Here is a 67,669-nt window from a genome sequence, read left to right as displayed (position 1 = left end):
GCGCCCTGCCCCGCTCCGGCGGCGCCCGCGCCCGCCCGGCCTCCCCCGCCGCCTCCGACCGCCCCTCGGCAGCGGCGGCAGCGGGGTGCACAGGCGCACCCTAACACACACCCTCGCACACACACACAGACACCCCCACACATACACAGACACCCTCACACAAACACCCTCCTCACACACACACAGACACCCTCACACACAGAGACACCCTCACGCAGACACCCTCCTCACACACAGACACCCTCACACACACACAGACACCCTCACACATACACRCAGACACCCTCCTCACACACACAGACATCCTCACACACACACAGACACCCTCATACATACACACAGACACCCTCCTCAGACACACACAGACACCCTCACACATACACACACTCTCCTCACACACACACGGTACCTCACACACACACAGCCACTCACATAGACACCCTCACACCCACTGCTCCTCACACAGACACCCTCATGCACACACAGCCCCTCACATGTCTCACAGACACGCACCAACACCCTGCACGCACAGTCGGCCCCTCACGAGCAGACGCGCCCCGACACTGTGGCTCACATGCAGCGCCTCACTGACACACCGACTGACATACACTGCGTGTCCTCACACGCCTCACAGGTGTGTGCACGCACACACACACTGCTCCTGACACACACAGACCGCCTTACACACACGTCACCTCACACGTCTCACAGACACGCACCAACACCCCGCACGCACAGTCGGCCCCTCACGAGCAGACATGCCCTGACACTGCCTCACATGYAGTGCCTCACTGACACACCGACTGACACACACCATGCCCTCACAGGAGTGTGCATGCACACACACGTGGTGCCTCACAGACACAGCCTCACACACACATGTCTCCTCACACGTCTCACAGACACGCACCAACACCCCGCACACACAGTAAGCGCCTCAGGGGCAGATATGCCCAGACACTGTTCCTCACATGCAGAGACGCACTGACACACCAACTGACACGCACCATGCTCTCACAGGTGTAAGCACGCACACACATGGCACCTCACAACCCCTGCAATCCCCCTCACACACACACAGCCCCTCACAACTGCTCACAGTGCACACCACTCCATACCCCCCCACACACACACTCGGTGCCTCACGTGTGCTGACACACTCCGTTCCTCACACATATTCTGTGTGCACACACACGGCCATGTACACACCGACACACACATCAGGCCACACACATCCAGTCCTGCCATGTCCCATCATGATCCACTAAGTTCCACCCCATCCTGCTGTGTCACTCCATGATCCACCATGTCCCACAGTGTCCCACCATGTCCTACCACATCTCATGGTGTCCTCCTGTGTCCTGCCATGTCTCACCATGTCCCGCCATCTCTCATGATGTCCCACCATGTCCCAGCACACCGTGCCACCCTGGGGCCTGGCTGCACCATCGCAGGGCGCCTGTCTCCTGGCACAGGGCCAGCTCATGCTGTTTTCCCCGTCCCCAGGCACTGTGGTAGCCGGTGCCCAGCGCCCGCTCGCTTTCCTTCCTAAGGGCCACAACTGCCATGTTGAGTCTGGCTCCCCTTTATGCCTGGAATCGAGACCCCATGAGTCACAGGAGCTGGGGTAGATTTTTTAGTTCCTACTTCTCTAACTGGATTTTATCCCTTCATTTCTCTAGCACAGAGTAAAGCAGGATGGTAGCTGAGCCCTAAAAACAGAGTGATTATTCTTGGCAACAAATCCTGTGGAAAATGCTTTTTATCTCATTGGAGAAAATGCATATTCTTTCATCATGCAGAAAACGAGATTTTGCATATTTTAATTAGATCAGTGGAAAGGTTGGGGAAAAGAGAACCTGCTTGGCTGCCAAGCTGCTTATTGAAGGGAAGTTTTCAAAGTTCAGAAACCTGGAGAGAGCTCTAAATGTCCAAGGCTAAAAATAATTCATCCCTTAAGAAAATGCCATGGATTTTTTTCTTTTTAAATCGCTGCTGGTCATCAGAATACGGAAATTAAACATGGGAACTGGAAATCTTGTTAACTTTCTAGACTTTGGGATCCTTTTGCTGCTAGGCGGACACGGGGTGGTCCCYGGGGCGCTCCCTTTCCCTCACCGTGGGCAGGAGCAGCACAGCTTGATGAAATACATTTTGACAAGACGTTAGGAGCAGCAGCTGGTGACACAGACCTGTGCTGGAGATTGCTGTGCCTCCTCTCCAGCAGCTAGCTTTGTTTTTCTCTTGATTGCCCTTATCGTCATTATTTGGGGGTTCATCTGTTTGCCCCACAGACAAGCAAAACCTGCTCTACTTGAGCTTTCGCTCAGCCTTGGCTCCACAAGCCATGTCCGTGAGCCAAGGCGCACGTGCACACCGTGACGCGAGCGGGCGGTACCAGTGCATGTGGCGATACCAGCGCACGCGGCGGTACCCATTATGGGAGCAGGCTGCTCCCATTAGCCGGGCGCTGCCCGCCCTCACACCAGTGCCTCCCGCACGCCGTGAGCGCAGGGTATCGTGTTTGCTTACGCGGGTCGCTCTTGCCCCACGTGTGGCCCACACGTGCACTGCTGCTGAGCACCCCACGAGCCCCACCAGCAACTCCTGCTCACCGTGCTCCACACCAACACAGCTCAGGCCTCTGCAATTGCAGCACTTGGAGCCACCAGAGTGGGCACTACTATTTGCAGGCACTTGCATGAGACTAGATTATTTTATAGCATCCCCCAAGTCGCCTCCAAAGTTAGCGTTTAGCACGAACACCTTTGTACCTTTGTACCTTTGTACCTTTGAGGTAAATGAGCAAAACAGATCTTACAAAGTCCAGCTACAAACATCAAAGCCAGCCTGTGCCACATGATCTAGGTGACCCTGTGTGTGCAGGGAGGTTGGACTAGATGATATCTATAGGTCCCTTCCAACCTTAAGGATTCTGTGATTCTGTGATTCTGTATCTTTGCTTTAAGCTCTCTTCCTACAGTCTGGATACCTGTCCTCATCTCCGGTCTTTTTTTTTTTTTTTTTTCTCAGTGTGTCTTTCTTCATTTAAAGAAGATTTAAAAAATGAATAATGACTTCTGGGCTAGTCATGGTTTACACTAGATTAAGTAGCTGCAATTATTTTACATTCTGTCACTGCCTTGCATTATTATTGTTATTAGGTTTTGCTCTTGGCTAACATCCTTCCTTCCCTGGTCACCCTGAGTGTCTCTGCATTTCAAGGAAACACGGAGTTTCTAGATAGAATTGGAAACTCAACGTCCTTCTTTTCACCCCGTGCCAGCTGGGCAAAAGCAGGTGATGTCAAATGCCTGAGCACAAGGGTTGGCCCTAACTGTTACAGCTGCAGCAGGCAGAGCATTTCCCGGGCATCAGCCCAAGCCTCAGGAGAGACCTCAACACGAGAAAGGAGCAAGAACTTGGGTCCAAACTGCTAGAGCTGCAAAGTTGGAAGGTGATCGCTTGTGTCGGCTCTGGTTTACATCCAGCGCTTTATAAATAGAGGGCCCGTTTGCAAAGTCCGCACTTGGAGCCCGTTCAGACTCTCAGATTAGCGACAGTTGCAGGGGCTCAGCCCTGGCTCGTGACTGCAGCTGAGGCAGGTTCCAGAGGCCACGCAGCAGTCCCCATCCCAGGCAGTGTCTCGCAGTGCTGTTAACCGCAGAGCTCCCTACGCTGCCTCTCCCTGTCCAAGACGGTCTCCAGGGAGCCTACGAGCAATTTGATGCAGCAACTGATGCAGCATATCTTTGTGCGTGTTTAATTAGGAACTGCATGTCGTGCCTGAGCCTAGCTATCAAACCCAGTGTCTTACCTTGCCAGGGGTCTGTTGTGGCTGAGTTACAGACAGAGCCGCACTGTGGATGTGATGGTTGGAGATGAGGCATCTTCCAGTCCTGGCTAGCAATTGGTTTCTGTGCCAAAGCTTGAGGGATTTGTATCCCTTATAAAAATATAAAGTTCCCCTATCTGATACAGTTACAAACAGTATCACCTTACAGATAAATCTCACTAGATTCTATCCTCAAAAATATCTCCCCAGTTTTTCTGTTTTATACAGGATACTGATCATCTCAGCAAAACTTACGTCTCTGTTGCATGGCAGGATGCTGCTTGGTCAGCTTCCCCCAGCTCTCCCCTATCTATTGGAGACAGGACTCTTCAGGTGGGAGAGATTTTGCTTTGCTCGCAAACCTGGCTGTACTGGGGACATTGCAAGAGGATAGTAAGTGTGCRGTAGGATTGAGCTCACCGAGTAGCAAACCCCTGATTTTGCACAGCTCACACTACAGATTATTCTTTGGGAATAGAAACTTCTCACTTTCCTATTGCAATCTCTTATGGAAAGGGCCTGTTAAGTCAACCTTCTGTACCTTAAACACAGATATTAATGAGCTTAGAGACAGAGCAACATCAAAGGTGTAATAAATTGATTATCACTTATGACAGTTTTATCACAAACCTGCCAATGTCATGAGATTTAGTATGGTATGTGAAGACAAAAGGAACTGCTTGTTTTTTCATATCAGCTTCTATCTGCAGTCTCAAGCTGTGACATCAAAATAGATTCTTTAGCAGAAGCCTTTAAAATAAATCCTGTCCTACCTTCCCCTTAATATTTCTACCCGTTCTCTTTTACTGCCTCCCTTCCTTTTTATGACCCATTTTTATTTACAGTACAGCCTTTAATTTAGTGGTGCTGACACAGTTACATTAGCAGTAATAGCTTAATTACCATATATTCAGGCATAGGGTGGTTAGGGATAGTAGCTATGAACATGACAGATTCATTTGCATTATTGTCATTAGCATGCTGCACGAGTGAGGTTTTGTTTGTGAAGCAACTGCTAAATGGGCCTATATTGCTTCCATAAGAAGCCAAGTCTGGCTAAGAGCAGCTAGGTGCCGCTAGCCRCGTACTGGCCTGAAACTTCTGCAAATTGCACCATGCTCAGGCTGACAGATGGCATGCAATGTCTTCTTCCAACTCAGTAGAAACTGGAAAAAAATATAATAAGGAGACTACAGAGATTAGAGTCTTTATCAATGGGACTTGGAATCTAGTGCGCCATATGCTTAGTATAAAAAGAAATATTCATCCGAAAAAATTAAAGCAGAGCACAGGCTGAATTTATCTGTTATTCTTTGTAGACCTGGTGGATAAATTGTAATCTGTAATTGCAGACGTAAATGGAATTGCAGTCGGTAATAAGCTGGTGCTCTGACACCTTCTTCCCTGCTCCCTAGCAGCAAGGCCTTCCCAGCTGCTCTCAGATCCAAAGCAGCTCTCGGTGAAGGTGGTTTCCTCGCAGGGAAGGGGCTGGCAGCAGCTGGAGGTCCAGCTCCTTCCCTCGGGACAGGCTGGGGGCTCAGAGCTGACCCTGTGCGGGCAGGAGCAAGGGGGTGTCAGCGAGCAGCCRCCTGACCTTGCAGGTAGAGGCAGTGTCCAAGGCGTATCTTCAAACATCCAGAATCGGCGTTGTGTCTCTGCAAAGGATCATTACAGCTGCTTTGTATTAAAGGCTCCTTTGCCGCAACAGAAAATGTGTCAGAAAGCCTCAGAGTACCTTGCTTATTTGCACACCACTTGGAATCTAGGTTTACRCATTCTGCTGCGGAATATGTTGCTTTCAGGTAGCAGGAAAAGATACTCATGCCTCCCCATAAAATAATGATAATTCATTAAATTGCACGTGGAATGCTGCATCACCRTTAACTGCACAGATTTTGTCTCTGTGCACATGCCTGTTCAGACAGAGAAACTTGCAGATCTGATTCACTGAGGCGCTTGGGTGTGCGCCTGATTCTCAGCACATAAAAGTCCCACCACAGTTATCCCACATGCTGAAAATCGGGTATTTGCCAAAGAATATTCCCGAGTCTGGCTCAAAAGCAAAGTCTGAGGTAATAGTGAAGCCAAAAAGTTGCAGTGATTACCCTTTGCAGGCATGAACTTTATTTAGCTCTGGGATAAGAACGATGACTAATGGCACAGAAAGCAATAGAGCCCAGCAGCAATTCTGCGCTCATTGAGGTAAGAGGGAGATTTGCCACTGAGTGTAATAGGGCTATCATCAGGCCCTTGTTTATGAATTTGCAATACACAAGGCTAGTAATTTGGAAACGACAGCTTGTCATCATTTTCTCCCACTTCCTCTTGCCCTACCTGTTAGCTAGTTCTCGGGGGTAGAACACTAGGCTGAACAAGAGCTCCTTGCAGCCTGAGAAAACACAGATTTGTTTTGAATAGGCAGAGAGGCCGCTCAGCTCATCAGCTGTCATTCTCTCCTGACACTTGAGAACAAGATAAGAGAAAATCAGAGATGTTTTCAACTCTCTTATTCTGCCGAAGCCTGCCGAAGCACCTAGGTCTATTAAAAACAAAAAGAATCATAGCTGCTTTAGGCTTTGGAAAGCTTCACCACAGAAAGTAAGTATAAAAACCACTTATAATACTGCTTTCCCACAGAAACGTTCTAGGGCTTGATCTTGCACTGAGAAGAACCGAACTGGAAGGCTCTGACAACATGATTCWCTTTGCTGGGCTAAATTTGCCCTCAAATCCTGAAAGTCTGGGATATCCTGACCTTTGCTTCTGCTCGCACGTCTGCAAAGTTTGGGGCCTCTTGTGCACCCACAGGCCCTGGAAGAAAGTGGCCTGAAGCCTGACACTGTCTACACYGACTTAGGACCRTCATTAGCTGCTGGCCTCCTTTGASGAACATCATTTATTAATCTGAAATGCTTGGAAAACACCCAAGGAAAAACTTGTGGTGGGGTAGCGGCTCTTACAGCAGCTTAACACAGGAGTGGGTGGTCGCTGCCCAAATCCCTCCTTTTCTCCCAGCATGTGGACAGCGTGTTCAGCTCGGCTTTGCTCACTACCAAAGTCCCTCTGTAATCTCCRTATTATGTAGATAAATGTCACTAATAAGATGGTATACACTTTACTGCCCATGTTAAACTCAGGCTTTATCTGATGATTTAATATCTGCGTGTAATTTCTTGCCATTATGTAAGGGGATATGAGAAGACCTTGCAACGCGACCGTTCTCTGTAAATGAGAGTTCTCCTGCTTTGTCATTCGCCTTCTGCCCGGCGCGGCTACGCGCGTGGCTCCCGGTGCAGAAGTGAATCATCTCCCCGCAATCCCTCGCCAAAGACTGGCTCCCTCGGCACTACGGGCGCAAACCTAGATATTGACAATAATGAGTCTTTTGTGCTTTTAATGCCAAAGAGGAGAGAAGAGGAGTTCCCTCCTGCCGTGCAACACTGTGGTTTTCCTCCTCCCTAAGCACCTTCCATAGATGCAATTTCTGACCTCTCCTTGCTACCATCAATGGTAAAAAGGCAAGGTGTGACTGGAGGGAAAAAAGATTTATGTTAAACAATAACATATTTAAAGCAAAACTGAAGGGAGCACTCCGGGAGAGTGCTATGCAAAAAGTTTAATTCTGTTTCTTGGGCTAGATCTAGTCCCTGTCCCTCTGAACTCCATGTATTTAATTTTCAAGCACATAGAAATACTTGGATTTGAGGCTCTCCATGCAAAACGTTGACAGTGAGCTGCCTGTATGTTAGCCTGGCTCCTCTAAGGTTTTCAGGTGTTAAATTATTGCTTTTACTGCTTAAGAGGGAGCACCTCCAAAACGCCAGTGCTTTAAGCACCATGTATTCTAACCTGCACACCATACAGTCTTGCAGCATCCACAGCATTCTCGGTAAGAAGATGCACATTTGATTTGCATGTTCTGTGAAGAAAATACATTTCTCTCGAATGAGTCAGTACTTGCTTTTCCAATCTTGGACTCTTGGTTGCCCCTGGATGGAAATCCCAGAGCTGCTCAGGAATTTAGGACAGTGTCTGCAGGACACACTCAGCGCTATCACAAAAGCATAGAGGCAGTTTCAGCAGGTAAGAATTGGTGGCTGTGTGCTCAAGCAGCAGAAACCTCAGAGGTGTGTTCATGCTCTAAATGTGCTTTTTTCACATTAATTCATCTTTATTTATCACAGCAGATACAAAACCCAGGGCTCAGATTCATGCAACAATAAAAAAAGGGGGGGGGGGGAATCTACCAGATTATAAAGATTTGTCATGTTGTCACTCTGTTTATTTTCTCCATCTATTTTCCTGCCTTCTTTCTGTGCATTTCTTTATGGTCTGCAGGGCCCTCAGGGAAGGAAAAGTGAGTGTTGTTTTGAAAAACACATTTTTTTATTATTATTAAAGGATACGAAATTAATTTGCTCCACAGCGCCCAGCAGCACATTGTGACAACTGAACTCCGTGGAGCAAAGAGAGCCCACGTGGCCAAACTAGACCCTGGTCTGTCACTCTTTAGACTGCAGAATCCCTTTTACTAATAGGGAACGTGAATCTGGAGAAACATAAGAATAAGTTTGTGGTTTTTCACTACCTCAGATGCTGTCAGAGCAAGGGTAGAAGCTGCAGAGCTGCATCACTGCGCTGGTGTCACCCACATCCAAGCGAGCAGTATTATAAGGTTACCTTGGGTACCCAGTGCCATCTGATGTTACCTTTTCTTTGGGCAGATTCTACTGCCAGGATGACAAACTGAACAGAGAGAAATCCTCCCTGGGGCTTTGCACCCCAGGGAATGGAGGGCAGGAAGCCCCGCGGGTGCCTGGCCGTGGGAGGCGCATCCGTCCGTCCCACGGGGCGTCCCGCTGCACCTCACGGCTCCTTTGTGCTCTGTGGTTTTGAGTGTGACAAGAGCGAGCCTGCAATTATTCATATAGGCAGAAATGTCACTATGGAAACAAGAGACCATTTAGTATCGTTTGGCCAGTATTGACACAGCCACTCTAAAAGCCCGGGAGGAAGCGAGACCCTGCGTGTCTCCAGGAGACCTCCCTGAGGAGCAACCCATGCTGGGCGGCTGCAGGGCAACCAGGCTAGGGAGAAGAACAGGATGAAAACACTTGGCTCTCAGCAGCCTCCATGCCAGAAAAAACAAAGCCCAAGAGCCTCTAAAACACACATTGGGATGAACAGGCACCACCAGCTCTTGCTGATTCTCACAGGGCCTTCATGTATCTAAAGCACCTGAGGATGCCGGAGCCTGGAGAGCGCTGGTGACCTTGGCAGAGGGAAGTCACGCTAGCAGGTCCTAGCAGAGCAAAGGCTCAGGCTGCTCTCTGCTGCAAAGGAGACAGCAAGCAGCCAGCGGGGGTGAAAGCACAGGGCTCACAGCAGATACCTTGAGTTAGGTCACATCRTTAGGGCTGCTTTGTCCTCTAATCCGAGCTCCTTCATCTAATCTCTAGCTACTTCATTCATCCTGCCTAAATCTTGTTTGATGCTCTGCAGAGCAAATATGTTRTTATTTACTCACTGAAAATGGCTGCTTTGTATTATCAGGTGCTTTGAAATGAAGAGTGGAATTTTGCACGGCCACCTGGAACACGCGCCAGGCTCTTCTGCCTGGACCTGCCGGCCACTCCAGCAGCTGCAAGGAGTGAGGCAGACGTGCTAGGACGTGAAGTAGCTGTTTTCCATCTTCATTTTCTGAGGCAATTAGGGTATGTGTGTTGTGCATGTATATACKCTTGTCTGTAGTTGTGCACAAGGAACAGCACGAGGCAAAATCAGCGCTTTCTTCCCACTAAGGAAGGTTGGCCTTGTGACTTTGGTTTAGATTCCAGCACTTCTCACTCCTCTCAGCGCTCTGCCGTCACTCTRCTGCTATTAGAACAGGCAGCATCGCGTGAAGGCGAGCAGGGACAACACGGAGCTGTGAACACCACGAGGGGATCTGCCAGGCTCCTCCATGTTAGGAAACGCCAGTGTTTTGTTTCAGGCTGCTTGAGTAAATAGAATTTATAATATGTTCCCCTAGAGCCAAGGATGAAATACGCTCCCGTATATAATATAATTTCTGTGGGAGGCAGTTGCCTGCATCGTTAGTTATGTGGAATATGGTTTTGTGTCCTTGTGTTGCACTCGGCTTTCAAGCCTTAAGTGTCAGAGCGGTTCCCCTTGGAGAACATGGAAATTAAACAGTGAATCAAGAATGAATTAATTCGACTCACTAATTTCAATGCTCATGTTACCTGCTCTTGGGTAACGATGTAAAACGCAGCTTGTTGTTCTGCCCTGGCAGCAGCTCTGCCCCTTTGTAACCAGGACGGATGTGAGCCCTTCGTTTTCATGATCCCTTCCCTTGCTGGCAGCTGGATGCGCCCACGACGCATCTGCTGGAGCTGGAGGATGTTTGCCACCTACCTGGGGGAAATACACAGGTAATGAACGGATGCTTGGCCACCTACTCGCCACAACTCACCACTCTCATTAGAAGTCCTTGCTGAAATTTGTGAAGCCTCAAGCACTGGACAAAGCTGGCAGACATCTGCTCCATTTCTCCTCTTGAGGAATCTCTTAGTATCCTGTCTGCACTGTTCCCATGGCCAAGGAGCCAGCAGGAAAGTGTCCTGTAGCCTGGACGACCTCCTGTTATCGCATTTGCTGGGAAGCGCTTTGTAAAATGGAAGAGGAAGGTAAGAGCAGCCCCAGAGTGTGCCTATCAGTCCTATTTGCCATTAAGCCTGGGTAGGTTTCATTTCATATCCAAAGCCCGGGAGGAATTTATGCTGTGCATGTGCTCAGCTTCTCAACTCATTAGTTCCTAATAGGCTCTCACCGATCAGTCAAAAGGTGTCGGTGAAATGCTGAAGCTTGAGAAAAAGCCGTAACTCGAACGCTCCCAGCAGGAGAATGGGGGCTGTTACCCACACACATTTCCGTGTGTTCTCACATTTTCCAATTTCCTCTTCTTTCAGAGCGGCCCACAGAAATCCCCAAACTAGCACAAGAACATTACGCACGTTGACCTTAAAGCACATTGGAAACTAATCCATAATGGGCAACATTATTAAAAAATCTCCAAGATCAGGCTGAGCAGGCATCTCAGCTCCGGATGCACCAGGATCAAATCACAGAAAATTAGCAAACACAGAAAGCCCAATTCTTTAGTAAGAGCACACTTAAGATTAATGACAGCTATATGTCTTGAAATTAACTTCTCTTTTGACATATGACTGTTCATCACATTGCTGATACTTCGCTGGCTTTTAGAATTCAAGTCATACCCTCGGCTTCTCTATTCCACGTGCCTCTTAATAGCAAAGTTCAGTTAAAAAAAAGTTCATCTTCTTTCCTATGCGTTTCCCACATGTGAAATCCCCAGGGAGCTTCCGAGCTGCCATGTGCTGTGAAAGCACTCCATGCTTTGATGTAAACTCCACGAAATATTGCTGTCATCACATATTTAATATCAGGTGCTATTAAAGGACATATACTTTTGGTGCTTTCTCATGAGGAGAAAGGCCGGGCGCTCCTGCTTGGTTAGCAAACACTGCTGCTCATGCTGGGCATAGGGAGGGGGAAGGAGGACAGGGAAAACCCTAGCAAAAACCAAAGTGCTGCTGGACAGAAAGGAATTGGTCCCACGTTAGGGCAGATCACRGGCTCCTGGAATAAGGTGGGGAAAAAGAAGACATTTTGGCAAAGTCCAACCAGTGTTTTTCCTGCGATCTGGACAAGTACTTCCCAGGCAGGGGAATGCAGCAGAGAGCATCACTGAAAGTGCCACAGTCAGGTCCCGTCTCCTACGCGCCGCGGCTCCCCAAATGTCACCAGCTCTACGATATTTTCAAGCCACTGAGCTTGTCACTACAGAGGGTGCTGGTATAGTAATATACATCGCTGAAGTGTGGGAGCTTTTATCAGCAACTGCATGTCAGACACACTGTATGATAAAAAAAATTCTCAGTAGTTATATATATTTATACACACACACACACATATATATATATCCATTCATTCTGTAGTTGTTGATCATCCTTACTATGAGAGTAGAACAAAATGTGTCTCTAGCCCAGATTCAGATGGAGAGCAAAACACATTGACAGGTTTTGTCACCCCCGGCCTCTCCACGGCAGCAGAGTTGGTGCCTCTGCAGGAATCTGCACAGCTCTCTCTTATGACACACATTTAAGCTGCAAGCTACAGCTGAGAACACATTGCCTCATTAAAAGCATCAAGGCAGTGGGCTATGGGCTTGTAAAGCAAAGGAAAAGTTGTTTCATTGGTGTAAAGCAAGGAGGATCTGCTCCTGATTCCATTCACATTCAATTGCGGATAGTGTCATTGAAGGCAAGGTGGAAATGACCAAGGCCAGAATCTCCCCCTAACTCAGAGCTCCTCACCTATTCAGGGGGACAACTCTCTCACTGCAGCCAGAGAGCATCATAGTTTTGTCACCAGAAGCACAGAAGCCCAAGCAATAGATGGGGACGCTAGYGGGAGCAGGACAGGGACATGCCTTGTTTGGAGAGAACCACAAGGACGTGTCCTTCTGAGGCAGAAGGCTGTCAGAAGTAGCAAAATGGGGCATTTTTYGCTGCCAATTTCAGTGCAAGATTCAATAGCTCATGAGTTATGACACACCTGCTAGAAAACGCTGCCTGCATGTACCATAATGAAATCATGTCCAGGCTGGAAAGAGGCAGAGCAGGCAAAGAAAACAAGTCCTCAAAGGCAAATAAATAAATACCCAGATCTGGGTTCCTTTCGCCTCACCTGCTTCTGCTTGCATGGTAGGAGGAAAATGATGGTTCTGGATGAGGAGCAACTCGGCCACGGCAGCAGACGCAGCGGAGGCAGCGCGGGCAGCTCCTCCTGAGCACAGGACACGGAGCTGCCCCGTTACCTCCCCAGCATGAGTCCTCTCCCAGGCGCTGCTTGCAGGAGAAAAAGGCGGCTCTGGAGGAGATAAATGACATTATTAGTGGCCTCTTACCTACCACTGCCCAGAGAGGAGCAAATTCTGTGGTTGGGAATTGGGAAGTCTCCTTCTAAGGAGCTCAGGACCCTCTGGAGGTCTCTGAGATGTCTATGGTGGAAACCACCTGAATCCAACATCACAGCTATCAGTGTCTCTCTCTCTATGTATATATATATGTGTTTGCATATATGTGTGTAAATGCTCTTAGCAGGTGGAGAGGAAGTGCCCTTGCGGAGCTGAGCCTCTGTGGAGCTCTGCTGTCCTCAGCACTGTGCAGAGCCAGAACATAAACGGGGAAGGTAGCAGCTTTATTGCTCCAAGCAAGGAGCTCTTGCTATATATTTAACTGGCAAAAGGCAGAATGATATTGAAGGAATAACACAGAAAAGTAACAGTCCATTTTTCAAATTAATTAAACATATAATGGCCCAGCTTCTTGATAGACGGCCTTTGAAGTGCGCAGTGCTATTGCCCTCGCTTAAAAGCTGACTATAAAACTCACTTTTTTCCTTATTCTCCTAGGCCACCTGCTCCGTGTCCAGCTGYGGGCGTGAGGCTCTGGCTCAGCACACACATATCACCATGAAATACCAATTCCTGGGCTCGATGACGAACAGGGGCTTGAGAGAGCTTCCTATGCATTCTGGCAATGGATATTTTTAACGGGAGCACTAACCTGAGAAGCCTGTACTAATACACCATAGATGCTCAATATCCCATTTATTGGAATCATCTCACTTATGGGAATATCAATAGTGTTTTGAAACACTTTTAATGGCTTTTTCCCCTATGTGCAGCTGAGGGAAAGCAATGGCTATCCTCATTTTGATCACATGCTTTTACTGAAAACATTTCGTTAAAAGGTGAATTTTTGGATCAAATTTGAAACTAGGTTTGATGACTATCCTCATTCCTGTGCTTGTAAAGTCAGGGTTATAAAAGATAGAAAATGAAAACTTTCTTTAACATGGATTTGCAAATCTGCCTTCAAAAAACAAGCTTTCCATACCCAAAACTTTAACTGACTTGCAGCCAATTATCCTATTAAAAGGTCTTGGGCAGAAACGCTCGGCTGGATTGCAGGTTGTTCCTCCTCCCCTGTTTCCCACAGAGAGCGAAGTGTCACAGCCAGCCGATAAAGCACTGGCAGGAGGAAAGAGCAGCATCAAAAGTCAGACGGCTTCTCGAGCAGCGGTGGGGAAACACCGCAGTTACCAAGTGCCAYCTGGCATTTCCATGCCAGGCTCTCCGCGATGGCGCTGGCCCTTGGTCTCCGAGCGGAGGAAGGTCCCTGTTCCCAGGCGCGAGGAGCAAAGTGTGAATCCTGCCAGCGGCTCCGGTTGCCTGGTGGTGCTGCCGGCGTGGGACACTGTGGCGTGCGGAGACGGCAGGAAGGCTTTGCTCGTGCAAGGAGCTTCCCGAGGAGGAAGCAGCTCCCATCTGCGCGCAGCCGAGCAGCAGTCGGGTGCCCAAGGCTGCTCCGCGAGTCCTTGGCAGGGCTGGCTCCACAGGATGGGCTCGGGCTGCCAGGGCTGCAGTCTGACTGGGGTCATCTCAGCCAAAGTACTGGGAATTTAGTAAGTTTATCAGTTCTCTGAATCTTCAGAGATTGCGAACGGACACCAGGGTGGTTTGACTCTCCAGGCAGCAGGCACCAGGCGGTTTGACTCTCCATGACCAGGCATTCCCGCTCCGAAATCCTCGGCTAGATCACAAAGTCATTTTCGTTGTCGTATTTAGATTCATTAGTAGCCTGTCAAATAAATTACCTCTGATCTCGCTGATGCCACTTGGGGGGGAGCCAGCCCAAAGACACCAGGCAGSCGCTCACAGCCGCCTCTCTCCTTCCCCGCCACTTGTCAGCTGGAGAAAAAAAATCCATTACAAATTTTGTCACTGTCATTTGGGCCAGATTGGACAAATCAMGATAGAAACTTTAATGTTTCATGAACACAGAACCCTTGACTCCAAGCAGCATTTGCTGGCACCAGCTCCCTGTGCGTATTTAAACCCTTCCCAATGGTTCCCAATGGGCAAGAAGGGCTTCCAAAGGGTTGTCCGATGCCAAGGAATCCCTGGAGTTTCTCCTTCGTGTTGAAGCTGTCCGTGTGTGGCCATTCTCCGCAGACCCAGCTGCAGCCACGGGGCACTAAATGCTCGTGCAAAGTGATGAGCGTGGAGCTCTCCCAGCTTTCAAGCTGTCTGCAGCCAGTGACGGACTCGTTGTCATGACCGGCCCACATTTTAAATAGCTTTTTGGCATTCTTCCACCACCTAATGCGATACAGATAATTCTCGCACAATGTACCAAAGTTAATACAATTATTATGGCGTTTCCATAGCCATGTTTTATATTATCTACTTAAAATAATCCTATTTCCTTGCCATAATCTAATCTGGCTGTGACTTGGTTTGCCCTGAATGAGATATATGGTACAAGACAACGCAGAAACAACAAGTGAGGAGAGGATAAATGCGGCCCCCTCGTGCTGCGCTGTGGGCACTGAGGGTTCGGGAGGAGGTTCAGTGCCGTGGTAAAAGGTGTCACTGATCTCCAAGTGCCACCATCGCCCCTGGTTTCCTCCCGCACCCATCAGGCCCCGTGGGATGCAACCTGGCTCTCCCTTGCAGCCACTAATGCACTTTCCTTGTCACCATGTATTTTTAATGGGTGAATAATGCCCCACCAGTTAGTGTTGAACAGCGTATGGGAGCTTACATGGAGAAAYAAAGTGAAGCAGCACTAAAAAAATCCAATACCCTGAATCAAATCTATAGTTTCCCTGACTTTATCCTCAAAACACAAGTTCTTGCTTCACCCATTAATTACAGTGACAGGTACATGGGACTTTGGGAATTCCATTTCATTTTTTTACAGAGTACGGATCATAAGCACGGGCTGCCCAGGAATACTGCACCTTGCTGGGAAAAGGCAGGYAGAGCAGGCAGCAGGACGGTGGGGAGAGCCCTYGGGGCTTCCCCAGGCTCCTGGTCCRGGTCTTCACCATCATCTCCTGCTTTTTCTTCTCYGTCTAATTCTAGGCYGTGTTTTCTTCCAGCTCTGATCATTGGTCCTGGAGGRGCGTTGGACATCRYAGCATCCAGCTGCGAGAGCGAGGGAACGCACTGCTTGGCTCTGGCCCGGGCTGGTAGAAGTGGAAAGTCCTCCCAACCTGCTCTGTTTTAGGGCCTCTGGACAAGCCATTTCCACTAAAATCACCAAACTGGCCACCAGTTCATGGAGTTTCCATTCCAGTTTCGTCCTGCTAATGATATCTCCAAATATTTATGACTCCTGTCAATCACTGCCAACCCTCTTGTTCCCCTTCCCACTCTGGGTGCTGGTGGTGTCAAGTTGAGCAGTGGGAAGAGCCGGCGAGGCCTCAATCCCTGGCAAATCCAGAGGCTTCGCGAGGAGCCGGGTCGCACAGGAGGAGCGGAGCCGAGGGGCAATGCCGGGCAGCTCCCGGCCCGGGCGCTCCACACTGGAAGCCGCTGCAGATGCTCGGAGCACGCGGAGCGCGAAGCAAGGAGCCCCTGAATTATTCAAGCTACATCTCCTAATGGCATCGGGCAGGCTGAGCGCTGCCGCGGCCTCGCTGCTTTGCATTATGCATGTAAGGGACTTGAAATTACAACCATTCATACCCTAATTTCCTTAAAAATAACTATCTAGGGGGCAAAGGGGGAATTTAATTCCTCTTCAAAGAAAAATATTCTCTGTTGGCACCAATCTCCTGCGGAGCAGCTGACACTGCTGAACCAAGATGTGCTTCTTGCCCGTCTGTGAGTCCCACTCGCAGGTATTGACTGCCCGGGTGATTTCTGACCTGCAAACAAGGAGCTGGAGAGAGGCAGCGCGTACAGTGACAGATGTCCTGGGCTTCAATATTAATGGCATTCCCAAGGCTGCTCCCGGGGGCGGCACTAGCAGTTGTTGAGTTCATAATTTTTTTATGGAGGGTAAGTCATGAACTGTGATGTGGTTTTTTTGGAGGGATCATATATTCTGGGTCACAACATAAAGATGACACTATTTTAGTCATTGTTTTCCTTTTACTTTAAGGCATCAGGCTTCCAGTGAACCTGAATATGCCGGGCTGATGACTTAGTGTCCTCTTAACATCCTAGGAAGTTTTTATTAGATACCTGCTTATCTGCCTCCTTATCTATCGCTTGCACACACCTGTCTGCATCCTTGCCTCCTGTTCCTGCCCTCACAGTGGAGCTGGGACCTCTCCGTGTCTCCTTCCCTTGACGTCAGCCCCAGCTGGGCAGACCCCTCCAAGCCTTGGTGGCCTCACTTGCCGCTTCAGCAGCCGTTAGCACCAAACACACATATATAAAAATGACAAATGCTGTTTAATTACCACTTTCCCCATAAACTCGCAGCCGTGCTATTCCGGGAGCGTTTTTATGGTGGCATTTAGAAGCAAATTAGGCCTGTCAGTAGCTGCGGAGTGGCAGCGCTGCCCGCGGTGCCTCCCCGCGTGCCCAGCCGGTGACACGGCCGGGGGAGMCGGGCCGGACCCGCGGGGCTGTCCCCACGGGCCGGGACTGCGCCAAGGGGCGGCCGGAGGTGGCAGCAGCTTCCCRGGGTGGAGGGGACTTCACCCACAACCAAAACTCTAAGGCTCTTCCCAGCCTTACTTGTGGAGGTAGCATCTGCTTTCCTCCTCCTCCTTAGTCCTTTTGTTGGTTTTAAGCACCAGGCCAAGGATCACAACCAAAGCCAGCACCTCCTTGTGGACACTGGACACTCCATCCTGCAGCCTTGTTGTCTATCAAAACTACAATTTCTCGTTTTGCTAAACCAGTTTAATACTTTCCAGCATCCCTCTCAGCTTCTGGAGGAGRAATTCGGCCAGGAGATAGAGGCCATAGGGAAGTTTTGCCTTCCTGGGGCAATGCTGTTGCTGGTTTTGCTGCTTTTTTTTGCCAAAAGTCCATGCAGACTTTTGATCAAACCCTCCCCACATGCTGGGCTCCATCACCCAGGTGGTCAGGTGCCTCACGCCGCAATTAGGTGGTTAATTACCTTTAAATCTGGCCTCATTTCTGTTGATTAATGATAGCCAGCCTCCAAAACCATATATCGAGAAGAAAGCAATTACAGCGGCACAGCCGRCTGGAAAACACACACGCAATTACTCGTCACAGAAATCTCCATGACRAAATAGAGCAAAGAAGCCACCCAGAAATCCTCACCTGGCTGCTGCTTCCAGAACAAGCCACCAACCGCCCCTCATTAACAGTCTTGCACTAACACAGACCCTGAGCAGAGCCCCGATGCTTCCCACGGGTCTTGTCCTTGCCCATCGCTATAGTTTGCCCCTGACTTCCAAGAAGCCGTAAGCGCTTTCTGGAGGGCTGCTGGAGCCACATTTCTCTGTCATTTCCTCCAGTAACTGCCATTTATTTGGGCCTGTTCCTGGCTGGCAGGAGGGAGGGTGAGACAGCAACAGAGCAGGGTACTAATTATGCTGCTTTATAAAATCTTCATCTTATCCAAGAGCAGATATTTATTACGCCGAGACACCTGTGTGTGCAAGCGCATCGAGCTACCAGGGCTTATTAATTGCATGTAATATCACAGTTTGTAGTGATCCCACACCACTGCCATCTAGGAATGGATTCGGGAAGAGTGTTTTCAGGAGTTTGTAGGGGAAAATTAACATAAAATTATGGCAGATATTAGTTTTATACAAAAGTGCATTTTCACCGCTGGAGCCAAGGTAGCTGAAGATGCAGCACATGACTTAAATAAAAGTTATATTCCTCTAGCAAGGGGTTAAGGTCACCCCAGGGCCACATGGAAGTGACAGCCTGAACTCCAGGCCTTGGAGGACCTAGGAAGGTGACATTGAGGCTCAATGCGGGAAAATCAAAGGGAGGGCCGGGAGCTGATGCCTGCAGAACTCAAGGATGTGGTGCAGGGTGCGCTTGGCACTGGTTTTCTGGTGTCCCGGCACGGGGAGCGAGGCGACGGCAGCCCCGCTCCCGACACTCCGCACCACTTCACATCGGCCCCACTTTCCTGCTGGGGTAATGAGGACACTAACGTGCCTCATGTAAACTCARGCCCCAGCCATGAGGCTGTTTATGTTAATCACGCTGTCCTCGCTAATGCGATTATTGTTTATACGAGAGCGATAAACATGCGCTCGTATGGACGGGCCGCTGCGCTTGCTCTGCGGCACTCACGTGCCATTCAGATTTGCAGAGCACTTGCAGCACCGCACCACAGCTCCGGCACCGGGCCAGCATGCATCCCTGCAAACCATCCCTATCCACAGGTGCACAGGCATCCAAACGCACGCTTGTATGCATAGCTATATATTGCATACACACACACACAGACAGGCACGCGTGCACAGACCGCGATGGAGATCATCGTTCCTCTGTGGGGATCTCAAGATCCTCCTCATCGCTTCTACTTGCCTCTTGCTCCCTGTGGACCAGGAGCCCACGGATCCGTGCAAACCTGGAGCCATCCCCAGACCATTTCCACGGCCCCTCTAATAGAGCAGGTGATTCACGGCCTTGGAACCACCATAAATCTGGACGTGGACTCAGCCTCTTAGTTATAGACCTAACAAAGAGGGTTTGGCAGATTAGTTATAAAGCAGCCATAAAAGAGCCTGCACGTTTTAGCGCTTAATAAAGCCTATTTTATAGACATTTTTTATTAACTTAATACCTCCATCCCAGAAAGGTCTGACGGATTTCTTGCCGCTGGGGATGCTCCCGGTTCATCTTGGTGTGTTTTCGAGAAAGGCAAAGATAGCTTAAAAATAGCAATTACCAGCATCAGCAGTAAATATTTGGCAAGGAAAACATGTCCTTTCTCCTCATTTGCCTTGCCCGCGTGGCAGGGTTTTACCTTATCACATCTCCATGTGAGGAGCAACCACCATACAAGGATTTCAGCGAGCAACATTAAAACAGAAAAGCATCTTCCGTGTGGGCACGGGGCGAGGACAAGGCCCCTTGCAGGATGAGAATCAGGCATTTTGCTCCTTCTGCAATTTTCCTGCTGCTGCAGTCCGAMGATCCCAAGTGATGAAGCTGCATTTAAACCACAGGGGCGAGTTCCCCAGGACCTGAGAGCTCTGGCTCCTATAGGATTAAACAAAGGATAATGCAGGGACTGTGCTAGAAAAAGAGTTACTTAAGCCATACTTCATAAAGGCAGTTGGGAAATGGGGATAATAGTGATGGAAGTGCCCAGGAAGGCCGGCAGGGCCGACACCGCAGGGTGCAAGAGAAGCTGAGCAGTGCCGGGTGCTTGGGAGCCCACGGGCTCTTTAGCAGGAGCGAGTGGTGTGGAGGGAGAGCCAGCGCCATCCCGTTGCTCCTGGGTTAAAAAAGAGAGGAAAAGCGAGCAGCAGCAAGCGCTGAGCTCCCGCCTCGTTGCCATAGCAGCACCAGGCACATCCAGACCTGGAGCAGTTGTGAAAATTCAGCAAAGGGGAGCACTTCTCATGGAAAGCTGCTTGGAAACTACACAGCTGGGAGAGGCTGCCAGGAAGGGCACGAGGACCTGTCCTAGCAGAAAGAGTCCAGTCCTGCCCTCTCCATCCTCTCCCTTCAGATCCCCCTCAACCTCCTCCTCGTGAGGCTGCAGAGGCCCAGCTCCCTCAGCCTCTCCTCACAGGAAAGGGGCTCCCGGCCCTTCAGCATCTCAATAGCCCTTGTAGGTCGTGTGGAGGCCRGGGTTCACCAGGCCCCATGGGACTCGGTGGCCTTGGGACGGGAAGGGACCAGCGCCAGGGCCGCGATGTCACTGCTGACCATGGTGCGTGATCACAGCCAAGCGCTTCGGCACGGCGATGCACTGAGAGAAATTGTGCACCGCGCCGCCTCGCACGCCTCATTCCCGTGTGGAAACGGGAGGAATTGGCAAGGACTCTGCCCCCCTGCCCCTGTGCAACTTAAGAAAGAAAAAACAAAAAGCAGAATGGCTCTGTAATTAGAGCAAAGGAAGGCGCGCATTACAGGATAATTGCTCGCTGTCTGTCAAGGCCGCATGGGGCCGCGGCAGTTTGGATGGAGCAACCGGATCCGCGGATGGATCCGCGGCACTGCTGCCCAGCTTGGCCCTGCAGCGCGGGGAGGGGGCAGCCCGGCTGCCCTGTTTGCTTTTCCCTTGGCATGCGCAACCGCGCGTGGAAAAGCGAACAACACGTCCCATCTTGGCAAAACTCAAAACTCTAAATTGCAGGGAAAAAATTACCCAGGAAGCACAAATTCGCTCGTGCTTCTTGTAAATCCCCCCCTGTGGACGCTGTCATGGCACTCGTTCGACCAATCCTGCATTTTAGCTTGGTTTTCACCCCAGCTATGAGGCAAAGCACCGATGAAGAGGAACAGGCTCCTCCGTGTCCCCCCGCTGGGGGACAGGCAGCAGCCCTGGGGGGTTCCCAGGGCACTCGGCTCCCTGCTCTTTTCCCCCAGATCTGGGCTTTTGGCCTCTGAAGCGCCAGGAACATGCCTGGCAAGCAGCCCTGCAGAGTGGGGCTCTGCGCTCAAGCTCGCAGGAACAGGGCTGCATGGTGGCAGGAAGGCCACCCTCCTCCTCCTCCCTGCAGCAAAGCCGACGTGCTGGGCCCAAGGCAAGCCGCCAAGTGCCACATTCCCAAATCGCCCACCTGCATCCATGCAGTGCAAGAGCTCCTCCCAGCTCCTTCTTGTAGGGTCCAATGTGCAACGCTGCCGCTGCTGCTCTTCCTCCTCTTCCTCCTCCTCCTCACCACCCAGCGAGGTCTCTGAGGTGCCGGCATGTGCTCAGTAAAAGTTTTCTCTGAACTCAGAGATTAGTTTTGTTTTATATCAACAATGCTATYATGCTAAGAATATTTACTGCAAAACAAGCAAATTGGTGGGAAAAAGAAACTGAAAATAAATCCTTTCTTTAAAAGCACACCAAATATTTCTATGGCTAACTATAGACACGATGATGGACATCTACAGGATACCTTAGTGCGTGTTTGCGCTTTGTTTTCTTTTCTAGAATTAAAGCAGCTGAAATCTTCAAAGTGTTCAGGGCTGTTTCCCTAGTGGAATTATAAAACAGCTCCTTCTCAAACTACAAAATTAACTTGACAGCTTTAATAAAAAGGAAAAAATAATCTATGCARTTCCTTTCAGCCTAGATTTGTATAGAAAAGCTCTTTCTCTCGTTATGTTTTCTAAGATTGTTAAATAAATGGTRAATTTTTAATACTTGAAATCAAGCTTTGATGTTTGGGATACTGCAAATAAGCAGCTTATTGTCCCTTTTTTCCCCTTGGCTTTTGCCCTTGGAGCACAACTCCAAAAGGGGAAGGAAAAGGGCTCCCCTGGCTCCCCGTAAGTTGTGACCCTGTGAAGGGCAGAACTTGCTGGCCCGGAGCCCCCATCCACCCTCTTCCAGAGACTAATCCCGCTCCTCAAGCCAAGATCCAGCTCCCAGCAGCCTCTTCGAAGAGGCTAGAGGAGGCCGAGCTGGGATGATGAAGAGCTGGGAATGGCCCCCAGCTTTTCTTGTGCCACCTCCATGCGCCACGTGCCGTGTCCCATCCCAGCAAGCTTGCGCAGGAGYGGCTCCTCAGGCACCTCAGGACCACAGTCCTGCATCCTGCTTGAGCCACGGGGCTGTTCTCCATAGGTCTCCATGGTTTTGCACAGCCCAGCACCATGCTCAGACAGGGCAGCGCAAGCCAGACGTGGTTCTCGTGCTCCCAAAAGCCTGGGAGAGGCGACTGTCTGAACCCAGAATCTAAAACCAATTTAGAATGGCATCTTTTTGAAAAGAAATGTATTTTCTTCATAAATACAGTACAATTACATTTTACAATGTTTTTTTTTTCTTTTACTTTTCTAGACATAAAAATGCTAGCTTTTTAAAAAAAGGTTCCTATACAAATACATGAAAAGAGGATCCCCCCCGAGCCCTGGCCCCRCAGGGAGCAGCACAGTGAATCCAGGCCAACCTCCACCAGGCTCCTGTGGCCCAGGGTCTCCCCCGGGATTGCTCCACACACCGTGCCGAGTTTCTGGTGCCACCACGTCTCGACCAGGGAAACACGGGTGCCTGGTTGTGGTTGTGAGGATTCACTGCACAGATTCCCGGGATCAGCGCGGAGTCGCACGCGGGCTCCCGCGCCAGCGCTCTGGCCTCGCGCCCTGCAGGTCCCCTCGCATGGGCAGCCTCAAAGAGGATGCAAAACTTGTGCCATTTGCAGCACCTCCACATCGCTGATCTCTGCCAAGTGGCCCAGCAGGYACACGCCACGGACAACTCCCCGAAAGCATTTGCTCACCTTAGCTCCCCTGCACAGAATGACCCATGGATGCCCAYGGGTCCTCAAGCCATAGTCCAAAACTACTGCTCCGGAGCCCAAAGCAGGGGCCAGGCAGGAGCTCTTTAGCGTTGTTAATAATTTGGGAACAAAAGGCTCCAGCTCCTAGGCTGCTTCCCAAGCCTACACAGGGCCAGGAGGCCAACCAAGGGGAGGACTCACGAATTTGGCCATTCTGGAAGCAGTGAGAGAAGAAAAATAACTAAACTCCATTCTTTTTGTTTTGTTCTACCAAGAAGAATATGCGGCTTTCTTTATAAAAGCTACAATTCTGCTCCTAATACCCGAGTTTAAGAAAAACTCTTGGTCTAAAGTTTTGGTTTGCGAAGAAGGTCATTGCAATCATGTTTTGTTAAAGATTACTTTCTACTAGAAACAAGCTCTACAGAAGAAAAAGGAACTAGGTGTGCAGTTCATCTCCTTATAACAGTTTCTGCTTAAAAACGACATAAAAACCTGTACAGAAAGACCAAAGACTAYGGTACATACCTTCCTCAAAGCAAGCAGCTCTTTTACATTCACATCAGGATGGCTTTGAGGAAGATCCAAGGAATGACTACGTTTCGTGCAGGCTCCCAGTTTGTCTGCAGAGGAAGATGAGTTCAGACTTCATGGCAAGAGATCTGGGGAGGGGAACTTAACTTTGGAAGAAACCAAAACTAAAAAGTAGGACACAGAACCTGAGCAGAGCAGTGTAAAACTGATATCTCYTTTCAATTTTACTTGCACTGGTCTAGGAACTGCTAAGGTCGCTGTGTGATCCCCCACAGCTTGTACTACCAGAGACCTCCCGGCTCCCATTGCTGGAGGAGGTAATTGCTGTATTTTCTTCACAGAAAGCCATTATATACTTCTTCCTTTGTAAAAGTAGATTATGGTGGAATTCAGTTTGGGACCAATGAGCTGCAAGAAGAATAGATGCATTTTTAAGCTAGTCCAGTTGAACAGTCAATACCTGCTGCGGAAATCAGTTTTCCGAAATAGATTCTCAGTAAACAGTCCAGGTTTTTCCTACTTGTTTTAGGATTAACACGGATCAACCGAGTCGGAGCAGGTTGTCTGGAGCTCTACGGATGTAAAACTCCTTTCTTACTGCTGAAAAGCAATTGCAAAGATGGAGCAGAGCTTTTCCAGCTGTAAAAGACCAGAAAAACACTCAAACACCTTGCTCTCCATGGCAGGCAGGCACATAAACACATATATCCCACAGGCACTCAATCTCCCTTTCTATTCATCTGAAGCCCAAAGCAATAGAGAAAATGATCCTGAAATGGCAGTGGAGATGGACACAGTGACCTAATGGGAAAAGATTTTCCTGCATTTCCGACAACTGTGGAGGAGGAAAAGAAATCACTTCAAATTGTCCAGAGTGGGCATTACTACACATAATGGGACGGAATTAAGCCAACAGAAATAAACGTAAGTTGTTCTCAGGGATGAGAACAAAATGCCTGTTATCAGTTTGTCCAGAAAAGAATGAGGAACTAGTTCAGACAAATTACTAGAATATACTCAGGGAAGGTCAACCACACTGCTCAGGAAGATGGTGGCCCCTATGACAGAGACAGTCTAAGCCTTAAAGTGACGCTCTGAAGTGCCTTAGGCAGCGGTGAGGGATGGAGCTCTGCTCTGTCTGTTAGAGAGGTCCTCAGTAAAGAGGTTACTTACACATTTTGCCATCTCTGCCTCCCGTGCGTCTAGGAATATGGGCTGAAGAGCAAAAAGGCTCAAATCTGCTGGAATTGATGGGAATTGTTTGTTTTGCTTTTGAGAGGAGTTACCTCCAAAGACAAACGGACTCCAAGCCACAGCTGCTCTGTAGGGCACTGTTAAGGCACCTGAGCGGCGGACAGAAAAGGAAAAGGCACTTTTCTCCTTTCACCTCCCAACCCTTCACAGGAAGATTCCTGTTGTATCTGTTGATCTGGTAAGGCCATTTCAAATGGACACCGTGTCAATGGTGTCAACTCAGTAAGAACTGAGTACATTCAGTAGCTGTTGGATGATTAATTGCTTGTTTTCCTTATTTCTGGAACGAAATTTCTGGGTCCAAAATCTGCCTACTCTAATGATGCAAAGAAAGTTGAGACTAGCCAGGTTCCTGAGATGTGACCACTGGCCAATTAAGCATTTTAACATTCAAGTTAAAAAACAGTATTTTTTAGTAGAAATCAATTTTGGAATGTTTTAGTAATGCAAATTCACTACGAAAAAGCCCTCAAAGTTTTACTTGCATTGGTTGTAATACCTCCTTAGAACATTTGCATCCAGAGTATTGCAGCATTTGTGCTAATCCCCAAGAATCTGAAAGAGAAAGGGATCACTAAAATGTGAAAGTATCTTCTTTAATGATTCTGGTTGCTCTCTCCAGCCAGATGATGAATAATATTCTGGAAGGCCACAACTTGCCACATGAAACTTTATCCAAAGCTGCCGTTAAAAGTTCTAGCTCTGAGGGACAAGAAAACGAAAAAAAGAATCTACTATCTCCAMGAATGAGGCACATACAAGGTAGAAGGAGATTTGAAATAGAGGAAGATCTGCTAAACCACAGAGGTGGCAGAACAATTCACTAACATGAAAAGCAAGGGGGCTTGCCACTTAGACTACTGTAAATTTGGAGTGATTCCACTAAGCCAGTGGGATTACACTGGCAGAAAACTGGATCTAACAGAGATCAGGACTGAGCCTGTACACTGCTCTTTTTATGCAAGGCATGAATGAAATTTATTAACAACTCTATAAATTATTGAAAAAGTATTTGTGCATGGAAGTATGACAAATCTTCTGATGCAACTAAAAATGTCAAACACGACATCAATCACTGGAGTTGTATTTTCTGTGACGAAATATCACAATTTCTGAACTAAAAAAAAGTCAGCACTCTGAAAATAGAAGTCTTTCCAGCCTGTGAATATGAAATACCTATTTTGACTTCTCACATTGTGGGTTAAGACAAGTCCTCCTTGATGTAGCTCAGAAGGTTATAAAAGCTCCTCAGAATACCTGTACTCTGAAGCCATAAGTGATGCTCACAACCAGGGCCCACATTCAGGTCTGATCACTGTAAGGCCATTACCAGCTTCAAGCTAGACAATTAACCAGCTACTCAGAGCAGATACTTTTGCTTGTTTTTAAAAGACAAGACTTTAAAAAATACTGAAATGATATATAAAATGTAGTGCACCTAAGACCATCTTTTTTTTTTTTTTTTTTCTCCAGACATTACCAGATCCAATATTTTAAAAATAAGCAGGGAAACTTTCAAAGAACAAGTGTTAAGGGGTTTGATAATTTAGAACAAATTATAAATTAACCTGTCCATACTTTTGAGACATAATATACAAGAGCAAACAACTGAGTGTTCTTTTATTACTCACTACAAATTTTCCCAATAAAAATGTCTTTTAAAAAAAAATTCTTGCTATTGTATCCCAGCTCAGATCCCAGTTCAGCCTTTCAGATGAGGTATTCTACCATCTCTCCATCTGGGAGGTCCTGCCCCACGCTCTGAACAGGGGCTTTTCTTTCGAGAGTGCTGGAGTGGAAGAGCGGCCCATCTATGTTATGAGGAGAAACAAAAGACAGACAATTAAAGCTGTAGCTTGAACTGATAACCACCTTGAGCACAGGATTAGAAAGATGGGGTTAATGTTTTCAGARTCATCTGTCATTGGTCAAAAGACTGACTGTTTAGATTAAAAAATGCATTTCTTCATGTTTATAACCTGACAAATAGAGATACTTTCTCAAATTCCCTCCAGGTACCTCCCACTGACATACAATAGCACATAAAACTGGACCAACTACATTTAAAGCAAMGCAGTCAATGCAGACTTCAACCACAAAACCTTTTCATCTGTCGCCCTTGATACTCATTAAATAGCCCAGCACAGGCAAGATGCACAGGAGAGCAGCCAAAATTCACTCTTCCATAAAGAACAACATAATTGTAACACGTCTGTAAGTAGAAGAGGTGAGGTTGGGCAATCTGCATTGATTTGGCAAAGTCGGCTGGAAAAGGAGCCTCTCTTGCCAGCTTGGGGCTCTGTGGGGAGCAAATTGAGCTTCTGTGACAGTCACTGTCAAATGGACCTACTTAAGCTAATGCTGAGGTCAGTCCTGCAATTGGATAGTGCAGCAACTAGATAACTCTATCATGATAGCTACCCTCCCCTCTCCTTCCTCCTCATCTGAGGATACTTCTCTGAATACTCACTAAAATGGCATGGGCAGCTCAACAGCCTGCATTTACACGTTGTTTAACTGTGAATGTGCCACTCAATTTATTTCAGAGCAGATACCAACTCACAGATTACTCTGAGATTAGCCTGTACCTGCTCTGACTGCTGAGGGAATCTCAAAYGTTGCTACAGCTCTCCACCCAGCGTGTGCCCAGTGTAACTACCACTTAGGACTTCCTTCTCGCTGCGTTATTGGATACCTCTCAGAAAGACCTCAGAATGAGGTCAAACTTGTCCTTGAGAACCATATGTCCTCCCTAAAACTAAACCCTGTTTTCCAGAGCTGAAAAGAGACATGCAGGGCCAGTGCCATGGAGGAGAACCGATGGAGTGTGAGTGGCAGGGGCCCCTTTTTGTTACAGCTGAGTTTTGTTACCTGTTTTGTCTGCATTGTAGGTCAGGCTGCTCCCGGGGAGCCGTGCTGGGGTGGGAGCTGCCGCTGAAGATGTAGCTTTGCTCTGTTCACTGCCCCGGTCAGTCTGCGTGCTGCAGTCTCTGCTGCCTGTTTTCGAGTGTGCTGACAACAAGGGGGTGGAAGGAAGGACTGGCGAGGGGGTGGAGGGAATGGATTCGGAGCGATATTCTGTTCCCAGCAGAACACCTTGGCGGAAAAAGAGAAGGAAACTTCACAGCCCCAGTAAACTAAACAGCATTCATTCTGCCACTTTTCATAGTACTTGCTCTAGGATCTGGAAATCACTTTGTACTTCAGCAGACCACACTAATTTGCCTTTCTATCACACCTTTCACCACTAAAGACTGAGGTAGCTGMAGAACAGCAGTACTCTCTTGTTTCTGCAAAGATACACACGTGGGCACTAACAGGGTACTTCCCTATCTCTAAGCAGTGGCCCAGCTAYGGCAGGGTAAAGCTGCACACCCTGAAATCAGCTGCAGATTTTCACTTCATGGTCTTCTATTCTCATGGGGAAAGCTTTGGACCTAGCTCTTCTCCAGGAAAAACAAAACAAAAACCACCTAAAATTTGCTTTCCTACAAACTGCTTTCTCCAAACAAGGGTGTTGAGCCATTCCAGACAGGAGTCATATTACTGCAGGTACAGCATTATAGGTTAGCAATCCTGATTCATCTCCCTGCTGGCTACTTATTCAAGGAGATTTTACACTTTCAGACAGCTGTAACAACTGAGCTGAAAGCAAGTGCTTTGGAATTCTGAAAAACAGATCCCAAATGTCTYTCAAATCAGGTACTCAAATCAAATGGGAATTAAAGCTTAAATATTTTAGTGACAGAGCCTGGCCATCAGAAGTCACTGCTTCCCCCAAAATGATTAAAACAAGCTGTTGTTCCAAACATGTGTCATCTTGCTTGCAGTCAGCTTTACCACATGCTAGCTCTATCATTCAGTCTGTCTGTCAAATGCACCTTCTTCCTGCTGCTCCTGCTGCTGTCTCCCCTCTAAAACAGTGACTTCCATATCTGAACTGCCACTGTTGGTTAAAACTCACCAAGGCTGCCTTTCCAGCTCTTGTCCTCCCTCTTCTCCTCCAGGATGGGAGTGCTGCTCAGCGTTGATGAGTGGGACAGTAAGCCCGAGCCAGCGTTCGAGATGGACATGAGCGACTTGGCGGGTCTCATCGAGGAGAGCTGGTCTGTCTTACCCGGCTCCTTGCGGGAGCGCTGCTGCAGGACTTTGATCATGGCGTCCTTCTCGATGATCTGCGCGTGCAGAGTCTTGATCCTTTTCACAAATGACAAAGAGGAATAAGGTACCTGAGTTGGCATCTCCTTAGACTGAGGAGTCAGTGTCCCCATGCCATGGCCAGAACTCCCTTAGGCATTTGGGGAGAGGGAGAGAAGATGCCAGTGAGCTCAACACCCTAAATCCTGGCTGCTCTCTGGTCCCCATGGCAGATCACACAACACACCTTTTTTTCCGTGTGCTTGAGGGCCCTCCACTGAGCTACCCTCCCACCTTTGGCTACTGAAAGTTGGTTTGAACAACACTAGAGAAGCTTTGAGACAGCTGAGAGTTATGGCCAGGAAATGAAACCAATAGGAATAAGAGGATTAACACTTTTGGAATCTGCACTGTGCCAAACCCCAGGGAAAACAGCTGAATGGGACTTCTTAAGAGGTGGCTTGAAAATAGTGTCTGAGGAAGATGCCCTGAAGAAAGGAAGACAACAAACAAGATGCAAAATCTAAGACTTTTTAAGCATTAGCTTTCAGTATCAAGACTGGATTTGGATTGCCACGCAGCTGCTTCTTTGGTCAAATAAATGTCTGGCACCCCACAGTGTTRCTGTTGGTGAAGACACAAGAATTTCTGTTTCTGAGTCACCTAGCCCAGACAGTTCACTTAAAATCTTATCGTAAATAATCCAAATAGAAGCARGCTGAACATTACCTGCCCTCCATGTCAAGACATCTCCTGTTGGCCAGCAGGATCTCTTCCTCCTCCTTCTGAATGCGAGCTTCCAGCGAGGTGTCATAGCTAGGGTTAGGCGAGTGGTTGATCACTGTCGTGTCCCTGAGAACAAGCAGTAGAGCAGATGAAGGAACACCTAGCTTTGCTGCTTTCCTCCAGCAGCACAAAATGTGTGCTCAAAAGCAACAAGGCTTTTTTTTTTTTTTTTTTTTGAGTATAGGCTGGTTCAATGTCTTCCAAAACTCCAATTCCCAGTCCTAATGAAAGGAGGGTTACAAAAATATGCAAGTCATTAAAACAGCAATCTACTTTCTAACACCATGCCAATCTACGATCTTTCTAACTGCTTAATTGAACTACTGTAAASTGTTTGACAGGGCAAATCCAAGGACATGAGAAGGGTGGAAAATGGTATAGAATATCAGTCATTTTCTATGATTGAATCACACACAGAATCACAGAACGGTTGAGATTGGAAGGGATCTCTAGAGATCATCTAGTCTAGCCCCACTGCTCCAGCAGGGACAGCTGGAGCACGGGGCACAGGGTGGCATTCAGGCGGATTTGAAGATCTCCAGAGAAGGAGACTCCGCAACCTCCCTGGGCAGCCTCTTCCAGGACTCTGCCACCCTCACAGAAAAGTTCTTCCTCACATGCAAATGGAACTTCCTGTGTTTCCGCTTGTACCCATTACCCCTTGCTCGGTCACTGGCCACCACTGAGAAGAGTTTGGCCCCATCCTTTTTACATTCTCCCCTCAGGTATTTGTGCAAGATGCAAACCAATGGGTCTAACCTCAATATGGCATATACAGAGACACTGCAAATTTAGCTTCAGATGTAAAGTTGTCATTTCCCCATCCACCAATGTCACATGGGGGGGTTCAAGTTCTAACAGGCATCAACATTTCTTAAACAAATTTAAATAGCTCGGTCCAAATAACTTGTAGTAGGCTAAAACCAGATTTTAAAAAATGGTTTTAGATTGATGCTACACAGCACTAAATAGTTCAGTTTACTAACAAAACTATAGTGTWTCATTCATCCTACTTGCTGCTGTTCAATTGGAATAAAATGACTATGACACTCGCTTGACGCATTAGAATGGACAATTTGTTCTCTCATATCCATCAGGACTAGGAATGAGCTAGTGAATGTACCTTTAACCCTAAAACAAACAAAAACAAGCGAAAATAATAAAATAAACACCAAAAACACACACAAAAATAAAACAAAAAACCAAACAAAAGAACACCACAGAAACAAAGCAAAACAAACAAACAAAGCAGGAACAGCAAAGCACTGAGCACTACAGGGCACAAAGGAACTTAAGTGACCCAGATTCCTGCCTCTGCTCTAAAGCATCCTTCCTGCAACCTCTTTTCCACTATAAAGGCAAAGGGAAAGCAAATCTGCGCACAATGTAGAAGAGGCTGTGACTGAAATTCGTGGGATGTCTTGGAGTTTTTTGTCTGCTTGCTTGTTTGTAGGAGGGTTCCCCTATGGCCCAACTGCATGTAAACTTCCACAGGCAAACTGTGGTCCCTTCTGGGGAGAAGTCAGGAGGAAACGAAGAACTAGGTCTCACAGGTTGGCCTCTTCTTGACTGGAAAGCATTCTTGTGCATTTAACACAATGTGCACAGGCCCAACACATCCCCTCTCATTCTGTGATGAAGGATAGACCAGGCCCCTGCTTATCAGGGCATGTTGAAAATATAACATGGCCTCTGGGGMCAAGTAGTAGCAGGGCCTTTAGGAAATCTCTGGAGAAGCGGAAAACAGTGCACAAGAAGCATTAATACCCTAAAATAACAGCTTGCCTCTGGTGCAAGATAAGATAACTCTTTAAATGCTAACCTACCAGATTTGCAACTTTCCCCCTGGAATTCTAGGATGATGTTATGAGCCAGGAACCYGGCTGCGATAACCTCCCTATTTGAAGCTGGATCATGAAACAAGCTAAAATAAAAGCTGCTGCTAAGACTCAGAAACTAATGAGTAATAAAACTATTTGTAATGTTAAAGAACTGCACTTCAACAGCAGTTCTTGTTTGCTAACCAGCTGAAACACTTGGGCCTATTTGGAGTCATACTGTTTCTGGACAGCTGTGTAGGAATGTGAGCTTGTTACCAAGTTTCAGGCACCCRTCCCTTCCCGCCCCCACAAGCAAGGCCCTCCCCACAGAGCAGAGCATTTTGAGCAGAATTTCCTAGTAGAGGTCTTGGGTTAGTAACCATGTTGCAGATAATACCACCAAGTAATTTGCAAAAATATTCTGGAGAACAAGTAAGCCATTCAGGGTGAACGATGTGAATCACCAAGCTTACCCCATCTCACATGACTTCAGCGAGGACCGATTCCTGTTTAAAAACAAAACAAAACAAAAAAACCCTCCTCATACATCTATTTTGGAATCAATAGCTTCTAGGATTGGCTCAGCATAATTCTAGCCTGGCAAATGGCTCTTGCATGGCAGGGGAGGAATCTACCCCTGGAAAAAAGTTTCTAATTTTTGGCAATTACACAGCTCCCAGGAAAAGCAGCCAAGCTCCACTTACATGCAGAAGTTTTAGATGTCTTTTGGACTGCAAGGAGAGGTATCAGGGGAGGGTGATATGACAACATTCCTTGGTGGGAAATAGGACTATCAAATGGAGAAAGAAAATAAGCCTTGTGTGATGAATAGTCTTATTTACCTYTGAGCAGCCACAGTTGCAGCTGCATCCAGAGCAAACTGTCTCATCACGCTCTCCTCCAGGTACTTCTGCTCCCACTTGGTCATGTCCGCTTCCAGAGCGAGAATCCGCTCCTCCTTCTCGCGCAAGAGCTCCATGAGCGCCGTGGCGTTGTACTCCGAGACGTTGGCCGTCTGAGACGTTCCCTGGCGCTGGTTTCCAAAAAGAAAAGGAAAAGTTGTCTCAGGAGGCGCCTCTAAGACGTGAGGCTGGTTGGTTTCTTTTAGTGTGTGAGACAGCGGCTGGTGCAGAGCAGTACCTGCTTGGTGCAAGGACCCCTGAGAGAGCAATGAGCTGGTGCCACGCTGGGCACATGAGGGGATGCTCACGTATCTTTTGGAGCTTAAGCTGAAAGTTCAGCCTATCTCTGTCAAAATTTGCAAACAAGCTCATATAAGGCAAGAAGGGTACTTCTTAATTTACAAATGCCCAAGCTCAAAAGTCAAGTCCCAAACACTGCACTGCCAAGGCAGACAGCACCATCTGCAGCACCTAGGCAGGAGTGCTTCCTAGTACTTCCTCAGAGGTGGTCAACACCAACAGGCAAACATCTCCCAAGGAAAACACTCATTAAGACCCTTTCCTACATGCAAAGCCACAAGAATGTGCTGCAGAACTGCACCATGTTACTCAAGTCTAATGTCTTCAGCCCACCTGCACTGTGTAAACTAACAGACCTACTTCTAACATTGCCTCAAGCAAAAACTAAAACTAACCAGTACACTCGTTTAAAGGGACTCACCCCAGGATGTGCAAGAGCTGAACTGGGATACGGAAACATAACTCATCTTAATGTTAATTCAGGTACTCACACATGGACCAGGTGATCTAAGCAATGGGAGAAGAGCCCTACTGCAATAATCACATTAAATAAATGATTTTGTTAAAGTTTCTGCTCCAAATCTCATAGGACACAGATTTCTATTTTCTTTGTAATGAAAGATTGTTTAAATGAGAAGTGTTTTATAATACTGGCCAGGGATGAAAGCATAATAGAAACAGAAAAACTACAGATAATTTACAGGAACTATCCTACCTTCAAAAGAATATACCTAAAATATTTTTAAATGATCTGACTATTGAAATAATATGATCTGCATGTACTTATGGATTAGGAGAATGAGGATTAAAAATAATTCAGTTATAAAGCAAGGAATACAGACACTGTTCCTTCTTTCCTGAACATGAAAGAATTGAGATTTGCTGTGCTAAAACTTCAGAGGATAAAAACCACAGCTTTTATGGGAGTCTTCTCTGTAACTGGCAGGATGAGAAAGATGGACACATAAGGGCTTTTATTCCTGTTTTGGCTCAAAGTCAAAAAAGTCAGTGGGGTCTGCAGTATCTAATCTAAAGCTAACATAGAAGAAACAAGTTTATCAAAGTACATTCATTACGCACATCTGTGTCAAACAGGAAGAATTATTAAACTTTTTTTTAACAAAAAAAGGACAGTATAAAATCTTTCTCTTTTAAACACTTTCAATAAAAGTACACTAGCTTGTTTCCTCTTCATTTAAGCAAACTTACATCTATTGTGATATTAGCAAGAACATCARTTTAACAACACACCAATACAAGTGAAAACAAAGGAAATCTAAGATATAATACACTGTGTATTTATAATACCTCATTCTTTATTCATCTGGGTTTCTAAATGGAATGTGAAACAGCTCCCAAGAAAGTTATCTGTTAAATACAAGGTACAGGTATGATGTAATTAATCTTTGCACCCCTTATACTTTATGGGTACAGATGTACTGTCAAGTTTTAACTCATACTCATTTGCACACCATAACCTCTACTAATACCAATGCAAAAATGTGATTAAGATTTAAGCATCCATTCCTATGTGGATGTGGCAGTTGACAATTAAAATTCATCTGGAAGCAAATGTGATTTGGAACACAAGCCCACTTCCCATTTCCAGCCAAACTTACCAACTTGTCAGTTCACCTAATGTTTAACACGTGCTAAAATAAACCTGAAACTGCACATCGAGTTCTTAACGCTACTGCTCAGCTGACTTCCCATTCCTTCCACACAAATTACACAAGCTGCAATTGGAAACACATACTCTACGTGAAGCTTTTATCACTTTGCAAGAGCTGCATTTATGGAATTGCTTTTCAAAGGCAAAAGCTTTTAAAAGGCCCTTTCAATCCAGCTGATTGAGAATTTTATAGAAAGGCTCAAACTGCGAGTAATACTTTTAAAAATGTAAAATAATGCATAACTGGATTATTTAAAGCTAARATAGCATCCAGTTTCCCGTCGATACTTGAATCTTGCCACATTATGGATCTCCTATAGTTTATCTAAATTTTCTGGTTAAAGTGCAATATTTTAATCAACTRAGAAAAAAAGAAAAATCAAAACCAGCAAGTCCATGACAACAGCTACCAAAGTTTTTTTTTTTCTGATTTCTAAAAGATGAAAAAAATATGGCTGTTGGTTCGCATGCCTAGTGCAATGCTCAGTGCTCCAAGACCTGAGCCTGGGTACCTGCTGCATGCGCAGGGACTCCAGCTCCCTCTCCAGCCGGGTGCGCAGCCGATGCTCCAGCTGCTCCCGCTTCTCACACGCCGCCTGCAGCTGAACCAGGGCCTGTTGCATCTTCTCCACCTTCTCGACGTAGACCTGCTTCTTTTTGAGCTGAAACAAAGGGAAAAAGGTCACTTAAGTAATGAAATCAAGCGAGTTGGCAAGTTTGAAAAGCTCCAGCATGACTTCATGGAAGAAAAATGCAAGGAGGGACATGAGAGACAAAAGCARCTCCCTGCGTCCAGCTCCGGAAGTCCTTTGTGGAAGCAGGGAGAGTGTTTGGAGAAAACATGGCTAATTGTTTGTCCTATTCTTGCAGTATTCCCTAGGAATAGAGTATAAGATCCGGTGGAGACAGGATATTAGACCTGCTGCACCTTTGATCTGAATGCAATGAGCCACTCGCATCCTCCTTCCAAGAAGCTCTTACCATATTTTCCCTCAAAATTTTCATATTCCTTGAAGCAATCCTGAGACTGCAGTATGAGCTGCAGAGAAGGAATCTCCAAACTCTATCACTTCCCACGTGCGGAAGCCTTTTCTTCTCTTTTTAAAGTTAGCAGGCATCTAATCTCACAGCGTGTTGTTGCTGCCCTAGAAGATTTTCCCCAAACAAGYATTTTATTGTAAAAGTTACTGTGAGCAGCGAGTAATCCAGGCAAAGGCCTTCCAACCAGGGCACATACATTAAAAAGGTATTTTTATTCTTTGGTTCCTCAAGATTTCAAACTCATTCACATTGGGAGAGACAAGAAGACTTTAATACTTAACTGAATTGTTGCTCTGCAGAAAAATCAATAGGAATGTTTTATCAAAGAGATCCTTTTCATCTCTGATCATAGTGCTTAATAACACTGCATTGAGCTCTCTCAGGTGCCAATGAAGTATACATTAATATAACAATCTTACAGTTAGCTTAACAGTAACTGGGTTATCAGTCAAAAATGACAACCTGAGTCAGTGGCAGAATCTGCTATCCCTCGGCTTTGCACACAAGCTTCTTCTGCACGTGGGCAAGGAACAAACTGAGAAACCACCAGAGAAAWGTGCTGCACCAGCGTAGTAACACCCTAGTGAGAACCAGAGTGCTCCCATCCTTCTGCATATAAAATAAAGGAAGGGCCTACRTCTCCCAACAGCTACTACAAAGTATTAAAACAAACAAATATCCTAGCACACAGGTAAAACTCTCCTTGCAAAAGGGTGCCGATGACAACATTTTCCTAGTTTCATAATTAATAAAGCTGGGAACGTGTATGTGTGGATTAACTTTCTGGCCTACACTCAAAGAATACCAAGAGCCCAGCCAAAGGGAGAATTAGGACACAGAAATTCCAGTGAAACATTCCCTTTGAAAGCGCTCCCATGGGCCCAACCTGCAGGTGAGACCTTGCAACACGCGCTCTTGCCCAACTTACCAGCACTGCCTGCACATGTCCAGCTCATGCACTAGACCTAAAGTACATGCACGGCTTGTTCAGTGGCTTTTCAAAGGCACATTTCTTTCTCTTTTCATTTTTTCCCCTTCATAAAATGCACTTCATCTTACTGTGTCAATAAGAATTATAAAATATTAGAAAATGTGTTTTTTATGGAGTGTTTTTTTTTTTTGGGCATTTTTTTTTCAAATGGCTTAAGAAATCCTTCGAATTATTTCAGATTCTGAGGAATACAGATACTCAATCRCTTTTAACTGCATATACACCCTATAGAAAATTCAGCTTCCCTGAGATGCCTTATGTAAAGGAAAAGAGCTATGTCAAAAGAGCTTATGTCAAAAGAGCTAAGACGTCCCTGGGGCGCTGCCGTTCCTGCCCCTGCAGGGTAAGAGCGTGACCCCCAGGATGCYGTCACACCCTGCCCGAGAGCATCTCACACGAATTGGACAAGATGGTAATTTCCCTTTTGATGGTACTTAACTAAGGAGCAAGCTTATGTTCATATAACGGATTGTAACAATTTTGCCGTGAAGGGTGCTCTGATAATACAGAGCATTTATAACAACACCTTTATTATAACACCTCTTGAAGACCCTGAGATCTCCAGGAAGCTCCAGGCACGACTGGAAGCACAGCAAAGCCCTTCAGCAGGACTGAGCTCCTCCCCAGTGCTTCCTATGGTGCTTCCTAAGCCTGTCTGTCTTCATTTCTTCTCCTCCTTTCCTTGTCAAAAGTGTTTCCTGCCATGCAGCATGGGCTGGGAGGTTCCAGGGCAGGGAGAGGGATTCGGGGCCGACATTGCTCACCAGAGACCTGCTGGCCTGAAGAGCACTCCCTTTCCAGCTTAGTCAGGGATGTACTGCCTGAAAACGCCTGCGCACTGATAYTCCCCAACGGCGGGGCTTCAGGAGCTGGGAAATGAATCAGCCTCTCCGAAGGTACTGGAACAAAATCATTAAACCAATGATTTGCACGGAGAGCAGGAACTGCTCCCTCAGAAGTGCTGCAGAACAGGCCTCCTAGGACGCCGGCAGCCCGGGCAGCCGGCAACCCGCACGGCTCTGTGCTACAGGGAGCAGTCGGCAGTCCGAAAGCGACAGCTAATAGGGACCAAGGGGTGGTCTTGCAGAGGGGGTGCTCAGCAAAGCGCTTCTCTGGGGAAGACGAGGGGACTTCCCACAAAGCCAGCCGGGATTCAGACCCTCTCCCAGCGCTCTGGCGGAGGCAGCCGTCACCCTCCTCATCTCGGACAGCTCCTTTTGCAGTAGATTGGTAACACCCGCCAGCATTTGCTGTTCTYCCACCCACCATCTCTGAGGTCTTCAAAGTCGTTTAATACGTTGAGGGTGTTTTCATTATATTCTGGGTTTATCCTAGAGCTCCCTGCATTCAGATGCAGCTGAAAATGTGTTTCCCCACAGGAATTTGCTTGCTATGGCAGAAATGTAGCTTAAAAAGAGAGAGAAAAAGACAACAAGCACGTTTAAAGCACCTCTCCCTCTCGTCCTTGGAATATATTCCTCTCGGATGCCTCTGAGCCCACAGCYTGTTTGAATTTGGGCCCAATCAGGCACCACGGGCCCCGTTGAGAGCTCCCGCTGAAGCAATTTGGTAACACTATGGCCGTGCTGGGAGCCGTGCTTGCTGCACGGGAATGCCAGGATGTCGTCTCTCCATTTGCTTGCATTAAAATAAGTTACAACTCTCAAAGCCACCTCTGGAAAATTACTGACAGGCAGAATCTGAGAGGGAGAGACCTGGTAATAAAAAGCCAGTTCTGCGTCATTTCAGAGATACAGGTCATTAAACACATGCATGTTACAAGGAAGAGAGGAAATTTTCTCTCCTTTCCCCTCTACCCATCCAGGAACAGTAAAACTTCCAGAAAGCRTTCCCTTTAAAAGCAACGCTGCCCCAAAAAGTAGAGTCATATAAGCTCTGCGAGTCCCTGCACGTAGGAATATCTTTTTATAGGCCCACAGACACCATGGGAAAGGAGAACAGAGAAGCGTTCAAGCACGCAGTYTCTCTGCCGGGTCTCTTCCCCACAAGCCCAAGCTCTGTTCCGAAAGCATCTCCCATATGGAGCATGAAGCACAATAGGCACCATTTGGAAATGACTGTTTCTGCATTTCCCCCCAGACAGAGCCCCCAGTGTTAGCCAGCGTGCTAGTTCTCGCCACAAGTCGGCTGTGAAATGAGCCAAGGATCTAAGCTCTGGTATCTGCTTTATGTTGAGCTCTCAAGGCTGAAAGATCAGGCGACTGCGAAGTTTAAGTCATTTTTAGATAGGATATTTCATTCAATCTGCTTCCCTTCTCCTACCTTCCCAGTTCTCGTCCATTAGTGGGAATGTCCAGCTTTTCTTTCTACTCTTTAAGCCTCGTGCATGAGATGGCAAAGAACAGATGGATACTTCTATCTTTGTGGCAGTCACTATTTTTGAAAACTGTCTCCTTAATCCTTCAGACATTGGTTAAGTTTTGGGGTAAGGCAGTACAAGTTACACGAATATATATACATRCACACACACATACACAAGTGTAACTTCAAGCTTAAACAAATATGGTGTGTGTGTGTGCGCATATATATGTGTGTGTGTGTATATATATCAGCTGTGGTTAGGTAAAATATTTGGCATTAAACAAACTCTGTGGTACAATATTAGAGGCCTGGTATGGGCTCAGAATAAGCCAGCCTGTATCCAGAGTCTCGCACACTGGTCAGGGTGCTCCTGTCTGTAAACCCTGCAATCCTCCTTTGGCTTAGAGAAAAGGGGACTTTAACACTGTGCTCTGTTTGCTGAAGATTCTCAATCCCTTGATTTTTTAAATTGCTCCCACAGACAGGCCATCCATGACCGTCTACCGACTACATACCTACTACCCACAGCAGCCATTCAAACACAGCAAAGTTGAGACTCTTGTGGCAAAATAAGAGAATTTTTAGTTAATATTGTTAGCACTGATCAGTTCTGACTGAAATATTTATGTATATAAAAGTCAGCATGCGTTTTCAAATGTATCCYACTTATCTCAAATTTACTATGTGAAATGAAAATAAATTGAAATTTTGATTTTTAAAAAACAGACTAACTCTTCACTAGAAACAAGTTTGTCGAGCTGCTGATTTAAGTACTGCTGTGAAGCATTACTAGTAAAAGGAAGAAAGAAAATACAAAGGTGAAAATAAGGGTTAAATTACCGCATAGCTTCACGTATAGCAAAGAAGTAATAAAGTTTAACTACTATATAYACAACATGTACACACTCTGCAGGTCTGTTTGTAGACATATTTAAGTTCATTTTAAATTCCCATGACTGCTCACCCATTTTGCCACTTAGCAGAAATAAACTCCACACTACCTAATTTTAATGGCAGCTTACCTAAAACTTGAAGAGCCATTTCACCATTCCTAATAGACTGGGAAAAACACACTGAGAACATCCACTTTTGTTTTTAMTGCTTCCCACTATATTTAGATATCCTCACAAACATTCCTTTCCTCTGCAAGGAGGGTCCGTGATTCATTTTCCTTTATCTTGAGTGCAAGAAACCAACATATATAAAAATCTCACAATAGTCCACAGAAGTGGGCAAATGTGTTTTACATATGGGCATTTTTACCCAAGCTGACAATTCAGAACTTTGAAAATAATCTGGAGGTTATGATAGCACAGCAGTATCTGAACTCAACCATAGTGATAAATGACTTGCAGCACTCAAAATGGAAATATTCTTTTTACTGAAGAATCTAATGAATACAAGGCAGGATAGTTCTGCTTATAGGAAGCCAGAAAGGAAGGAGAAAAAAAAGCTGAAAACTTGCATTACAGGATGCAACAACTGAAATATGCACCCCCCACTCCCAGGCTTTGAGCCAGAGTGGCTGCCAAATCTCAGTGTAAGAAACTCCACCCTCTTCTGCAGGATGAGCTTGGAAATTCCTGACAATTCCAGGGACTAGCAACTCAAATGAAGCTGGCAGGAATAAAAGAAATAATTGACAAATTGTTCATATATCCTGGTCACTGAAYGCCATTAACTCAGGATGATATTTCAACCTCTTTTTTAAGTGGTGCTCTGAGTACTGAACAACTACGAAACAGCTCAGGCATTTCATAACTTCCCACAATTTAATGCTAATGAGTGAATGAATGCTTTATAAACCCAAGCATTTTACTAAAAAGAGATTTGGAAAACCTGGAAAAGCAACTATTCATCTYGTCTTTTTTTCCCCTCTATTCTCCCTCACCTCTAGGAAAAAGCAGTTAATTCCTGCTCCCTGAGACACTTCCATATTTATCTACAACAGGAAGGGTGGCACTTCCTGAGCACCCTGGGATTCAAGCAAAGGTTGGATGCAAATGACCACAAGCCCTCAGGCAAGCCAGGCTAGGAAGCTTCACTCAAAATCTGCCTGTTTTTAAGGTGTCATGCAACTTAGCCCAGATTTACCTATTCATCTATTTTATCTAGGTGACTGTTGTGCAGCAGCAACATGTTCTGGAATAAGTCAGTCTTTTTAAAATAAAATTTACAATTATTCCTGTCTCTGAAGCCTCCAGCTTCACGCTGTGGAAGGCAGCAAACACCAGYGCCCAGCCCAGGCGTGCGCTGGCCCTGCCTGCTCGTGGCACCTAAACCCAGACTGACTGCAAACAGGTGCCAAGCCTCATGGAGATGGGAGGATGGTCTCCAAACTTCAACTCATAGCAGATCTCTACAGTGTCTTAATGACAGCCAAAGAGTCATATGTTGCAGGCTCAAATGGGAAAACTGCTTAAGATTTAAGCAGAATCCTCTGATGTCTAAACTGTCCTCACCTAAGAGGTGCAAGGCTGCTGTGCCAGAAGTGAAATCAAAGGAACGCAGCAAACACCAGGACTGCAATGTTTAAACATTCTTCTAACTCTGCTCTTTTTGTTATTGTTTTATTATTATAATTTGCATTCACAGAGAAGTTGGTTCCCCGTGATGGGGGAGGGCYTGGCCATGCTGAGCATGGCACAGATGAAAGTGCAGGGCCCAAGCCCAGGCCCTGAGAGGCCGAGGGAGGCCTTCTGTGAAACCAGTGGTCCAGAGTACACCGCAAGAGCAAAAAGGAGGAGAAATGGCCAGGAGGATTCAGGAGAATGTTTTCTGGGGCAAATACAGAGCTTAGAAAAGACTAAAATTAAGAAATGGCACCAGGAGACAGCAGGAAGGCAGAGCAGAGAGGAGGACGCTCACTTTATCTGAGGCCCTTCMTCTGCTGGAATAGGGGAACCTGAGCGGAAAGCAGGGGAGAAGCAGCCACGGGAAGGGTTGGAGCAACATCTTGAAGACGCAGCTGGATGTCGGCACTGTGCGTGACCGAGGGAGGTGACGAGAGCCRGCAGGCGGGCGGGCGGCAGAGCCGAGGGAGGGGAGAGGAGGCCTGCAGTGGAGGGAAGTCCGCTTGGCCGTGAGATTTCCTTAGAGGCTCTCTCTAGAGGAAGAGTAGGAGTAAAGGAAGCAGAGGCCAACAGCGGGAAATGGAGCTTTGGAGAGGAAAGGAGTAGGCAGGAGGAAAGAGGACGGACATTGTGACGCAGGAGGAGGCGGGAGCCGTGTGTGAGCGGCAGGACAAGGCTGCAAAAAGCACTGCTGTGAGAGCTGCCCACCAGAGCAGCTCAAACACGTTATTCCCTCTCRAGAGGGAGGAAGGGAGGGCAGAGAAAACAACCAAGGTCATGCCCAGCTTGTAACGAAGGCAGGGCACACACCATGATCTGTACGGCTGCCCTCCACGATAACCTGCTGCGATCTGGACACCTGGCAAGGGGACAGGCCGGGCTCCTTTGCTGTTAGCTGAAAGCCCACCCAGACCCATACTGCTGCCAACTTCAGGAGGCTGCCAGGGCTGGAATTTCAGTTTCAGCCCAGTTTTATCAGCTGAAACAAAAAGAAAATGCAATGTGGCTGCTTAGACGAAAGCTCTTCCAAGGAAAGAGAGATTTGTGGCTTATCTGTGAGCAGTTCAGCGGTTTAGCTAACCAACACAAAGCTAAGCTGATATAAACAGCTTTCAGGCAGGCAGATTTCCTCCTAATTTGCACCAGACAAACTCATTCCCACAGTCACTTTTGCAGGAACGTGAGCTCCCCTAGATTTGCTCCACCGGTCTCCTTACCTCCTCCTCCAGTTTCACCACCTTGGCCTGAGCGTTGTTCAAGGCCTGGTCTCGGATCTCGATGTGTCTTCGCTGGTCCTCGTTTGTGGAGCGGGCGGCAGCCAGTTCTATTTCCAGTTTCTCCTTTTCCCGCTGTGTTTCCTTGTCTATCAAAACAGAGAGAGAACTATCACTACACAGCAATATTTCTTTCAGTGGTCCTTCACTCCACAAGTGGATAGGGCAGCTTTTCCTGGAGACTCCTTTAAAAAAGGAAAGAGAGAGAGAGAATGGAATTCTATCTGAAGGGAAAAAAATGTGCATGGCTTTCAAGGAAAAGAATTTGCAGCCCAGAAAACGAGCCATGGTACTTCAAGTGACAACGTGCTGCACAGTGCTAGCAGGGAGGGGGAGAAGCTGCCTCCCTCAGTACAGTGAAGCAATTTGCTCTGATTATACAGTGAAACTTGGCATCTCTTCACCTCTGATATTTCAGCACTGGAAACAAACTGAGTAACTTTAATATTGCAGGCTGGGAAGAGAAAATGACAGTTTGGTGTCTGAAGGACTAGTGCTCCTTTTTTCCACCCTCTCCCCGGGTGGTTGTCTTCCTTCCCAATCTTCTGCTGCTGCCCTTAGAAATGGGAGTCATTTTTAAGGCCAGAACTGAGGTACCTGTACCTGCCCTGCTMAAGGCAGAGCTGCAGGTCAGGAGAGCCTTTCACCAAGCTCTGCAAGTTCATGCCCAAAGCTCTAAAACCACTCCAGACCCAACAACTTTTCCTCTTCTGCTGCTCTCCAGAAAGAGCTGGACCTGGTGGGAGCAGTTACGCTGCTTCAGGAACAAGGTGGCTGCCTCCATTAGAAAAAACAAACTGGTCAAAGTAGCTGGGGACTGGAGAAATTATCACCCAGGCATGTAAAGCAAAGCCACAACAGAGCACCGATGTCCTCTGCGTGTGTTGCCATTCTCAGCTGGAGCCAGCCAGCTACATGATAACATTAGCACACTCGCTGGCTACATAACCACAGAATACTCCCTGCAGTGATCTACACCCAGCGCTGATGACACCAGAGAAACTGCATTCCAGAAACCAACATCCCACGACAAAGGAATGAGGACAAGGAGTGGAAGGCTTGAAAAACAGGACCTAGATCCTGGGTGTTAGGGGAGACTGCAGATGGAGTACACAGCCCCGTTTGTGCAAGCATCTGCATAACTATATTTACAGGACCACAATTATTCCCTTCCTTCTGCCAGCAGAGAGTCCAGAGCAAGAACAGGAGTAGCTGCAGATTCCCCTCTGCTAGAAAAGCTCTGCAGCCCACACAGAGGTTGCAAAAGCATGCTGTGCCCAAACAGGGTGCTCCAGGACCTGCAGAACTAACTTGCACCCCAGCTCAGAGCTGCCTAATGCCATAAGAGCACTCACAGAGAGGCAGATATTACCACCAGCCTATTCTTTTACCCATTTCCCCACTCAGGAGATGAATCGGTGACAACGCCAGCCTGCAAMAGTGAAGTTGGGCGGAGTGGGACGGGGTGGCATTAACGCCAGAAGGCATCAATCAGTGCCCGCAGTCTGCAGGCTCATCTGCAAGCGCTTGCAGCTAGGCTTCTGGAGCAGCACGGAGAGGTTTCCATGTGCAGCCAAAATGCACGGGACATGCAGATCCTCACAGCTCTGGCCTTCCTTCAGAGATACCATATGCACCAAAAACATCTTCCCACATCACTGGGCACACCTTTGAATCTCAAAGCCCACCGGCTCCRTCTAAAAGCTGGACTGAGCTGACCGACTTAGCACCACATCAGAGGGAGAGTTAATTCATACCCTGACACCCATCTGCTTGCGATGTTAAGCCACAAGGAATAGACTAAAGACAGCTCTGGGGAGCGATACCAGTGTTTGTCAGAGAAGAAGCAATGAGTGTTGCACCATGGAAAATCTTCTCTATTTTGCAATTTTATTGCACTACCTTTTATATAACAATTGGAGAAAAGTGAGCATTGTCAGAAGGGTGGAGTACACCACGGGGTGAGAGAAAAGTTGGCTCGCTACTGTCAGCCTCCAGACATTTCAGTACAAAGGAAAAGCAGCATTTCACATTTGTCATTTTGGTTTGCCTTGTGATAAATCCAATGCTGTGGGCAGAATCCATGACCCTCACCCAGCCCAGCATACTGGAAGCAGCATTAACTCTCTTTATTTTTGCTGAACTGGATATGACAGCGGCAAATTAAAGAGAAAAGAGCTGGGAGACCTTGAGGGTCCCAGGCTTACCAAGTCCCAGGACTCCCAACAGTTAAAACCCAAGATTTAAACCCAAACCTGCATAGGACAAAAAAATGCACAACTTATCCTACACATTATAGAGTAAATGCCAGTTTTGCAAGGTAGCTGCACATTATTGGCTCTGAGATCTCTACTAAATAATTGCCATCAGATGGACTTTAAACACTGTCAGAAAGGGAATGATGAATTCCTCCTTACTCCATTGCCAGTTTTGGAATGTCAATGAGTGGAAAACTGACAGATCTGAACCTACCCTTCCCAGGATGACCAGAGCATTTCTACTGACCCACAACAAATATGCAACTCACTTTGAGCAAAGAGTTGAGAGATGGTTTTCCTATTGTCTTCGGACCCCTCAAATTCCTTCTCCGCAAGCTGCTTGTTGGCTGTCTCCATACGTTCTGGAAATTTGCAACAAAAGGAACACCAAAGAATCAAAACCTTGCAAGAATGAAGTTACATCTCCTCAGGAGGGTTCTAATGCAAGCTAGAATACATCTCCCAATTCTACAGCATCAAAAGCAGAAGCACTTTTAAAATGTTTCTAATCATGTCCTTGAGTAGACTTTCACAAAGAGTCAGAAGGGATCAAGCAGAGTTCCAAAGATCTTACTTTAAACAATAATAATGCATAATAATATTTTTTTCTATCCTTACAAGTATATTAAGACACTTCATAGACTTCAATACAAGAAACAGATTCAGTTTGGTCTTTTGTATTGTATCTGTTTTATAAAGAATCATTTCAAACATCTGTAAAAAGAAACTTACTTTTTCCACCCAAATAAATCCCACCATGCAATTAAAAGATTCCCCTATAATCCTCCACTCAATCATAAGACTTAGAAGATTAAATTACTGTGGTTCAATTATCTGACTTCAGGGAAAAACAAAATCCTAAGTACAGTTTAACAGTTCTGCTTGCTGCAGGCATCAGAAGTTTAGATCAGGCCACGAGCATATAAATGAAATGTTTATGCTATGAATTTTATTACGAATAAGATTATTTAATGCAGGCCTTTGTGTACTGTCCTTCTGATAACACTGGGCACTGTATGGCCTTACTTCTTAGATGCAAAACACTTTCTGGGAACATGGTCTAGCAATCGACTAAGGACAGTGAGAGCAGATGATGTTTAGAACAGTAAAAAGGYTTTTATTAAAAAAAATCTTATATATATAAAAAAATTATATACCTCAAAATATCTAAAATCACAAGGGTGTTTTTTTTGACTTTCAGATTGTAAMTCTTAAACTTTGACCCATGTTAAGGTCAAATACCATTCAACAGCACTCTCTATTCCCAGGCACAATCCTGGCTCAGCCTCCTAGCAAGAACCAGACACTGAAAACATCTCGCCCTGGAAAAGAGAGGGGTATCCAAAAAGCCAGATGCCTGCTTTGATAAGCAACAACAAGACCTTCAGGAAGAGCAGAGAGTCTGCAGTTTGTATGTCAGTGCGAAGGGGTCACTGGACAGGAAATAAAGTGAACATGCCTGGTGTGGGATTAGGCAATCAGCAAAACGTCTTTCCATTTGTATTAACTGAACAAATTGTACAAATTGTGCCTAGGATATAAGGCAAGATAGAATTCCAGGCTTGCATCTGGTTTACGGTATTTGGCTTATCACATGTTTCTTCTCAATGAGAAACAGGCCGATAATGAGAGACTACAGCACGCTCCTAAACCTGCCTTTTCCATATTCCCAACAACTGCCTCAAATCCCATTCTGAGTATTCCCTAGTATCCTGTAATATTCCAAGTGTGCCAGAAACAACAAACAGCAAAGCATGGGCCTGTCGAGCAAGTGCAATAGTAAAATAAAATAAAAAAAAATTAAAAGGTTACTTCATTCACCTCTCAGATCCCTGTTGAAATCATGAAGCCGACGAATTTCTCCTTCCAGCTTGTTTCTCATGGCCTTTTCCAGGGCATCCCGCTTAGAGGATGATTTCTCCAAGTTTTTGTATGCCTCCGACACTTGCTGAATTTCTGTTTCCAGCTGCAGTGGAAGTGGAAACAAGCACTTAATATTTTATCACTAGCAAGAAATTCTACTTCCTTCTGACGCTCCAAAGTTTTCCTTATTGAGATAAAAATATATCTATACATCACGTAAAACTGTCGTGCCCCAGATTAGCAACAAGAGACTCTCTGTTATAAAGCCAACGTCTGAAAAAAAAAAAAAAATCTAGATTCTCCTTCTAGTCAGTAGCTGTTTGCTCTGTGTGATCAGAGCACAGATGCAGCATATCAAAACGCACAAATGTCATCTACCCCCTCCATTTATATACTTATTTTTAAGACTGAGTTTGCATGTAACAGTTTGGCACTACTGTTACTTTGTGCAAAAAAATAATTATATAAGCAGCTAACACGATACAAAGCTGAATAAATAAATTAAAACAAGAGAAGTAGACAAAACTATGCTGAAATGCTATTGCCAGATCCTGCGTTATTGATGAACACAACAGTCTCTCTGGTTTTATGGTCTAAAGTTCACAATAAAACCTTCTGATGTTCTGGGCTTATGATTCTACAGTTTCATGAGTAGCTTTTAAACATTCAATTTACTAAGTTGTTTCTAAGTGTGGGGGGGACAGCTGCAATAAAACATGTCTTCTCCTTCCTCCTAACCTTCAGTGGAAAACTTCTCAATACGCTCTTGAGCAAGTAACTGCTCCTCCAGGGCACAAGGAAGTTCACTTCTAACTTCTCATCCGGCATGGTTTTGTGCTGCTATGGAAGGGTGGGACCATGCAAGAGAAAACCCCATCAGCCTTGTCTCCAGTAAAGGCCCAGGGGAAGGAGACGAGTTCATTTTTGTCCTGCTTCATTATCAGGAAGCTGTCAAACATGTCACTAAGACACTTCCTGGCCAGGAGCCTTCCAAAAAAAATACAAAATGAACATGGCACTGTATACAGGTAACRTAGGGAATGAACCAGCATGGGAAGTCACACTGGCCAGCTGAACTCGAACAGATGTTTTATCATCAGCCACACATTTTTACGGCCCTGGAGAAGGCTTTGAGCAAAGAGCCTCATGAGGCTGCAGAGCCCTGACCTGGCACAACGATAAATCACTGCTCATCAACATGCGATTGCTGCGAGGCTGTACCCAGCGCTGTCGGTGACAGCTCCCATTGGAATTTCTTAAAACATCTCAGAGAGGCCTTGTCATCATTTAGTCCTTTCATAAAGCCAAAGGTGGCAAATAGCTTGATCCAAGCAGCGTATTTAGTTACCATGGAAGTTACATAGTATTGAGAGAGAGCTTTTAAGGTAATTTCAGTGCCAAAAATATGTATTAGTTCAGTCCAAATGTCTCTAACATGGCCACAGCAGCAGYACTCTTCTTGCATACTGTCTTGCCAATCAGTTTTACAGCAATGTYCTCAGTTCTCCCCCTGAATGACTATAGTTTGAGACCATTCTCTAAGCCCTTTTCAGACTAATGAGAAAATGAGGCCTACTGCTATCCTTGAAACAAGAACAGCAGCTTTAAGCAAGCCAGCCAAGAAGACAGTCTCTTGAGGACAGCTGATGGGGATGCTGCTAGGAGCATGGTCACCTGTTGGACAAAAACATGCTGGTATCATCTACATGATGGTATCTTCTGATAAAACTTAGTTACCACCCAAAGGGACAGGATACAGGCTGATCACTGTAGATACGAGAGGCTCTAAAGCAGCTAATCAATCCCCTAAGCCAGCAATGTAGTAAATGCAGATGAGAATTCCATTTTGGAGGGCATTATGCACAGCAGAGCATGCAATATGCCAAATCACTCACCTTCTGCAACCGAGCTACTTTCTCATAACATCCATCCAGCTCCTGTCGTAAAGACCGGTTCTCTTCTGACAGGATTTCTACCATCTGCTGAGCCCTGGAAACTATGGCAAAAGGATCTACTTGCATCTGCTGATACGGGGAAGGGATCTGCTGGGCCCTGGACATCACAGAATAGGAGTCGCCTTGCTGCTGCTGCGGGCCTAGGAAGGGCTGACATAGTCGGTACAAATCTCCCTGATGCACTTGGTTCGACAAGAAGGGCTGCTGGGTCCGTGGCAGAATGGCAGGATCCCCCTGGCTCGGAGTCAGGGGTGGCTGGTGCTGGGAAGGGGATAGCCTGGATGGTGGTGGAGACTGGAGCAAGGTCAAGGATCCCAGGGACGTTAAGGAAGAAGTTGGACTGTGGTGGTGAGGTGGTCTCTGTTGTAACTGCAGCTGCACATCTGGGTTTTGCCTAGAAAACAGGTAGCAGAAGCTCCAAAAGTCATGCAAAATACTGTGTGTGAACCAAGGGTAGCTACCAACAGGTCATCCCACACAAAAGACTTTTACACAAGTACAAAGCTTTTGTTCGGTCCTGAAATGCAAAAACCTCTCATGCAGAAAGAAGGAATGTTCTCCTGCAGCTCAGAGGCTGCACAGTTAAAGGAACTGGCCAAGCTCTCTGCTACTTTGCCTGGCACCACTGCCAGAAAATGCCAACCAAGAAGCCACAGGGTGGTAAAAGGAGAGTTAGAGGATATGAAAGTGAAAGAAGAGGCAGAAGCAGACTCTGGGTTCAGGAGCTCTCTCACACTTATGCAGTATGTGTGTTCACTGCTGCTAACAGTAACTGCTGTAGAATATCAGACAATCTGCATCACGCATAACTGTTACAGAACTAACTCAAGCTTTACCAGCTCACATTTCCCAATCCCTGGAGATCCCAGACTCAACTTCTGCTGTGTTAGCCAAGAAAGTATCCACTCTTGGAATAATGTGTGGGTTTGCTGCCCTGGATGACCTCAGGAGGCAGGCCTGGCTTCCTCCTCTGAAAACACTCAACCTTTAACTTCTTGGCATGTTCTCTGAACTAGCAGTTAAAGTCCCTCCCTTGCCAAGCCACGGCCAGTCCCTTCTTGAGCACACGCTGAGGCTGCAGCAACCCCAGCCCTGCAGTTTGGTGTGTTCTGAAACACTCCTCGGAACATCTCCAACCCCACTGACTTCAGCTCAACCCTAGAGCTGGAGCAGCACGTACTACTCCACCTGAACAGTGACTGTGTCCACCACGGCCACCCGCAAGGACTCCGTGGGCACTAGGGGTACGTGCTGCATGGGAGAGCCCCCAGCACAGCTCTCCCACCTTGCCAGGAGCGCCAGCCGCGCGGCACTGACAGCAGCGAGCACAGAGCTGAGCTCAGAGCCAAAGGGCTACCTGGCTGGCTTCTTGGTGCGAGCGCTTGGCATCATCCTGCCTGCTCCGTGTGGGACACACRTGGACAAAGAGGAAACGGCCCCATTAATCACATCTGGCTCGCAGGGCACAGAGGAGGCCACGCACATCGAGCCTGGCATAGGGTTTGCTACTCCAACACTGGGCATCTTTCTAGCCAAGGCAGCACATTTGCCAAGCATCCTTGCTAGAGACTAGGACAGAAACATCCACCTGGCAGGAAAATCAATCACATAGGGGAAAAACAAGGGGTTACTGCTCTAGATGCTGTTTATTTCCTCCTCACACTCCAGGGACTGAGCTCCCTGTCAGCAGGGCTGCTTCAAGAGCTGTTTTTCCTCAGGAAGGTCCATATGCCACATGAGGATCTCAGGGGTCATGCAGACGAGAGATGTGCAACTAATTTCCTCAGGAATGTTCACTTTAGTAGCAGCCACTCAGCTCTTCCTCTCCTGGGAGGTCAGCTCTATTTATTGTTGCATTTATTTCATTGCTTTTATTTGTTAGTTCTCATAATGAAGAATGAGGCATAAAAGCCATGTGACACGTTCAAGGTCACCTAGTTTATCACAGATGGTTTCCAGCCACCTTCTTTCCTCACCCAGGCTATTTGCTAACTTCACAGCTTCAGAAATCACCTGGCTTCTTGACCTTATTCTTTACGTAACATCATACTGCTCTGTTTCAAYGTAATAAACATTTATGGAATAACCTTGTTGTGACAATTCATCTCAGTTCGATCAAAACAGGTATTTTGCTAGGCTGCCTCCTGGCTGCACAAAAGCACCCTTCCAATTTGGAATCCACAGAACACCCTCTTTAAGTCTGGAAAGAGCCTGCAGCAATTGTGAGGAGAGGCTGATTGACTCTGCTGATCTCAGGGTGTTATTCAGATGCCAATGTTAAACAGTGGGAGCCACTTCACTAAAAGTATCCTGTTATTCAGCCATCCCAGAAGCAGCACAGGCAGCATCTTTCAATTTGCACACGGCTCAAAAAGAATGCAAGGATGGCCAAAAAAATTAAATTAAAATTTAAAATAACAGCAGCAGATAAAACAAAAAGGGACAGTCTGTACTGACATGCCTTGAAACTATTGTTGTTATTTAACCTACTGTAAAAAAGAACTCTAGGAAATGATGGCTGAGGACTTCTAAACAAGATACATTTTCTAAATTTGCACCATTTTGGCACTCGGATAYACACCCTTTTACATCTTGAAGTCATACCCACCTTGTGGGTTCAAGCCATGATGTGAGAGCTAGAAGTCAGTAGTTCTGTTGCACTGTTGCATCAGCTCTGCAACAGCCTCCAAATTGTCACAAAAGCCTCTRTATTTTCACCAACATAAGAAAATCCAATGAACATATTTTTAAAAGATAGGTTGCTTTACCTAGAAACTTCACAGTGACAACTAACAGCCTTATAAGATTGTGCAGGCAAACTTTTGCACTCACATTCAAATATATATTTTTTTATTTAGCACACCACTTTCATTTTTTTTCCGACARAACACTTAAACTCGTGTTGAAGACAAGCACACAAGAGCCTGTGCTTGCCTGAAACCCTCTGGCACGTACCAGAGAAATGCACCACGTGGCCAAGGCCACGCTTGGATTTATGGCTCTGCAACTAAGAGGGTCACAGAAGCTCTGAAGTCCCGAAGCCCAAGCTACAGGCAGCTCTGCARGCAACCTCTGCCATCAGGAGTCCCCACACCGCAAGCTTCAAGCCAAGCAGAGAATGTGCTGGGAGAGAAGGAAAGCGGGTACGGATGAAGAATAGAGAGATCAGACAAGGTCTCTGGCTCATTAAAAATGTTTCCAGCTTCCCAGTTTCCCCAGCTGCATCGTGATGGAGCAGTTACAGTTCCCCTCTCCCACACAGCCCAGGAAACATTAACTCCAGCAGGGGCAGGCTGTGCTTGATTAGACTGCCAAAACCGAAGGGCCGCATTTTTGCTCCACTTCCTCATCATACCTGATAAGCCCCCTCTTTGATGCTGCTCGGGGGAATGCGGCGCACAGAAGTGCCTTGCTAATTACGGGGCAAATTCTGCAGGCTCCTCCTTGCGAAGCTCCTGGGAAGCCAGAGGGATTAATCCTCCAGTGAGAGCTCTGCCTTTCGGGCTCTTACCGGGATATGGCGCTGGGATCGGAGAGACTGATCCAAGTGGAGCCACTGCCTAAAGTGGTTGCTTCCCTGCTGCTTGCCTGGCTGTCCTGCCGGGACAGAGACCGTGCAGGACACTGAGCCCAGGCACCTTCTCCTCCTCACCCAAACATTCAATTTCTATTACTGACATCAAAGTGAATTTGATATAGGGAGGCACTAGGATTCTGGAGCTTCCCATGCTGCCAACCCACTTCTGAGCTTCACAATTTCCAAATAGCAGCACCGATGCCTCCAGCGTGCCCGATATTTACATTACACCGACATCCTTAGGAACGCATCCGTGTTCCCAAAGCTCCGCCGCCCAGGAGCAGGTGAGGCCAACTGTTTGCAGCCTGGCGTGGGCTCCCGGCGCAGGGCGCTGCTTTCCCAGCCGCGGAGGGTGAATCACGCCGTGCACACTCYGAATTCCCCAGTGTTTATCTTGCTCAACGAGTTTGAGCTAAGCGCACTGGTAGGTCACCCTCAAATTCTCCTGAACAATGAGGGGGAAAARCCCGCAGCAAAGGGTGTGCCGTCGGCAGAAGGGAGAGAAGGGGCTCTGCTTCCTTCACATATGTCTCCAAAATGCACTCGAAACAGCCCAAATTCATCCTGATCAACACAGAAACCTAGAGCTGCTGAGAATCCTTTAGCTCTGCAGGGGCTATAGGGACACTTGTGAGCACTGCACGGCACAAGGGAAACCGGATCCCCTAAAATAAAGGAATCCCTTAAAATAGTTGTGATCCAGCTGCACCTTGAGGAACACCAAAGGTTTTTGTGGAAAGGAGCTTCTCCCAAAGCGTGTGGGAAGTGGGGTGGGGGGTGGCGCGGCCATGCAGTAATTCATGGATTGCTCGGGCATTTGTTCTCCTGCTTCAGCATTTGCTTGCAAAGGAAAAACTCTTCCCTGTGCAGCTATTTAGGTTAAAAAGTAACCTCATTAGAYTCCCAGGGCTTTGAAGACAAATTTCAGTTGCTTCCCCTTCTGGAAACCTTGCCAGCTGAACCTCTCTCCTCCTCCTCCTTCCCCCCCTTTTCTTTCTAAGCAGCCAGGATCTGTCCAATACAGACAAAAATTGCCCTGTCTAGAGGAGCTGAACTGCTGGCGTGTTTTCAAATACCTCTCCCTCGCCCAGCAGCAGGCTACAGCGCGGATACGCTATATATCCTGAGCATTTCTGATGCAGGATGGCCGTTAAGGGTTTGTTTCCCTTTCCTGTGTGCACAGAGTGCCGAGGCCTAGGAATTTTCAAAAGCATTTTCAACAAGCTTCCACAACCATTCGGCCACCCCCTGAAAGCCCTTCACTTCCCCTTTTCCTGGCCCCTTTATTATTTATTTAGCCAGATCAAAGGGCCTTTTCATCGGGTTTGTATGCTGCTGAAGTCATTTCAGATCACAAACAATGGTGGACAAACTCTGAAAATAGCTCCCCGCAGGACTGGGAAGGTCCTGAGCAGATTCAAATTCCCCAAAGCTCCAGCTCTGCTCCCGAGCAGCCTTGTTTCTCCCTTCCGCTGCCCTCCAAACCCAAYGCAAATGCGCAGAGCCCTCACACCGCTCTCGTGTTTGCGGCAACACCCTCTTATCACTGATTTGCTATCACCCCTCTAGCTTCAAAGCCAAGCCTAGAGCATCAATGCTGAAGGCCCATCTGGTCTTAGAAATAAGATGGTAAGATGCAGAGTCGTATTTTCAGCCTGAGTAAAATCTTATCTACACCCACATGTGTTCCAGTGTCAGACCTTTCCAGGAAAGTTAACAGAGAGGGTTACAGTCCTCTCAAACACAGCCCGTAGCTGAACACTGTATGTCCTCTCCCATAACGGAGATGGGAACTCTGCTGAATGGCAACCTGCTGCAGGAGCGAGGGAAGGGAYTGAATTTTGTACTTTTGCTCCTTACACAGCTAGAAGTCACAAACTGTGGGTTTCTTTGGAGTTTTTTGTTTTGGTTTGTTTTTTTTTTTTAAGAGCTTGCTTACCTGACTGACCCATACTCAGGRGGATGCTGATACCTCATCATAGGACCATCAGATCTTCCCTGCTGGCTCATGCGATGATCGCTATAGAAATGTCCTGAGTCCTGAGGTTTGCAGTTCATGGATGGGGTGGACACATTTTTGTAAGGATACTCGGGAGGAGGACCCCGCTGCTCCATCCCTTTGAGGTTGGGCTGGGAAGGGGGCTGCACCGAGTTCTTGTAGAACTCATTGGAACCAGAATTTTTGTAAGGGTCACTTGACTGCTGGGGAGAAAGCGGGGAAAGTGGGGAGAGCGGCGCGCTCGTGACAGGCGCATGGGCCTTGACACCACTGGTGGCCAAGGAGAGCTGCATCAGCCTCTCACTCAAGGAGCGGACGTGCCCTTGCTTGAGGTCCTTAAGTCCTTCATCCTGGTGGACCTTCCCTGGGCTCACACGCTGAACCGTGGGCCGCCCTTCAGTCCTCATCTTTTGGTTGGTGACCCCYGTTACATAAAATGCTGCCCCAACGCTGGCGTGCGGCTGGCCCCGGAAATACTGCGACTGTACTTTGGCTTCCTCGTAGGTCGGGAGATCTTCGCTGTTCTGGAGGCGCGGGGAGAGCTGCTTCTCCATGATGCTGTTGTCCACCTGTATCTCCTGGCCCTGGGGCTCCTGACGGGCAGCATGAGTCACTAGCTGGTGGTCCTGGGAGCTCAGCCCTTCGTTCTGAGATGCTGGACTCCCAGTGCTGTTGAAAGGGGGGGCATTTCCCGTGGCTTGTTGATGCAAAGCAAGAAGGTTGCGGTTGTCATTTGGATTTCCGTATCGGAGCTGCTCCTGCAGCAGGCGCTGTAAAACTGTCGTAGCTGCTTGCTCTTCTGAATTCCTCATCTCAACCTGCGGTGCCTTTTGGGTGGAATGTAAAAGCTGCCCTTGACCTGAGGAGAGGAGACATGGTTATTAGCGCCTGAGTGGATCAAGCAGGAGACATTTAAGAGCAATGGCTTGAAATAAGAAAAAAATGCAGGTTAGATTACCAAAGGTTCCCATAACAATAGGGGTCATTAAGGCCCTTCAACATGAGAAGGCCATGCATGCTAAGGGGGCAAAGCCTCCAAAGGTGATGAAAGGTGACTTGCAAGTTTAGAGGAATATTAATCAACTGCAAGTTGTAAGAGTAGGAGCCGAATGCATTAGGCAGCAAGGCTAYTTTCGGGCAGAAAGGAGACATATAATTCACCGGAAGACGGTAAAAATGCCTGAGCTCTATTTGCTCTGTGCTTATGGCTACCAACAATGAAATGTTTCCCATGTTTGCAGGCAGGCAAGGATAAAAGGGTGAAATTGGCAATTTGTCAGGTTTAAGGAAGAATTTAAAAAAGACAGACACCCATTAAGATAATATATGTATCACAGGAAGTAAAGGAATCTCTTAGCTTGGGTCATTTAAAGTAATGAATACCTGGTTAACCAGTAGATTTTTAAGAGTAATTAAAAACCTAGAGTCAGATCAGCACTTTGTCTCCCTGCCACAGAAAATCCCACATACCAGTGCAAGTGAGGACTTCCTGCTATACAAAGGCAACCAAATCCTCACACATCTAAATATCATCATCTGAACGCATGCAAAAGCAAGAGGAGGAAAAAAAGAATCGTCTGATCTCAGGCACAGAAAAAGACCTCAGAGTGACAGGAAAAAGCATTGTGTACTAGTGAAAGAAACGTAAAGAGCTCATGTCAAGCACATCCCAAGTAGGGGTTCAACAGCCTATGGATTCAATCCAACAGTGATTACAGCACGATCCATCTCCCAGTTGAGATAGGAATATGTCCTTACTGAAAGTTAAGCCCACTGGCCTTGCATGAGTTGAAACAGCCAGAAATTCACAAGATCTTTCAGAAACATAACTAAAGGCCCAGGCAGAACAGTCCAGAACAACATTCCAGAGTGCTCTACTTGTTGGCTGAGCTGCAGCTCTGCCTCAATAGCTAAGTACACAATGCCATTCATTTTATTCTGAGACTCTTTTTTTGTATAAAGTTGTCCTGTAGCAAAAGGTGACTTGTCCCAAATAGCTTGTTTCCTGGCAGAAGCAGGGACAGACTACAAGTCGGGAGAGTCTCATTTCTTCTGCATCTCTGTAACTGCTGGGTCTCCTCTGCAGAGACAGCCAACTGTATGGATCTATCAATATAATACAAAGTCTTAATGTGCCAAACAGACAGATTTCTTCTKTAGTTTTAGTAAAGAAAAAAATGAAAATCCTTCTCCTTCCCAGCTGCCTTACCAATCTAGAAATTCATGCCCTGATAAATGGCCTGGCATGGGATTCTCTTGAATGCTGCTTGAAGTGGCACATACCTATTTCCTTCACTTGGATGTCCTCAGGGAGAAGTAGATCTGACACATGGGAGGACACGCAGCTTCCCTCCCGCAAATCCAAGATCTCCTCTCWGAGCTGGCTTCAGGCTCCTCTTCAGTAGGCCAGACCACTCGCTCTCTTTGCCTCCGAAGCAACCCTAAGTGTTGAAAACATTTTAAGGGGCAGATGAGACACAAGGAATAAAGCACCTTGAACAATATTTCTTATTTTTCTTTTTTAGTTCCCTGTTTTCTCCCAGGGTTCAGCAACTCCGATCACTTTAGGATGAAAGGGAACCTCTGTACCTAACAATCTACTCCAGCTGCTGTTTTAATCATGACAATTTCTGTTCTGAAATTAAACATTGCCAAGTAATGCTCTGTCCCATCTGTGCCTCCAAGTGAAAYAGTGATTAAAAGCCACTAATTCTTTAACTCTATTGTTTTATTTTTTGCTAAGAAGAAAAGCTGCAGCACAGATGATGATACTTTGTGATAATGGCTTCTTTTTCAGTAGAAATCCTTTGATGAAAGGTGCTATGGCTTTACAAACATCCATGAATTATGTCACAAAAATAACTGTGAGAATATTCTGTATAAGGGTATTAACTTTATTTTACAGATTGGGAGAGTGACAGAAGTGAAGGACGTTGCCAAAATACATGCCAGAAATATACTGCAGAGCTCAGCTCTAATTCCCAAAGCATTCTTTAATTACATTATTTTTCCCTTTTAGGATGGAAAGCACTAGAAAAACTTTAACCATTGACTGAAGTATCCAGAGAGCACAGAAAAACATGCATCTAGGCATGTTAACCAAGAAGGAGTTAAATCTAGTACCAAAGGTGTCTTAAAGAGAAAGGCAGATGGCACAAAAGAAATGGAACATACTTGGGCATGCAGCACACTTGTATTTTAAGAGCAGGCAATTGCAACAAAATACAGCTAGTGAAATGAGCAGAATTCATTGAGAGGTATAATTTAACTTAATTTCCTGGAATGCTGCAAAAAAATAACACAAACAGATGCAGTGAAGGAATGCAGACGTGGATACTTCTGTCTCGGCCTTATTACGCACACATCCACACCCTACGAAAGTTATCAGAGATCTGCAAGTTAAATACTCGAGGTGTCAACAGCAATTCCAAGGCACATGAACAATATCTAGCTAGGGAACAAGGCTGTGCTGTGTGGTAGGGTACTCAAGATGGTGGTTGAAAAAAAACATCTAATGTCAAATTCTTAACTGGTGACTTAGCTCAAGAGGGATATATTGAAAACAGCTGCCAGCAAATATGCAGCAAAGAACCTTTAAACCAAGCATTAAGATAGCAGATAACTAGAGCAATTTCTAGCCTCTCTTCCCGGTGTTGCACAAGAAAAGTTAAAGTTTCCTTGTCCCTCTCATACCAGTATCATGGCTTTCTTTTTTTTTTTTTTTTTAAAGAAAAAAAATTAAAAAGTTGCCCTAAGGAACTCTTTTTATTAGAGCATAAAAAGGCTTTTATTATGCAATGTGATGCTGCTTTCCACCCAAAGATTTCTTTTGTCTCAACTGGAAAAATGTAAGAGGGGGGGCTGTGGGGAGTGTTTATTTTTTTAATGCAAAGATACAACCCAGCTTGAGATTCTGCCTCTCTGCATTACAGATTTTCTCAGCAGACACAGTCAATCTGTGCATGTTTAACTCCTTCAAATGCTCAAGGAAGTACTTGTGTGTGCAACCATTTCACACACGCGCTTCACAGCACAGCAATGCCAGCTGCTTGCACGGAGCCAGGGAAGACAGGCTACAGGTCACACCGCACGCATTTGCCATGCACTACTACTCATCTCAGTGGGGGTGCAAACCAGAAGTCAGCCTACAAATCCAGAACAAAAAGTGGACTGAGATACCTTAGGACTATATTCTGGCTAAGGAGTCAATTTTCTTTACATATCAACTATTAGCACTGAGATTTTTTTTTCCCAGTTCTATCCTACTATTTTTAATTAACAAAGAGAATCTTGTGCAACTAACTTGGGTGGCAGGATTCCTGGAAAATGCTTTCCAAGCAAGCTGGAAGCTCTATGGCAGAGGCAGTTAGCTGCACTTTTTTCTCTAATGAAATATAAAAAAGAAAAGTACAGTGGGTCCCGAAGCCCATGTGTTATTTATTTGGACACCAAATTGTATTTGCGCTAGATTCTTCCAGCAATGTCAATTTTCAGTGTGCCAAAGCTTCCTCTACTGAAATTAGTGAGGTGCACTGGAAAAGTTGTTGCCACAGAGCCAGAAGTTTTGTCAGAGGGTTCCAAACACACACGATTTGTGGCTTTCGGCACAATCATCCTAGCYGATCACTTCTGTTAAAATAGGGATAGGTTCTGTGGACACGTTAGACATCTTTGGGAGTTCAGCCTAAACTGGTCACGAAGCTTAGGATTGAACAGTCAGCTACACTCAGTTTTCTTCAGAGTTCTCAAATCTCTGCAAAACTACGTATGGCTGGGACATTGCTCCTAACTGCAGAGTCTGGAAACACCTCTTTAAGGAGAAAATTTGATTCTAGAGCATTTCTGTTTCAAGGAAACACCATGGTTAAACCTCAGGCTGAAGCAACGCTCAGAACTCTATCAGTTATGGACTTTATCTTAATTTCTGCTATAAAATTATACACAATTAGTTTATAGTTGTATGTTCTTGAGCCAAAAATCTAACTCTAGAACTGACAGTAGAACTAATGCAGAAATTGCAAATGTGTTGCATCAGGAACAGGCATAAAAGAGAATTTAGAGCTGCTGCTTAAGGAAGAAAAGGCCTGTGCTTGCAGGGCACTGTGCAGAAAACCAGTGACAGAGGCTTCTGCCTTAAACAGCACTCATTTAGACCCAGGAACCTTGCCAGTCCCCTGTGAAGAATGGAGGTTAATGAAGAATTTTAAATGATAACACTGCCACGCTGCAGGAACCAAAGCAACACATTTCTGTAGAGCATGCAAATATTTCTCAGCATTACAAAAAATAAATAAAAAAATAAGCAAGCTTAGACAAGTGAGCTACTCACCACTGTTTGATGAGCGACTATAACGCTATACTCAATTAACCTGCATGGAGCAATAACCACCTCACAAGCGAAGAGAAGCATCTTGGCCTGTGAAACTAAGAGGAATGCAAGAGTCCCTGCGTGAGCAGCCTGCACACACTTGCCCCAAACTGCTGCTGAGCCAAGAAGCTAATTAGCTTACGCATCAGGTGGGATGGGAACAGGTTCACTGCCTCCACAGGGCTGCATGACAGTTAAACACTTTTGGTTTTAATACCTCATTTTGCAGCATTCAGATACAAAATGATCCCTGACAGTGATGGGCTTCGAACTTGAGCACTTGGGAGATCTAGCTTCTTCAGGCAGCAAGTTTCCGAGTGGCCTGAAAGTTTTGCTAAGTAATTCCATGTTATTCTTAAAAGACACGCATTCACTGCTGCTTGTGCTTGTTGGCTATAGGTGACAGGATGCTCACCAGTTCAATGGAGGCCGCAGGTGGCTTTTCAGATTCAGTCACCTTCAGAAATAACTGCATACGGTACCACGGGTACGGATTACTACACAGCACAGAAAGGAAGGATATGGAGTTCACGGGCAATATCAGACTGCAGCAGCCAGAGACACTGGCACAATGGCAGTGCCCAAAACCTATCACACGAATAGCACAAGCCAGCACCAAATGCCATTAACCACGCAAATGCCATTAACCACCAGCCCCATGCAAAGGCAGCAAGGGAGAGACCCCGTGCTAGGTCAAGCTCCTGAGCACTGGCCCTGGCACCCAACACSTCAAGGCTGCATAAAGCTCCCCTGCCTCGTTGGTACCTGCTCCTCTTCCGGGCTCTGTATGGAAAGGCGGCCCGGGCCGGCGGCCGCAGCTCAGGTAGCGCGGGGTGGCACCTGCAGGTGCACGGCGCAGCGCCAACATGACTCACCACATACCGCAGCGGCACCGTCACCGAGCAAACAAGAAAAACTTCCTTCTTCCAACTAAAAACAAGAACCGCGGCACCCGGAGGTGCAAAGGCGACGCGTGCTTGCTGGATTAGCTCACTGGGCAACGAGAAGCCCCCAGGCCGCCTGCAGACCCATCACGGCTCTAGGAACTGTGGGCGCAGAATGGAGTCCAGCTTTGGCAAGACCCACACCACTGAGCAGCCCCTCAACCACCCGCCAGGCTGGCCCGGGTCAGCGYAGAGCCCCAAGTGCTGGCAGCCCCGAGCTGCTGGCTCTGGTTCAYTGCAAAGCAGCAGCTTGAGAAGAATCCCTGTGGTAACATCTCCTGGGAGGAGCTCCCAAGACCTTATGTGACCTTTAAATTACTGCTCCATCACTACCAAGTATCCATTTCTCCACAGGGAGGCACCTGTAATCTTAACATAAYTTGGGATTTACATTAAAAAGCCCAAGCAGGAAGCCACTTGCAGAACCCTGTCCGAGCAGGAATGCCCCATGGCTCTTAGCATCTTGGTAAGCGTATGGGATTTTAACCTTCTCTACAAGATTTTGCAACTGGAACTTCTCAGTATTGCTCAGAGGGGCACAGGGATTTCTTCTGGATATACTGGTCTAACAGCAAACTCTGCTGAGGAACACTCATCCAGCTGGCTCTGGTGGGAACACACAGCACAAAATTCACTCTTCTAAACTGTTAGGCAGTCCTACAAGCATGGCTGCACATCTGCACAGGCACAACCCTTTAGCAGCACGTACAGCCGTTTCTGTATCTTTACRGAAACCCTAACTGTAAGAGAAGCAGCAGGAGCCCTGCCACTAACTTTCTAAGGGCCAAAAGCTCACCTTTTAGACGCCTGCTTGATAAAACCAGACCAAGCAGAGGTCGTTTTAGGGCCCACCAGGTCTCGCTCCAGAGCCCTGGCTCCCAGCACACACCGAGCAAGATGCCTCTGCTCCGAACTCCACCGGTTTCCAGGACTTATCCTCGCTGTAAATGCAAGCTGCAGCTTTATCGCAGCACGGAGCTTTGTTTAAGAACGCTMCAGTGCTCGGGCAGCGCTATGCCTCTGTCGTCAGCAGCCCCTGTCCCACAACTATCCCAAGTATGCCCCGGCACGGCTCGCGCTGCGCCGCGCGGTTTCGCCATTCCTCACTGATTTAGTCCAGGCCTCTCCTCGGGGCGCTCCAGTAATGAGAACCATGTGAGGCTAAAATGTAATCTTTAGACATGCAAACTGGTTTCGTGCGCATTATCAGCAGCGAGCAAAACGTTGACAGTGCATCATTTGTCCCTGCTGATAGGATCAGGCTGTTTTAATTGCTGGYGAGATAAAAGGAAGATTAGAATCAGCATCTGCATTAAAAATAAAGGCAGAATTTGAAGTTAAATGTTTAAATCCCCAAAACAACAGAAATACACTCTCTAAGCAAAACGTTCACTGTTATGTTACCTTAATATAATTTTTCCTTCTACTCCAGTTGTGACATCCTGAAAGTGTGTATCCTACTTATATACAAATAAAAACTGCAGCTGGAGAGGGGTGTAGAAAACAAAACGATCCCTAYGGCCTAACTTCAACAGGGAATTTTCTGGCTTTTTTGTTTTAAGCTTTAACAGCTTAAACTATTTTAAGCCCTTTCTCATACAGAGCAGCTCTTCTTACTTCACCAAGCAGCTTTGCAGAATTTAACGGGACTAGTCACACAGCAAGGTAAGCAAGCAGRCTTAGGCCTTCCTTTTTATGAAGTGTTGCTTCCTGGGCTCATTTTGCTTCTGTTTTGAAGACCTAGTTAAAACACAAGCTTAGCAGCTGTCAGTCATCCCAACCAGGCTGGAGATACCGCTCCTGTTCTCCCGCAGCTCTGGGGGCTGCGGAATTAATAATTCGGAAGCCAGCGCATCCGTGGTACGAGCAGCCCAGGCTTTCCACAAGATGGATCCGCCGTTTGTAAGAAAAGCTCAGCAAGATGTAGACTGCCTAATCGTTAGAAAGCAACGATTTTATAAAAGTGGTTTTGGTGTTGTTCTTTTATCATAACCACCTGGATTTTTCATGTATACTTCGTAGAAACCTTTAATTACTTGCAAGATGTTTAATTCAGCCTCATCACTACACTGGGAGGAAGCTATTGCTGTGCTCTCCTCAGCAGAGAGCTGCCTGGCCAGGTCTCAGCCTACATTTATGTTTTGTTGCCACAACTATGTCACTCAGGGAACTGATTTCTTGCAATGTACCTATTCCAGCAACCACTCTAAAGTAGATGTTTTAAGAACATGAGAAATACTTATTTTCATCCCCAATCATTCACTTATTCATTTCTCATTCCCCAGTCTTCTACTTAAATTAACTGCTTTTCACTAAATGGCACTTATAAGTTTTAGGTAAATTATTGCACTAGAAAATTACRACCAAGTGCCTTGGTAAACACAACTTACATCAGCCCTGCAAAACTGCTTTCACTTAGAGGCATAATAGTCAAGGAAGACAAATATTAGACGCAAGACAGACAAATATTACATCTCATATTTAAAAACTAATTGCTCATAGGACCTCCTTTATAGAATTCTTCTAGCAAAAAACCTCAACAACTTTGGGGAATAATAAAGTTTCAAGATTACTTTGCAAAGCCAAGCAACGTGCAAAACTTGGATATTTRCTGACTTTGGAGTTCTCTTGCCACACAGTACAATATTTTCACATGGATACAATTTCAGTGTCAGATCTGTGCAAAGCATGAACTAAATACCTCTGCAAAAGCTGGAGCTGGGGCCATTGCATGGAGCCTGCAGCAGAGATCGCCCCGTGGCCGGCACGGCATTCCCAAGCTATTTGGGAATACACTCTCTCCCGCCTAACGGTTTAACAAGTGAGCTGCTCATGCAGCCATTCTGGGCTCACAGGGCAGCTATGTGCCCATTCTTTCATAAAGACAATGATTTAAAGCCTACAAAATGATGATGCCATATTGGGGCACATTTAAAGAAAAGATCAGGCACAAGAGATAGCTAAAGGTCTGATCTAGATAGCAACCACATGTTAGATAGGGGAAGACAAGCAAAGAATTCCTGAAGGCAGAAAACGGGTGTAGAGAAATTGGTTGCAGCCCAGATTCAACACAACGAACTAAATCATCTTGACAAATCCTCTAGTGCTTCCTGAAACTTTATAACTCTGGCAATGGTGCTTTGGCACACTTCTGCGGAGACCAAGAGCTCCAAGTCCTCCCTGGTATTTGAGCGGCTAGAAGACGGGAACAGGAACCCTCCACCTCATTGCCACTCACCAGAAACAGCTCTTCTCGCACTATTATAAACATTTGGTCTCCATGGAGGGGGGATACCTAGCAGCAAACATTGGCAGCCAAGGACATTCCTCTCCCACTGGAGTGTCCACAATAGCCAGGCAAAGGAATCCTGCTTCAGCTCACAAAGCTTTGAGAAGGAGCCCTCAAAGAGCAGCCATCAGAGAATACCTCRACAGATGGGGATGTGCAGGAAGAGGTAGATGGGGAGAGGGGGGAAAAAACAGGCACCTAACTTTATGCTAAAAGCATTTACACTTCGCCCTGAAATGGGAACATCTATTAATTTGAGAACTTTTTGCCAAGAACAAGGTCATAGTTTTCTCCTCTAATTCAGAACAGAGCCTAATACACACCATATTCTGGCCCAAGTATGAAATCTCATCGCTTACAGGTGTGCAGAGCGAGGCTTTAGTTTAGCACCAAATCTCAACATGCAAGAACTTCTGGTCTATGATCCTAAATTTTCGATCCATGTTAAAAGCCCTTGCCACAGAGAGAGCTATGCTTGAGCTGGGTGCTGTACAGAGGAAGAGGTGCAGGAATTGACTCCATCGAGAGAGAGAGAGAGAGARAMASARAARAGAAAAAAAAAAAAAAAAAAAAAAAAAAAAAAAAAAAAAAAAAAAAAAACCACACACACAAAAAAGAACACACTAGGCCCAGCTGGAGATAAAAGGAAGGAGTGGAAGAGGAAGAAAGGTTCATGTTTCAAGAACCCAGGGGTTGCAAATTCTCACGGCCATGGTTAGGAATACGTGGCAATAAAGAAGTGCAACGTTATTTCTAAATAAACAAAAAGGGCAGGCAGTCTGCTGATGGAGGATAAAGAGAACAAGAGGACTATTAAATTATCTACACTTCTGAGATTCTTGCTATTCTTTTACAAAGTGAATAGTTTATGCTAATCAGGATGCATCTGAAATACATCACTCGAGCCTCTTTGTACAAATAGAGTTCTTATTTATCCAGAAAGATCCCCACCAGCTGGCAATGTTTGCATACAATGTTAAACCCAACTTCAGGAGCCCATGTATTATGAGTCATTTTACATTTAAAAATGTTAGTTCTCTTCACTGTTGCTGACAATAGCGTATCCCATGAGAAGAATTCCAGGGGAATTCAGCAGCAGGACACTATGTTACTCTACTTCTTCTGGCACAAAGAAGTAAAGAATCATATTCTTTTTTTCCTCTCAACAGTACTCTGCCTATAACGCATATGCGGAGAAGGAACAAAAGGTTTTGCACCAATCCCTTCTACCAGAATCAAATATTTATGCTACACTGTCTTTAGCTGCCTTCATCTAGCAACCTTTGGAATGTGATCTCCTAACCTTAACGTTCAAGCGCGCCTAAATCAGCTGCCCTTTGAGCTGTATTTCAGACTCCAGAGAACTTTTATGTATTCACATTACAAGCATACAAAAACCCTGCAGCCCAGCTGTGCACACTGTGCTGCATAGACTACTCCAAAGTCACTTGCACAATGCTGCAGCAAAGAGCAATTTTTTGATTCTCCAGTCTTTACAATGCAAAACTCCTGCTCTGCGTTACCACTTGCAGGTAAAATAACGAGCTATGGCATTAACGAGGCATGACTATTTGAAATATGTATCATACCAAAATTATTAGGTGGCAGCATCACTAAGATATCTGCAGTTCTGTGTGGTATTGTACTACAACCATCTCTGCCCATTTTGCACTGCTCAACTTCTTTTCTCCTCCCAACCATGCAGCAATGCCTGCAGKGCTTCTCCAGAAGCAGCAAGACAGTGAGCTCGGAGAAAGATCACATTCCTGTTTCCATCCTCCTGGAACTCACTATTCTTTCTTCAGGAGACTGAGAGCTGGAAAGAACCACTATGTATTATGCTTCAGGGTTCCAGCAATGTTTTAAGGACAGGGGTTATGATACAATTCAGTGTCCTGGAGGAAAAGAAGGGGAAACCAAGTGCCCCAAATGAAACTGCAACCACAGCTTCCATCATGGGATGAAGTTTTCCCGGGTCAGCTCATGACCTTCTGCCTAGCGGGATCAGTCAGTGAGGTAATGCTAGTGAAAATCCGACCCGAGGATTTAATGGGGTCATGGTCTTGATTGTAGGATTCCTATCTCTGCATCAGTCCTGAGCATACACTAATGCTGCTGCCCATCACTCATGTGTCAACAGCATCACGGTGCAGCCTGAGCCCTACAGGATGATTCTCGGGTAGAGAGACTTGTTTCCCAAAGAAAGACAAGGGCAACAGAAAGAGCAAAGGAGCAACAAGAAATCGTGCCACGTCCTCTGCCTCAAGCCTAGCACTGGATCCCAGAGCACCGCTGGAGGTACAACTGTTAGCACAGAAGCTCAACAGAGCCTGAGGGTTCTCAGTTCTCCAAGGGTGCCCCAGCTCAGGACACACTGCCTTTCCACTTAATCGTCCAACAGAAAACCCTCCAGGGATGAGGAAGGGAAGAGAGAAAATTAAAAAAAAAAAAAGAGAGAGAGAGAGAGAGAGAGAGAGAGAGGGAGAGAGAGAGAGAGAGAGAGAGAGAGAGAGAGAGGCACAGAGACCACAACAGACCAGTCTTTAGCATTTCCTGCATCATCCACAGGAAAAACCCACGCAGTGGGGAAGAGCCTGACATCCAGGCTGCTTGCACTAGATAAACAGCTAGATCCTCCCAACAGGGGATGCCGTATGTTTCCACGGGCACGGGGAACAACATAATCCTCCCTGTATAGCAGGAACACGAGCTATGCATACAACCCCTGGACCCTTCCCTCGTACAAAAGGCTGGGAGCGATGGAACTCTGCCCCACTGGAAGCAGGGATGGATGCCAGGCTGAGGGAGAAGTGAGAAACACAGCAGCRTTAGCACTGGGGAACGGACACACGTTCAGAGCATGCTGCAAATACAGCCCTGCACACACCGCCTTCCCCCAGCTACTATGTGCACACATCCATGCTGCTTTTCCAGTCTTACTTACTGAAAAAATAAAAGCAGATCTTCCCTCTGCACAGYGCCAAGCTTGCTACTGCTTAAAGCATGCACACACCTTTAATTACAGGATCAGCRTTTTCACGCCTTGTGACACAGAGTCAAGCACTTTATATTAAAACAAACTTCAGTGTGAAAGAAGAAGTGCCCAGCGGCAGAAGCCGAGGCGACACATGCGGACATGAGAGCACATCCACACTCCCTGCGACACGGGACACACAGAGCCGACCCCGGCACACGGATCAGGAGYGTTGTGACCGCAGTCGCAGTCTCCGAGCAGAGCAAGAAACACAACTTCAAATACTTCAAACACATCATGCCCAAAAGTTCATGCCCAAAGTCTCTCTTCACCCACGCGCGCATACGCACAGYATTCATTCTGACTGATATTGGGGATCCGTGGTGAAACAGGGGGCACAATCGCGCCGCTGGTGACACTTTCGCAAGGGGAAGCGCTGGGGGGGCGAGAGGCTGAGCGAGCAGCCGCAGGCCGGGGCTCGGCGCCCGGCTCTTAGCGCGGGCCCCGCTGCAGGCGGGCGGCGGGGCTGCTCCTCGCGCACCCCGCCGGGCTCCCCAAGGCCTCCCGGGCAGCGGCGCTTCCCGCCCGGGCGCAGCGCGGGGCTGAGGGAGGACGCGAGGCGGCCGCTCGCCCCGCGCCTCGGGGCTGAGGGGAGCGCGGGAAGGGGCAGCGAAGGGGCAGCGCGGCCGCCCCGCCGTTACCTGTGCGCGGAGCGCGGGC

At 46.7% G+C, this 67,669-nt stretch overlaps 1 protein-coding gene across 1 annotated transcript; it reads right to left on the bottom strand.

The window, feature by feature from the left end:
• Window positions 1-23,403: 23,403 nt before the first annotated feature.
• On the bottom strand, window positions 23,404-56,768 carry AMOT (angiomotin). The gene is made up of 13 exons (XM_026038966.1): window positions 56,658-56,768; window positions 54,315-55,233; window positions 48,739-49,192; window positions 46,802-46,946; window positions 45,250-45,342; window positions 42,666-42,811; window positions 35,034-35,183; window positions 32,490-32,680; window positions 32,121-32,153; window positions 29,771-29,893; window positions 28,869-29,101; window positions 27,776-28,000; window positions 23,404-26,715 (listed from the first exon to the last, which is right to left on the bottom strand). Exons 2-13 carry the CDS (start codon window positions 55,184-55,186, stop codon window positions 26,615-26,617), a joined length of 2,766 nt encoding a protein of 921 aa, XP_025894751.1. The 5' UTR covers window positions 55,187-55,233; window positions 56,658-56,768; the 3' UTR covers window positions 23,404-26,614.
• Between the last annotated feature and the right edge of the window lie 10,901 nt (window positions 56,769-67,669).

This window comes from Nothoprocta perdicaria, unplaced genomic scaffold (genome assembly GCF_003342845.1).
Source record: "Nothoprocta perdicaria isolate Ctin4 unplaced genomic scaffold, notPer1 scaffold_22, whole genome shotgun sequence".
In the NCBI taxonomy this organism is placed as follows: Eukaryota; Metazoa; Chordata; class Aves; order Tinamiformes; family Tinamidae; genus Nothoprocta; species Nothoprocta perdicaria.
The sequence above is the reverse complement of the archived record's forward strand: the minus strand, read 5'-3'. Positions and strand labels throughout refer to the sequence as shown.